At 39.6% G+C, this 71,601-nt stretch overlaps 1 protein-coding gene and 2 long non-coding RNA genes across 10 annotated transcripts in view, besides 4 other annotated features; 2 read left to right on the forward strand and 1 right to left on the reverse strand.

Annotated features, from left to right (window-relative positions):
- The window catches only part of LOC102723413 (uncharacterized), a 13,243-nt gene extending 11,518 nt beyond the window's left edge, over positions 1-1,725 (forward strand). For both annotated transcript variants that reach the window (XR_427162.4, XR_923247.3), the window contains one exon: positions 1,549-1,725. This is a non-coding gene — a long non-coding RNA (uncharacterized LOC102723413). The remainder of the gene's footprint in view (positions 1-1,548) is intronic.
- A 2,691-nt stretch (positions 1,726-4,416) lies between these two features.
- Positions 4,417-32,348, reverse strand: LOC107985940 (uncharacterized). The gene is made up of 3 exons (XR_001739662.3): positions 32,168-32,348; positions 6,715-6,933; positions 4,417-4,994 (listed from the first exon to the last, which is right to left on the reverse strand). It is a non-coding gene; the product is annotated as an uncharacterized LOC107985940 (long non-coding RNA).
- Positions 32,093-32,142: an enhancer, noted in NCBI's record as "active region_16439". NCBI's record gives its function as "activates an Ori minimal core promoter by ATAC-STARR-seq in GM12878 lymphoblastoid cells {active_cell/tissue: GM12878}" and the evidence as "EXISTENCE:reporter gene assay evidence [ECO:0000049][PMID:35858748]".
- Positions 32,153-32,342: an enhancer, noted in NCBI's record as "active region_16440". NCBI's record gives its function as "activates an Ori minimal core promoter by ATAC-STARR-seq in GM12878 lymphoblastoid cells {active_cell/tissue: GM12878}" and the evidence as "EXISTENCE:reporter gene assay evidence [ECO:0000049][PMID:35858748]".
- INSIG2 (insulin induced gene 2) lies at positions 32,388-54,914 on the forward strand. Of its 7 annotated transcripts, none has more exons than XM_047444640.1 (6): positions 32,388-32,897; positions 40,336-40,717; positions 47,114-47,238; positions 50,654-50,820; positions 51,007-51,106; positions 52,198-54,914. In XM_047444640.1, exons 2-6 carry the CDS (start codon positions 40,474-40,476, stop codon positions 52,237-52,239), a joined length of 678 nt encoding a protein of 225 aa, XP_047300596.1. In that variant the 5' UTR covers positions 32,388-32,897; positions 40,336-40,473; the 3' UTR covers positions 52,240-54,914. The 7 variants fall into 7 exon arrangements, with proteins under 7 accessions (XP_047300596.1, NP_057217.2, NP_001308260.1 ...); NM_016133.4 differs by having other exon boundaries at positions 32,388-32,458; NM_001321331.2 differs by having other exon boundaries at positions 32,388-32,458; positions 40,336-40,343.
- Positions 59,666-60,865: an enhancer, noted in NCBI's record as "BRD4-independent group 4 enhancer chr2:118873325-118874524 (GRCh37/hg19 assembly coordinates)". NCBI's record gives its function as "activates an origin of replication core promoter dependent on BRD2, P300/CBP, MED14 and CDK7 cofactors, and independent of BRD4, by STARR-seq in HCT116 cells {active_cell/tissue: HCT116}" and the evidence as "EXISTENCE:reporter gene assay evidence [ECO:0000049][PMID:35650434]".
- Positions 66,936-68,135: an enhancer, noted in NCBI's record as "P300/CBP strongly-dependent group 1 enhancer chr2:118880595-118881794 (GRCh37/hg19 assembly coordinates)". NCBI's record gives its function as "activates an origin of replication core promoter dependent on BRD2, BRD4, P300/CBP, MED14 and CDK7 cofactors, with strong dependence on P300/CBP, by STARR-seq in HCT116 cells {active_cell/tissue: HCT116}" and the evidence as "EXISTENCE:reporter gene assay evidence [ECO:0000049][PMID:35650434]".

A 71,601-nucleotide genomic window follows, 5' to 3' on the forward strand; every position in this document is an offset into this window, starting at 1 on the left:
CGCTGTCACGGAAGCATCCTTTCCGGGGAAAATGGGGAAAGTGGGCAAAGGTTAAAGCCAGTCAAGGTGGTGAAGAAGGGGTGTGTGTGTGTGTGCACAAGCACACATGCGTCCAAGAGATAGGTAGAAAGCATCTTTTTATTGACTACTTTCATGGGCCTATGCAAGTGTGCATAGGGGAAGCAGATCTTGCAAATCCACCACCTTTCTGGTTTGATCATTAGAAGGAAGGGAACTGAAACTTGTTCCTCCACAACTATGCACCAGGCCCTGTTTGTCCTTATTGCGACCTCCTGCTGACACTGGGTGTGGGCTCTGTGCTAGTTTAGCCACTTTAAAGGGGAACGAACTGAGGTCTCAGTCTGCTAAGCTATTTGCTGAAGCTCACATGGCCAGTAAATGGAAGCAGAGATCCAAATTTCAGCTTGCTTGGCTCCAAAGCCCAAAGCCTATGCTCTTTCCACTCAAAATCTCCCGGTATCCCTCACCAGGAGGCTGATAAAGGAAAAGTGCCGAGTGAGACGTTGGCCAGAGAAATGGGAGCTGAGCTCAAAACATGATGTCTCTTGTCCATTATCACTAGTTTATCCCTGGGCCCTAGCAGGTTGGTGTGATTCAGGACCAAAGCTCAACACCAGGGTTCCCAGGATGCCAAATATACAACATCTGCAATCTTCAGCCATTTATTTTGATATCACTTAATATCACACATACATATGGTTTAAAACCTGTTCAAGATATTTAGCACATTCTGTGTCTTTTTATCTTTAGTGCTTTAATTGCCACAGTATCTTCAAAATTAGTGGGCCGATTCTAGCACTTAGAAGAGAAGCCTGTTTAATGCGTGCCAGTGCTCCGTCTTCTAGAGGTTCTTTACTTTATTCAAATTACTAATCATTTAGAGCATCACTAAAAGCCTTTTTCCCTTGCTCCCCATGCATGCTTAACCTAATTAACTATAAATGAGGAAAATGCTATCCACATTAAAAGGAAATGTTAAACTATAAATTATCCCACTAATTCTGGTGAGGCTAAGGCCTCCTTTAGAAAGCTCAACTGTGGGGCAGAATTTCAGTTTGTGTGCATCCTCTGCCCTACCTCACTAGAATGGGCTGCAGAATCTCCCATTTCTGGTGGATCCCTTTGTCTGTATTTATATTTTCTCAAATTGACTCCCTTTGTGTTTGTTTACATACTCTCAGGAAACTCGAATAATCTATAAAATGCCCCCAGGAGCCCACTGGGGTGGAAATCTATCAAGTGACAATCTAGATTTGTCCCTCAGTGCAGAAAATTCCTCATACACTTCTCCCAGACAGATCCAGCCATAGGAAGCCAACAGTGTCTTGAGAGCCTCAGATCATAGATCCCAAAATATTCTCCCTCTGGCTGACCACATCTGACCGGGCCTTGTGATGGCTTCCTTCTGAGCCACTCCATTAGGGGGGTTGACACAAATAGGGCAACTCTCTTGAAAATTCTTGTTAGAAAGAATACCCATTAACACATTAATCTGAAAGATCAAATTAATTTGTCAAATTATCCTAGATTTGACCTTCGAGAGCTGAGGGCAGGCCTCTGTCAGAACAGAGTATGGAACATGAAATTGGTTATGGAGCCGGACGAGAGGCTGAGAATGTGGATCGTCCTCCGAAGACGCTGTCCAGGGAAGACCTGGAGTGAATCATGGGCCAAGGGTGGAGGCCAAGTTACGGGGACAGAGAGGCGAAGACAAGGGCAGCAGTGCCCACAACAGGAATTCCTACCCTTCAACTTTGTTCATAGTGGTCCCTACTTTTAATATATGTAATGTATTAAGACAGACAATTCTGAGGTTGTAGTAACAAGGGAAATGCAACTGGCACAGACAACCACTGATTCTTTTTTTCATGACTCCCCTATTCGTGCTAACCTTTGTTCTGTGCCAAGTTCATGACAAACCCCAGTTCATTCCTGCAGCAATGGGGGAAACTCTAATCTTTGAGGGTATTGGAAGGCTTCTGCCCTGCAGTCTTGTTGTGGGTTTACGCCTCCAATTCCTACCCTGGGCTCTGTGAGATGGGGAGTAGTAGAGGCTGTGATCAGGCCACTGGGGAATACCCAAGTCCAAGCAGGCTTGACATCCACATGTGCAGTCAATTCTTGATTATCCACACCAATGGTCTGTGACCCAGGCCCAGGTAATCCCAAATAATTGACAATCCAAAAGGAATTTTCTCTTTGGTTTTGGAATATGCTTTGCTTTTTCCAGCTGCAGATCCCCTCTCCCACTTACACTTTCCTTGTCGGATATTAAGAATCATTTATGTTCCTTTAGTTGGGCACTTGGTCTGAGCAATGGCTTGAAGTCAGCTTCATATTGAAAATTTGCCTACTCCATAGACAAATGATTCCCTTGCAGGCAGTTGAATTTGACAGTATCATATATTGCATAAAGAATCATCTGTCCAGGCTAGTGTTGTTAATTCATTCATTCACCCATTCGACACACATGCATTGAGCTCCTACTGTGTTCTAGGACTGCACAATAAATTAGAGCTATGGAGATGAAAGATGGAGCCCCAGCTCTCAAGGGATGTACCTTCTAGTGGGGCTTAATGGAATAGATTTTAGTATTTTCCTCCGGACCTGCACAGACCCACTGCATATTCACTTATTCCCATTTTCAGCTCCTCATCTAACTCCTTTTGTGTCAGGAGTTTCAATATTTTTGGGAAAGTGCTGTAGATGATTGCTGGGTTGGGCAGTGTTTCCCAGAGATGGAAAGAACCCAGGCCACTTTCATTTTTGAGGGTCCAGATATATTAAAAATAGAAGAGATGCCAAAACAGGGGTGCAAATGTGTGGTGGATTTTAAATGTTTACATTTAATAAATTAATATTTTGATACTGCAAAATTATAGTGATCATATAACTGCATTTGGAGAAAATGTCAGAAGTCTAAATTCCAAGCCCTTTATGAACGTGAGATCTGGCTCCTCTCTTTCCCATTCCCTGCTCATGCTCAACCCCTGCCAAGAAAAGCCCTGATTGTGGGAAAGGAAGTCTAAATGGGACTAAATGGGGAGCCATTTTAATGCTCAAAGGAACCTCTACAGACATGAAGCACAGTTGGTCCATGGCTCTGTGCCTTGTGGTCACAGGGAATAGTTCTCAGCAAGGCAGACACATCTTAAGCTCTTTGACTCAAGAGGCATCAAATCAATTTGTTTCTACAAAGTTCTCCCATTCCCATGGCATCAAAAGGACCCTAGCGGAGTGCGTGGCTAACAGCTACCACTCTGTTAAGCCCATCCCTTCTGAGTATCACCATCTTCTTCATTGCCACCTCCACACACCCCAGTATTTACCCTTAGCCCTCTTATTGAAAAGTCCATGGAAGATAAGGAACTTCAGACATGAAAATTGGAGTTAAGGCTCAGAGGTTGCTACTCATCTTATATTTTTATGTTTCTGAACATAAAACAATAAAGAGAGCATACGAAATAAATTTCTGGTGACATTTCACCCACTCAGTTATGATGGATGCTGTATAATTATTTTTATCTTAGTATCCATTGCTTATTAGGAACTTAACAGGAATTCTCTCCCAGAGAAGATCAGTGTAATGTTTGTAAACTTTTTTTTTCAGATAATAGGAACAGGAAGAGGCATTTTCTCTCTGTCTCTTTCCTCTTCCTAAATGTTCTGTGTTTGTTCGTGTTTGAAATCAGAAATATTAACTCCCACAACCAAGACCCTGGGTCCCCTGTGGTCTAGAAACACAGACTAGTTAAGGAGTGTAAGTTGGAAAAGGCCTTGGGATGCTTTCATGACTAATTTGGTTTATTTGAAATATCTGTCTAGGAGCCAGGATTACAGCTTCAGCTCTGCCTGTGGCCCTATTAATACACAGCTTAGCTCTTTGCTTCCTGGAAGAATCAGGCATCTTGTTCTTTTTTCAACTTCCTTCAGAGTGTCTCATGCTTCATTGCAAAACATCTACTCTTCCTTTGCCTGATACTTTAGTCTTTATTTCTGCTCCCAATGCCTAATTTCTTTATTTTTCTAGTTATTTCAAACAGGAGTGATTCACAAGTCATGCAGACTAGAATCGAAATGCTTGTGGTTGCTAACAGGGCATTCAGAACTCAATCCTTTAATACACACATTTCCCACAGGAGAACTTGTGGTTTAGAAGCATTCTCTTGTTCCGTGTGTGTGTGTGTGTGTGTGTGTGTGTGTGTGCGTTTGTGTATGTGTGTATGTGTGTGTGTGTATGTGTGTGGTTAAAGGTTTGTAGGTCGAATAGTCAGAACAGGAGGTTGGAAGCCACAAAAAGAACAAAAGGAATGGACTTGTGCTTGTGAAGGAGCAGGTGAGAGGAGAAGGCCTCATTAGTCCCTACAGTGGGGAGAGATGAAGTTAGTGCAAACTTTTGTGAAGTCAGACTCATTTTACACAGAATGTGACGATTTGCCGTCCATTGAGAGAAAAACTCATGGTTTAAATGAAAGCTAACATTTAGCAAGCATTTATTGTGGCAGGCACTGCATAAGTGCTTTACATAAATGCATCTCACTCAATCTTTCTCAACATCTCTCTGAATGGAACCTGTAAAAATCCCTATTTTACAAAGCCACGAAGTAGAGAGGGTAAGAATTGACCTTGGGTCTGTACGACTCTAGAGTCTGAGGGCTTGACCATCACCATGACACAAAACACATGCTTAGGAGCTACTCTCAGAGCAGAGGTCATCCCTGTCTTTGTATTGACTGGGAGAGGGAAAGCAGGACTAGTGCTGTAGTCTGTTCCAGGTCCATACTGCTGGGTAACACACTGCTATAAAACCTACCACTTTATAGTATCTCACGATTGTGTGGCTCAGAAATTTAGGCAGGGCTCAGCTGGCAATTCCACTTCTAGTAGCTTTGACGTAGGTCACTCACTGGTATTCAGCAGGTGGATGGGCTGGTCTAGAGGCTCCAAGACAGCTTCAGCTGCACGTCTGCTGCCTGGCAGGCACAGCTGAAATGTTGGGTTCATTTGAGACCATGATCACCGTATGGTGGTCTCAGGCTTTTTGAACGTCTCATATGGCTGCTCAGGACCCCAGAGAGAGTATTCCAAGATTCAGAAACGAGAAGCTTGAGTCCTGGGCCCAGAGCTGGCACAGCCTCACTTCTATAGTATTCTCAAGCTTATTGAAAGGAGAGTCACTCCCCGCTGACCCTCCTCCTATGCTTTCCACATGTTCCCCACCCTCAGGCTCCTGCCCCTACCAGCCCTCTGACACTGCCCTACTTGAGGTCACCAAGGATCTCTTCATCACCAAACTCAAATATCATTTTGCTCCTGTCTGTATCTTACACAATTTCTCAGCAACAGCTGACTTTGCCAATCATTTCTTTCTTGCAACTCTGCTTTCTTGGCCGTTCACACTACCTTCTCCTCCTCTGCTTTGTCTTCCCCCAGGGAGATTTGGCAATGTCCAGAGACATTTTTAGTCATCACAACTGGGGTGCTACTGACATCTAGTGGGTAAAGGTCAGTGTTGTTGTTAAATATCCTATAAGGTACAGGATGGCCCCCACAACAAAAAAATTACCCAGTCCTAAATGCCAGTAGTGCTGAGGTTGAGAAATCCTGCTGTGGTTTTTAAAAAGAGGGTACTGGAGACAGGATGAATCTTGGCACAAAGGAAACTCACTAATGGCAGAGTTTCTGGCCTCCTTGGGGAGTTATCTCTGAAAAGGGACTCCTTTCTGGTAAACAACATGGTGTAATGGAAGGGGAAGGGTTTTGTGGTCAATAGATCTAGGTTTAAATCCTAACTTTCCTAAAGTGGAGGTCATAATTTCTATTTTGTGGAGTTGTCTTGATGAACAAATCAGATAACCTATATAAAGTATACAGTCAGTTCATAAATGGTAGCCCTCCCCCTTAAATCACATGATATAGCAGATGTCATGATATAGCAAGAGGTGGCTGGCACATAATAAGAGCTGAATAAATATTTGCAGGATGAAATATGAATAAACTCATTGCCTTACTCCTTTAAGAAGTTGGTTGCCATGAGAGCTCTCTAGCTAGAAATGATTTATTTTTTTCTGTCCTTTTTGGACCTAAGGTTTAGAGATAAGTTTCACAACTCTGCATCATAGTCTGGCCCCATCAGTATAATAGCTAGTGAGGTTTTATGAGGCCAGGCCATTGGCTTGGCATGCAATCCTCCAATTAGAGGGCATGTGACTGCCCATAATATAAAACAGGAAATATGGATAGCTTTATTCTCTTGTGGACACAGTAAAATTGGCAGAGAAGAATAATAAATTCAGAGACCTATGTGGTATCTCTTGTCCTCAGTATTGATACTAATAGTGAAAAGAAAAGTTTGTATATTTGGGCATGGGGAGTGGTCTCTTCCCCTTTATCTTTTTGGTGTCTATGAACAATGCATCAACCTAACTTTCTGCTGAGATTCAAAGACAGAATTACCATGGAGACCACCTCCTTGGGATTTTCTGTAGTACAAAATCATTGACATTAACATCTCCCTATAACTCCTTGTCTTGTTCTGATTCACCTTCCATATTGTAATCAGGGTAAGCTCTTGGAAACACACACTTTATCATGATACAATCCCCTACTCCCTATTAAATACATTTCAAAACATGTCATACAAGCCCCCATGTGGTCAGGCCTTTCCATCCTTTGCTTCAGACTTCAACTTACCTCCCTACATCAAAGCCCCTTCACAGAGCTGTGTCTCTCTCCTTCACGGTCCTTGGCAAAGCTATACAATGGTTCATTTGTTAGTGTCCTTCTTTGATTAGCATCAGTCTCTCTCTCGTAAACTCTTTGCTCCATGACAGCTGGGATTGTGTATCTTTTAGCTTTCATAGTATCCCCAGAGCCTGGCACATCCCCTGAGCCTGGCTCAGTCAAGTCTTCCTAAATAAATGAATATTTAAACAGAATAGATGATATCATTAGTAAACATTACTTTCCTACTTCAGCCTAGGACCTAACCAAAACCCACTTTTTTTTCTTCCAACTTTTATTTTAGGGTTGGGGGCTACCTGGTGCAGGTTTGTTACATGAGTAAATTACATGCCACTGGGGTTTGGTCTACAAATGATTTCATCACCCAGGTAGTGAACATAGTACCTTATAGGTTGTTCTTCCATCCTCACCCTCCTCCCACTCTTCACCCTCAAGTAAACCCCTGTGTCTATTGTAGTTCCCCTCTTTGGGTCCATGTACATTTAATGTTAAAATCTACTTTTGTCTAAATATGTGACTACCACTTCTACACCAAGGAAGCTGTGAGATATCAATAGTACAAGTTTACTGATGATGATTACAATGATGATGATGGTAATATCTATGTAATACTAATATACAATTAAATAATAAAATAATTATATAAAACAGTTAAATCTTCATTAATATTTGTTGAGTGCTTGCTCTATGCCAGATACTATACTAGGCAATGGGGATAAGCTCTTGAGCAAAATCAGACATGGTATTTTTCATGCATTATCTTATTTAATAGGTCTATTAATTAGGCACAATTATTTTCCCATTTTGTAGATGAGAAATTGTGACATTGGAAGCTTAACTAAATTGCTCATGATCATACAGCCCATAAATTGGTGTGATATAGCGGTTATTTGAACCCAGGAGTGACTCCAAAGTTATTAACCATTACATTGTATAATTTTAGAAGAAAAGAGATTAAGTTAGGCCTAAAAGGTAACATCTATTGGCAAGTGCAGCAGATACTAATAGATGCACCAGCATCCTCCATGGACTGGGCATTACTACACACCAGACACTGTTTAACATGTGGAATATATGTTTTCTCTAATCTTCACAGCGATTCTAGTGGTAGGTATTATTATCCTCATTTTACAGGTGAGTCAACAAAGGCTCAAGTAGGAGAAAGAGGCAGGGAACAGGGCAAAGTCAGGTGAGATGCTTGAAAACTTCCCAGCTCTTGAAGTCTTTACGGCATAACTTTTGAATTATATTTTAAAGACAGGAAAACTTTCTGAATTCAGACTCAATAAACCCAGAATTTGTAATATTGAGACACTGAATCATAGACTTTTACAACTGAAAAAGACCTGAGAGATTATCTGGTCTAAGCTCTTCATGGGACTTCGGATTGAGTATAAAATTGGATAAATCTTAGGTAGCTCAAAACTTTTATTTTATTCATATGTTATGATTTGTAGGCCAATCACGACTTGCTATTTTGAACAACCTACTCAATTTGAGTGAATTAGTAGCCATTTCAATCAATTTATAACTACATTTGTATGTAGGAACAGTATAATTCATTATAAATATTTTACATTTGTGATATTAACTAATTCAGATAGGAGTTTACAAACAAGGTTCCTCTTGGTGGAAGAATGAGATATGAATGATATTTTATTATCCAAAGAAGTCTCAGGACCTGAGGCACACATATTCCAGGGTAGAAAAGCACATTCCCCAAGTGAAATAAAAGTCTTCTCTTTCTCTCTCCCTTCCCCCCGTCTCTATTTCTATTTCTTTTATTTCCATGCCACTGCTGCATTGTATTGTCTTGGACAAGTGAGGCTACATTATGTTTTAAAACTTTTGTCCTCTGGTCATCCATAGGACCTAGAATGCTTCCCACTCCCAGGTCATTAAAAAAAAATAACTTGGGTAGAAAAGATTTTGTTATTGGTGAAATTGAAGGCTCACCTGAATTTACTTTAATGGAGAACCCTAACTCCCTAGAGCAAAATGTCTGCAAAGATATCACTGGGAGCTCAGAGGAAAATATTATGTTCTAACCTTTTAAAAATTAATCCAACTATTAAGAGGGATCCCAACTGTATTTCATTCAAGCCATAATCTGAAAGCTATGATGATTAAAGCAAGACAAATGCAGTGTCATAAGCAAATGTCATGCCATAGATTTACCTACCAACAAGACATTGGCATGGTTCAGGTCAGAGGTTAATTAAAGACATCGAAAGGTCATTCTGTGATTAGGTGAAAGCAGGGTTTTAATAGGGCATCAGTCCGACCCACACTGACAGAAGATTTATGCCAGCCGTGATGACATCGCCACGAATCCTGCTGATAACAAGAGCCTCAATATTGGCCTGAACAGAATGATGAATGGAGCACATATCTCCTCACACTTCTCATTACAAGCTCTTTCACTCCTGGTGGCACTTAACAGCATTTATTTACTGAGGTTTGAAGGTGTGGGACAGCAGAACAGGATATCTAATACTTTTAAATGTAGACTTGTGATATAAAAATGAAACAAGAGATAAGATTAGGTCTTTGAATAATTGCACAGCTTTTCTTCCAAGATTATATTCACTAGTACTAACATTATCCCCCCTCCATGTTCTGCCAGTGTGTGAGCAGTTCAAGAAAATTAATTGTCTGAGGCAGAAGGTCAGAGGGAAAAAATTACTGATAAGCATTAACCATGCTATAAAATAGCACCTCACCACATTTTGCCTTCCACAGCCCTCAGCATGTGAAACAAAAGATAATATAAAGAAAAGGATATACATATTTCCCCCTATGCCATATTTAGAGTTGTTAAGTGCTGTTCTTATTTGGATTAGATTAGGTAAAGCATCTAGAAAAAAGCCAAATAAATGAAAAAATAAATAAAAATCAAACAAACAACTTACAATATTCTCAGCTGAAAGCAAATATAAGAGAAACTAAAACCCTGATGAATAACGTTTACTTTTCCACGAAACTCCCTTTCAACATGTTATATATTTATCAAACCACCAGAGTGTAAATTCCATGAATAAGTCCTATCATCTCTCAACCAGTAGACACCATGAAAATTGTAACTACAGAAAATTGTTAGTACTATAAAAGCGTACTTTCTACAGATCTACATATATCTATTTCTGTAATTTCACAATAGAAAATAAAATCATAATCTTTTTGCTTGGGCCACGAACAGGGGCAGGCCAGGATAGGATCCCATCACATCTAACCCCAAGCAATGCTCCCATTTATTCGGAAACAAAGATGAGTCACTCTGACGGAAGTGCTGGAGCTGGTGACCTGCGGCAGGAGAGCTGTGAGAATCTTGTCTTTCCTCTTTTGAGGCAATTGTATTTGTGGATAGAACAAATTTTAGGTGGCTTTACACCAATTAATAATCCAGCCCAGCACATACAACTGCTCGGAGCCATGAAAATGCACATATGCATGTGTCAACCACACACACAACTTTCAGTCCTGCTCCTCGGCACTGAACAAACTAAACAGACATTTTCAGTGGTGGATTTAACCCCACCTTGAGCATATAAAAGCCACTAATAAAGAGGGGGATTTCCTGGTTGACTTTTTGAAAAGAGACTTCTTTCGGCACTTTTAGCTTAGGATTTTCATTTGCCCTGACAAATGTTCATGGGAGAGGTCTAAAGAATAGATAATAAGGCCTTGCAAAGAGCTTCTTGTCCCTTCCAGTCTGATCCATTGGAGGTTTATTTATGTAAGCATCCTCCAGCATTAAGACGACAGGCAGTTGGAGAGCAGTCTTGCCTGGGATGATAGGTCTCAGCCAGGCTACTCATTCCACCAGATGCACGGAGCTGGACCGGGATTCCAAGTGGCCATTAGGAAGATTGGCGTGACGGCCATCAGAAAACTGTATTGATCAATTTTTGCCAGTCCACATTCTGTCTGCTAGTATACATGGAGAGCTTCAGTCTTGTGTGTGGCGAGAGAGGGGATTGTAAATGCTTTGGGGCAGTTGGAATCAGTGTACTGTATAGTTTATGGAAAAAGTACTAAGGTTATATAATTTGTGTAAAAAAAGATAATGTTTCCCCAGCTACCATGGAGAAATACAGTCATGTGTCGCATAACAACATTTTAGTCAGTGATGGGACGTACACACAATGGTGGCCCCGTAATATAATGGAGCTGAAAAATTCCTATGGCTTTGTGGTGTCATAGGCATCTTAATGTTGTGGCACAATGCATTACTCACATGTTTATGTTGATGCTGGTGTAAACAAACCTACTGCACTTCCAATTGTATACAAGTATAGCACACACAATAACATACAGTTATGTTCCGTACATACTTCATAATGATAATAAATGAACATGTTACTGCTTTACTGTATTTTTGTCATTTTACTTGTACTCTTCAACTTATATTTTAAAAAGTTAACTGTAAAACAGCCTCAGATAGGTTATTCCAGAAGAAGGCATTGTTATCCTAGGAGATGACAGCTCCACGCATGTTACTGTCCCTAAAGACCTTCTAGTGGAACAAGATGTGGAGGTGGAAGACAGTGATATTTAGGACCCTGACCTTGTGTAAGCCTAGGTTGGTGTGTGTGTTTGTGTCTTAGATCTTAACAAACAAATTTAAAAAGTTAAAAAATATTTAAGAATAGAAAAAAGCTTATAGAATAAGGATATACAATTTCTTGTACATTTATACTCTTTAAAGCTAAGTGTTATTACAAAAGAGTCAAAAAGCTTAAAAAGAAGTTCAGAAAGTTAAAAAGTTACAGTAAACTAAAGTTAACATACTATCGAAGAATTAAAAAATAAATTTAATGAAGCTTCAGTGTACAGTGTTTATGAAGTCTACAGTATGTACGGTAATGCCATAGGCCTTCTCATTCACTCACCACGCACTCTTACTCACCCATAGCAGCTTCCAGTCCTGCAAACTCCATTCATGGTAAGTGCCCTACAGAGGTGTGCCACTTTAAATCTTTTGCACTGTATTCTTGCTGTACCTTTTCTATGTTTCGATATGCTTAGGTACACAAATAGTTACCATTGTGCTACGATTGCTTACAGTATTCAGTACAGTAACACACTATACAGGTTTACAGCCCCGGAGCAATAGGCTATCCCATACAGCCTAGGTGTGTAGGAGGCTGTGTCATCTAGGTTTGTGTATGTACACTCTATGATGGTCACACAATGATGAAATTGCCTAATGATGTGTTTCTCAGAACATATCCCCATGGTTAAGTGATGTGTGGTTGTAAGTTGCCACCCCTTTGAGGTTTATCTTATTTTCAGAGAAAATTTGAAGCTAACCAACGTAAACAGCTTGTGTACACTTCCCATCTCAAACCACTAGACTGAAGTGGTATGAAAACAACATGACATATTTTACTTTCTCCTTGTTGGCACCAGGAATAAGCATTCTTTTGCAGGGAATTTTGGGTTAATTGTGCTTTAAAAAATCAATTAGCTAGCTTATTGATAACCTATTCTGTGCTAGATACTACAAAGGACTCAAAAAGTACAAATCATAGCCCTGCTCTTAGTGGGCTTGAAACTCATTGAGAAGACCTGTGGAAACACTGAAGTATATGTATCAATAAGAAGCAAGGCTGCATGTGATTATTAGAGAAATGGTATAGACCAGAGTTCAGCAAGTTTTCTTTGTAAATGACCGATAGTAAATATGTTTGCTTGCATGTTGTATGTTCTGTCTTAGCTACTCAATTCTGCCATTGTCACAAGAAAGCTGCCACAGATAGTATGTACATGAACGGGCATGGCTGTGTTATAATAAAATTGTATTTATAAAAATAGGTGGTAGGCTGAATTTGGCCAGAGGACCATACTTCCTGAACTCTGTATCCATGTTAAATACTATGAATATTCAGGAAAATGAGGACGACATGTTACAGTGGGTGGAAAGGGAAGTCTTCATGCAGTAGCAGGGGATTGAAGACTATGTAGGAATTAGCGTAAAGAGGAGACATTGTTGATGGGAGCACAGTGTAAACAAAAGCTACATGTTCTAGGAAGGCTCCATGTAGTGATTAGCTGGAGTAAAAATGGAAAAAGTGGGCCTCTCCGTGAAAGCCACCCAAGAAGGAAGGGCATTCCACTTCTGTTAGACAACTGCCCAGAAATTATGTGTGTAAGTCAGGTCCTCAGCTGTATTTTCCTAAAACCATGGTGCCCTGGTTAGGTCCTTTTGCCTTTCCACCTGGCTGTTTTTCTAGCCTATCTCTTTCTGCAGCATTGGCATTTCCGGCTCCAGAATATAGAGATGCCAGCCCACAGGAGGGATGACTTAAAGTTTTATGAGTATTTGGGAGTGTTTCTTTGTGATGTTTTCTCCATATTGTCAGGAGCTTGGTCACCAATCCAAGTGATCAAGGTAATTCTGAATGTCTGTGTCTCTGATGACAAGAGCTCCCAGTTTAAGCCAAACCCTTAAGTCAAATTGGCAGCATTTCTCAAAGTATATCAATAGAATACTAGTTTGCCCAGATGATCCCAGGAAAGAGGGTTCTTTGGTGCAAACCATGCTTCCTCTTGAAGATTGACAAGGTACACTGCTACATTAAAGGGCATGAGAAATCCTTTTGCAAAGACATCTTTTTAACTTGTACAACTATAACTTTTCCCAACATTTGACCACAGAACCCTCTTCCATGTAGTGTCTATGAACATCTCATAGAACTTAATTTGGAAAACAACAATTCAGGGAAGCAGATGTGGAAATAAATATTGGTAACAGTTACTAGTCATGGCTTCAAGTTAACATGAAACACACATGCACAGAGACACACATGCACAGGGGCACACACAGAGGTGAGAGAATGAGAGGGATTTAAAAACTCCAGTGACTCTTGAGGGATATAAGCAAAGGGTAGAATTGAGCCTTCTTATTTATTGTAGCTACTTTAAAAGTCTATCCACTCCTCATCCCCAATGTGCCAAGCAATTGTGGGTGAACAGGAGTACTAAAATGCTGACATATGATAGCAAAAAATGGAGAGCAGAGTATTTAAACTTATTTTCTTCTTTTTTCCTTCTTGTTGATGTTAAACTTCTGGCTTTGTTTCCTTTTTTCATATCTGTCTGGAGCCTTTGTTTGACTGAAAACATGAAAATGATTGTCATCTTGAGCTATTCTTGGCAGGCAGGACTAAGCTTAGAGGGAAAACAAATGTATGATTAGCAAGTACATCAATATCCCAATCCAGGGCTAACTCCCCTCATCTGTAGAGCGGAGAAAGAGCTGTGCAGAGGAGCAAAGCAACCATGAATTTCATTGAAGCATCTGGAGAACTCACTGGGAGATTCTGTGAAATTTGCTGCAAACAAGTCAGACATTATAATCTAATTAAACATAATCATATGTCGAAGAGGCTCTAGGTAGCATCTCATAGAATTTTCTTTTCCTTCTTCTGTATGCTTTCGGGACATCCTAATTTTTATGCACTGCATTGTTCTCTAGTTCTGTCGACTTGTTCGCCTAGTATTTATTAAGGACCTACTAGATAACAAGCACTGGCAAATTAATGAAGGATACGACATGATCCCTGCCTTGGAGAAGCTGATAATCCAGATGGGGAGAGAGACACAGAAACCAACAAATGTAATCAAGTGTTATAAACGTTACGTGGATATCTGCATAGGGATAGGACAATCCAAAAGAGACAGTTGTCAGTTCTACCTGAAATGACAGGAGAAGTTTCATGCAGGGATAACTGTAGAACAGAATCTGGAAAAATGAGCAAGTGTGAAACAACAAGCAACCTATACCAAACAGATCCTTGCATCCTCCAGAAATATTTTGCTGGTTGGTTCCACGCACATTCGGATGATCAGAACATTCTTGAACCCATTCCATTCCTATAACACCTTGTAATTGAGAATACTGTAGCACCAGGGATCTTTAAAGTGCTTTATGTGAACCCTAGGGTGGGGGGTGTTCAAGAAGATCCACTAGACTGGGGAAAAAATGCCAAAACTTTAAAACTTTTATCTTATCTTTATGAAACATCTATTTTTGAGATTGTTTCATAATGTGCATATAGCAAAATAGTACATGTTTATAACTTATAAATAAATATACCTATTGACGGTGCATAGTGTATTTTTTTTAACTAATGGAGCGCATGATCAAAAAACTTGTAGACCATCAGTATTCATTATTCACCTATGAAGTGATTGCATGCTGAAGTTTTAGGTGGACATGGAGTTTTGAGAACACTCTTCAGCTCAAACCAATTTAAGTATATATGATTATCATTATTATAATTTTAGAGACAGGGTCTTACTCTGTCACTCAAGCTGGAGGAAAGTGGCACAATCATAGTTCACTGTGGCCTCAAACGCTAGGGCTTAAGTGAGCCTCACTCCTCAGCCTCTAAGTAGCTGTGACTACAGGCGCACACCACCATGCCCAGCTAATTTTTAAATTCTTTGTAGAAGTGGGGGTCTCATTATTTTGCCCAGGATTGTCTCGAACTCCTGACCTCAAGTGATCCTCCCACCTTGGCTTCCCAAAGTGCTGGGATTACAAGTGTGAGCCACTGTACCCAGCCCTAAATCTGTATTATTGATATGCAAAATGCTATATTAAGTTGAAAATGCATTAAATAGCAGTATGCCTGGTGTGGTTCCATTTTTGTATTAAAAAGTGTATGTTAATATTTGTGTATACATACATAGAAAAATGTCTGGAAGAGCATACACCAAAATGCTAATGATTATCTCTGTGTGGCAGGATTATGAGTGACTTGTTTTTCTCTCTATTCTTTGCCATACAGTCTGAATGTTTTGCTATAAAGAGAAAATTTAAAAAAAATTCTAATTCCTTTTTTTTTGAAACAACTCCATTTTTGGCTCAACATTTCCCTAACATTTTAATGATGAATTATGAATCCTTATATCATTGTAAGTATCATTAATACTTTTGATGCTTGCAGAAAATCACTTGGGGAAAAAATGGTTAGAAACGATTTTCCTTTATGTTTGTAAGATAGCACTTCATCAGCTATGTCTTTTGTCACTATGTGTATCCCTCTGTCCCCCAATTAACTACAAAAAGTCCCTAAGTCCAATTTTTAACTTCTTGGTTATGGTTGTACATCTTTTTCCTCAAAAGAATCTTTAGATATCAGGCAAAAGATTTTAAAAGCATTTTACAGTGTGAATCAATATCTCTTTAATTTTTCCACATGCAAAAACTTCATCTTCTCACTAATATTGTGACCCAAGGAAAAGATTGTCTTAGATTTCTTTGCCTTCCTACTGTGGCAACCTAGCTCTGAATAGAAATCAGCTAAAAAAAAGTGGTTATCTGAATGACCAATCTCTATATATAAAGATACCTTTTAAAAATAAATGTTTGGGCCAGGTGTGATGGCTCACACCTGTAATCCCAGCACTTTGAGAGGCTGAGGCGGGTAGATCACTGGAGGTCAGGAGTTCATGATCAGCCTGACCAACATGGCGAAACCCTGTCTCTACCAAAAATACAAAAATTAGCCAGGCGTGGTGGCACATGCCTGTAATCTCAGCTACTCGGGAGACTGAGGCAAGAGAAGCACTTGAACCCAGGAGGCGGAGGTTGCAGTGAGCTGAGATCACACCATTGCACAACAGCTTGGGCGACAGAGCGAAACTCCATCTCAAAAAATAAATAATTAAATAAATAATGTTGGGTTTCCATAATTATCTAATGTTTCATGAGAAATGGAAAGGTTTTCCCTAGTATATATGTCTTTTATTTGCCGCAAATCTGTTTTTCTCAACATCTTAGTCGTTGATATGATACAGTCAGCTATTTGGATGGAATTATCTCTCTACTTGCTATTTCTATGTTAGAGTTCCAATCCCTAGGAGTATTTAGACTATTTTTGTCACTACCTTTGCAATTTTAGTTTCATGTTTTGCAACATGAAAAACTTTGGAGACTCTTAAAATTAAGATTAACGCTGAGAATATTAACAGATGTATATACAAAATCTGCTATGAGTCCCCTACCAGGCTGAGAACTCTTCGAAGGCACAAACTGGATTTCTTTCCTTACTATAACCCATATGTAGCACCTTACTGTGTAGATATTTGCCATTTTTTACTCCCCTGCATAGCTGCAGATTTTTTAATAGGCCCTTGAGCCCTCTACACAGTTGACCCTGGAATGACACAGGTTTGAACTATGCCGGTCCACTTATATGCAAATTTTCCTCTCCCTCTGACACTCCTGACACAGTAAGACCAACCCCTTTTCTTTCTCCTCTTCCTCAGCCTCAACAATGTAGGATGAGGAGGATGAAGTCCTTTATAATGATCCACTTCCACTTAATGAATAGTAAATATATTTTCTCTTCTTTGCAATTAATATCATTTTTTTCTCTAGTTTACTTTATTGTAAGAATAAAATATATAATACATATATAAAATATGTGCTAAACAACTGTTTAATGTTATAAGTAAGGCTTCTGGTCAACAGTAAGCTATTGTAATAGTAGTTAAGTTTTGAGAGAATCAAAAGTTATGCATGGATTTTTGACTATGCGGGGAGCTGGTGCCCTTAACCCTGCATTGTGCAATGGTCACCTGCATTTGTTTTTTGTGTGTGGGGAGAGGAAGGCTAATATCTCCTACTGAACCATCTTGGTGATGTCACTGCTCTGTACCTAGCACCATATCTGGCCCACGGCGCTCACTGAATGTACTTGCTAATGTGACTTCTAAGACTCTAGACCTCTCAACAGCCTTATTAGACTGAAATTCTGAATATTCCTTTCCCATCAGGGATGAGCAGTGACAGTACCTGGCTGAGGCCAAGGAGAAAGAGGGCCAGGAATTTCTTCTTACCCTGCTTTTGAGCATGCAAACTCTCCCTTGGGATATAAAGCATGCAAGTGTCTTGTCCCTCAGCTCTGGACACACTTACCTCTAGCCTGTGATTTAGGGATGCAAGAAGATAAGCAGTGGGAAAAGGAATTTCTCTAGTGAGTATGAAAAGAATTAAAGATCAAGAATATATTGCCAGCTCCCTATGTATCCCACCCACCTCAGTCATCAGCCAGACACAGCATGTGAAACAATCCCTCTGCCTCTGCACCTCTAAGCCCTGCCATACATATTCTCTAAAGGGACACCATGTTTGAACACCATGTGTGGCTCCTGGGGTGAGCAAACCCATGACACACATGCTCAGACAATGTCCATGAGCTCCACCAACCTCTAGGAAGAGTGTGGTGATGGACTGTGCTCACATATTATTTGGTGAGTGTGTGGTGAGGGGGTGGTTGGGGATAGCCAGGGCCAAATAGGCTCAGTGTTTCAGGAGAGGCAAGCACAAATACTGGATCCCATTATTTCCTGGAGAGACTGTGAGGACCCCAGAAGAACTTTGGTTTACACAGTGGGGGCAGCTGTTGCCTCAATGCCAATGGTAATTTCTTCAGTGGAGATAGTGAGACAGAGTCCTAATTGTAGAGGGAATTCTCCATCCCTTTCTCAGACTACATAAAAGATACAGTGCCAAAGCCTGCTGGCTGTTATCATTGTGTGACTGCTGGCATGCCTGAACTTGGTATTGTTTTAGCAATTATCTCTCAGAGAAAGGAGGTAACATTTGTTAAGAGAGGAGAACAGATTACCCGGTGGCTTCATTTAGAACAGTCTTCCAGATAATATCAGAAGTAGAGCACGCCTTCTTGCTAGAATATGAAAGAAAAGAAAGCAGCTGAATCAATTGGGAAGCTGAATAACTGAACAACATCCCATATAATTACTGGAGCAGCAAAGAAATGCCTATGTTAGTTATTTGCAACACTTCTTGCTTCAAAAAAAGAGAAGCTTAAAAACATCAATAAAGACAGATGTAAAATCTCTGTTTCAAGACTCCCAGTTGACACTGATAGATTCCTACTGAAAAAAAAGATGTTTCCAAAAAGTAAAATAAAATCTTACTGCAAATATAGTAAAATTGCAAAGGAGGGGAGAAAAGTAGCCTCAGATCTGTGAGAAATGTCAATCTGCAAAGTCCATTATCCAAAGACCTTGTACATCAATACTAGATTTGAATTATGGAGCTGAGTTGCGCCTTCATTTAGACGGTGTTTCCCCAAGTAGCCAGATAATATCAATATCTTGCATTTATATGATGATCATCTTCCCAGATGGCTTCATTAAATTGTATGTTTTATGAGACCCACTTTCTGAAATGTGGTCATCTCTGAATGAGAATGATGCTCCTGGGTAACTTGGGGCAAGGGAAAAATCGTGTTTTGCATTTATGCTGTCTTTCTATCAGTGATCATAAAAATCTTCAGTTAGCAAGCATTTCCTGAGCATCTGCATGGGCAGAGCCCGAGACGAGGCTCTGTGTGGTAACATACAGAAGATTAAAAGGTGTGGTCCCAACCCTCCAATACCTCAGTCTCCATTAAGAACAATTTTTCTGTTTCACAAATGTGAAAACTTGTGGCCAGACAAGTTTAGAGAATTGGAGAAGATGATGTAGTAAATTTGTTCCAGAGATAGGAGCCCTCATTTCTAGGATTGGGTCTACATGGTTTTGAGAATAACATCTAAAAATATTTAAAATATGTCAAACCTGCATTTAAGTGTTAACACTTTGGTTTTTGTTAAGGGAGAAAAGACTAGTTCCCAATTAGGAAAATGAAAAAGGGTCTGTTACGTTGTCAATATGAATTTGTAAATATTTCTAAATATCTAAGTCTTGTGGTAATTGTAGTGGAGGGACAAAAGGAGGGCAGGCTTCCAACTCTGAAGAATTTGGCTGATTTTAGAAGTAAAATCATTGCTGATATGTGGTAATTTCAAAGAAATAAGAAGTCTCCCTTGTGCCTTGAATGAAGATTCACTTTGTTGGCTTATTTCTTCCTACCTTGTAAAATTGCTAGTACTCTAGGAGAAGTCCCACATTCAGCCAACCCAGAAAAATGTCTGGCACACAGCAAACACTCCATGAACAATTATGAGGAATTCACGCTGTGTAGATGAGTTTCTCATAGCCTTTCCTAAGAACCTAGATTTTAATGGGTTTGGAAGTAGGGTGGGGTGGGGAGAGGTCAGAGGTAATAGGTGCCAAGGAAGGAAAGAAGAAATAAACAAGAGTGAAAAGGATAGCCTAGGGGATGGGGAAAACTTGTCTTTTTAATCTTGTTTAGGGACCATGGTGTGCAATGTACTGTATATCTAGAGATACGGAGATATAAGACTAGTATACTTAAAATACCTGCAAGCTCAGAGATTAGAAATCCCAACTCTAATTCTGATCGATTTGGGATTTGGGGCAAGTCACTTCACTATACCTGGGCTACAGATATTCCATCTGTTAAGGATATAGACTAGATAATCTCTAAGATCAATTTCTGTTACATAGGATTCTGTTATTCTAGCTATATGAGAATATCGGAGCATTTGAAACAGGAAGTAGACGAGTTGTTCTGATGCTTACTTATCTAGATGGAGAGAAGAGACAACATTAAAATCCAAAGGCTAATGATCCTTTCTTAATGTAAGTCTAGTCTACCAATCAAAATATATTGGATTCTATACTGTCAACCATAAAAGACCTCAGCCAACTTCGGATGAATTTGGGTAATGGAAGATTCATCTCTGTTCTAAAATTCTATACTTTTTTTCCTTCTTAAATTAGAATTTTTTTAAAGAAATGTCTAACTTGTGGCTCTATCAGTTGGTAATAAAGCTTTTAAATGTTTACTTAAAAATTAAACGTTATCTCCAAAATATTCTACATTTCAAAAACCTTTCCCACGAAATAAAAATGCTAGATTATGTATTAAAATTACAGGTGCTGCAGGAATTCAGAAAGTAGAAAGATCCTTGTGGTCAATAGGTAACCAAGAAAACCTTCAAAGTAAAAATGAGGTTCAAAGTTGGGCCCTGAGGGAATTTAAGACTGGGATTTTTGGAGAAGGGGGCTTTCCAGATTTAAGAGGATCTTCCAAAGAGCAGGGCTTTCCAAATGCACACAGATGAACTATTCTGCTTGAGGATGAAGTTTTCACTGCTCCATGACTACTAACAAAACTAAAGGGCAATGTAGTCAGTATGTCCAATAACTAAATCAAAGCAATTAAAGGACTACCCCTTATTCTGAGACAGTGTCCTTCCTTGTTTTAGTGTTAAAACATCCTTTTATAAATGATAGTGGTAGTAGATAATAGTTGTTTTCTTCTTATTATTTTTTTAGACGGTGTCTCTCTGTCGCCCAGGCTGGAGGACAGTAGAGTGAAAGTGCAACCTCCGCCTCCCGGATTCAAGCAATTCTCCTGCCTCAGCCTCCCAAGTAGCTGGGATTACAGGCGCCTGCCACCATGCCCAGCTAATTTTTGTATTTTTAGTAAAGATGGGGTTTCACCATGTTGGTCAGGATGCTTTGAACTCTGACCTCAAGTGATCTGCCTGCCTCGGCCTCCCGAAGTGCTAGGAGTACAGGCGTGAGCCAGATGTTTTCATTTTGAAGTGATGGCATCAAATTTGTCTTCCATATGATGGTCTCTCTTGTTCTCTCTTTCTCTTCCTTTGAGATTTTGCTGGCCAATGAAATCTAAAGATCTGTGGACTACCAGGTAGGCGAGTATTTCTAAAATGTTTCCTTCATTGTAGCCTTTATCCATGTACACCAAGAAGTCAAGCACAGCTTTCTAGCAAGAGAAAGAACCATTTAATTTTAGAATTTTGTTTTGCTGTTCTTGTGATACTGTCATGGTAGTAAATGCTGGTCAGGCTTAGCTGTGATGTTGATAGAGTCAAGCTTAATATGCCAGACCTAGGATGTGTTTCAGGCCTTTCGGTGATATAGCATCCTAGAAAACAACATCTGCTCCGTTTTCAACTTTTACTTGGTTTCCAACCTACATTCCACGTTGGCAGCAGATCAGCTGCTAAACTGTTTACCAAAGTCCTTGCTTTGTAGAGATTAAATAAACGATTTCATAATTCTCTCTCATTCCATTGATGTAGAGTGACTAGATCATTAGATTTGCAGTATAAGCATGCCAAGTTTCTTTCTCAGAAGCCAATCTTGGGCATTCAAAGTACTGCTTGCCTCCTGGACACAGGGTATTCCCGCCCCTCTAAGCCACCAGGTATATACTCGTTTCCCTCTGGAGGAAACTATGAGGACACAGTGTTTTAGAACAAAACGTTATGGTCTTCCATTTCCACAGTTGCCCTTCTATCTCCTGGTCTCTTACTAAGGAGTACAGGGGAACTTTTCATTATGGTAATAGGGCTTGTGCTCTGAGAAGAGATAATGAGCTTTCTATATTTTTAATTGGCAAATTGTATATGCGTTTTTATTAGCTCACTATGATCGCTGAGCTGATATGGGGAAAAAAATGGAAACACAAACTCTGATTACATTTATTTCAACCGAGAGATGAAGGAAACAAAGGTCCAGATTGGGTACTAACTGGCTCAAGGTCACCTAGCTAGTTAGCTGAAGTACAAGGACTTGAAGTTGATCTAATGTTCTCTCTCCTACCTCCCTCCAATACCCCATCGGAATTGAAATCATTGCAATAGCCACTGCCAAGTACTTAACAATGGATATTTGATCGTGGTCCTTTAGGTCTGTACCAGGGTGGTTTTCAGTTTTTTACTTCATCAGCACAGGAAGGCAAGGACATCGCACTGACTCTCATATTTCATCCTTAGCTCTCGATTCCCTTGGTTTTACATTTCTGACTCTTCCTTCAGTTTCTTGTAGGGCTTTATGATTTAATTTAATTTCAGCTTATGGCTGGCTTTGGTACCCAGAAGAGTGGTAATTTGTCCTTTAAATTATTCACCCAGGGGAGTCGGTGTTCTTAGAAAACGAGGCGGGGAGAACCTATAAGCTTCATCCCAGCAGAGGGACATATGACACACACTGATGCCTCACTCACTTGTTCTTCTCCCACAATACCTTATCTCCCATGTTCAGCCTTGGTTCCTATAATACCTTGTATTTCTGCAGAGCTTTTCACATTAACAAATAAAGCAATTTACAGCATATTTATACACTGACTAGTGACTAATTATACACCTGCAAGCACTGCAATCATTCCAGACAAGCAACATTCCTCTACATTAGCTTCCCTGTAGGAAGGTGTCTTAGAGCTATTTGCAGAGAGAATTTGGGGCAACAGTCAGTCTCGGCTCTGACACTCAATTGTTGAATGTGGGGGCAGTTATATAATCTAGGATGCACCTCTAGACATTTTAGCTCGGAGCTGAGCTAGGGGCTAGAAAGATTACGAAAGAAAAGAAAGAGTGGATGAATCTGACCCTAGTAGAACTCACTAAAATTGTTGATAAAACCAGGCAAGGCCAGGCACAGTGGCTCACGCATTTAATCCCAGCACTTTGGGAGGCCGAGGCGGGCAGATAATGAGGTCAGGAGATCGAGACCATCCTAGCCAACATGGTGAAATCCCATCTCTACTAATAATACAAAAATTAGCTAGGAGTGGTATCATGTGCCTGTAGTTCTAGCTACTTGGGAGGCCGAGGCAGGAGAATTGCTTGAACCAGGGAGTCAGAGGTTGCAGTGAGCCAAGATTGCACCACTGCACTCCAGCCTGGTGACAGAGCGAGACTCCGTCTAAAACACAAACAAAAAACCAAAAACCAGGCAGAAACATATGCAACAACTCACAAAGAAAACGACATTACAAAATCACCTGCCAGGGTGTTTGGTATGTTTTAGGTGGAACTGAAGCACGGAATGGAGGAGACTATTGCAGTTGTCAATTAAAAAGATAAGAGATGAATATTGGTAAGAGCTACCATTTAATGAGTGCCTACTATGTATTTATATTTCCTCAATACCACTGTCATTTAATCCCCTCATAATCTCCAATTATCACATAAAATTAATTGAAGTTCAAAGATGTAAAATAATGTTCTCAAGATTAAACAGATATTAAGGGAGAGCAGGAATTAAAACCCAGGTCTGTCTGACTCTTAACCACTCCATTATACCCTCTTCAGCCTAAGAAAGGGATGGCAAGCATTAACAAGATGCGAATATCTAGTGTGTAAAAGTGGATTGTACAGAGAGAATAAGAAAAGGATTAGTAGAATCCATTTAAAGGGGTGCTAAGAAAAGAAATTAAATATTTTCAAAGTTTAAGTTTTGGCAATACAGTGGGGTGGAAGCAATGGAGGAGCTCCTAAGAAACTAATATGGGCTCAGAGGATGTTCTCTGATGAATTTAAACAGAAAATAGACAAGTAATCACATTTAAAGATAAAGTAGCAATATAAGCCTGTAAGAATATTAGATGCTAATGTCCAGAATGTAAGTGAGCTATATGAAGAATGCTAAGTTAGTAAAAGGAAGCCTACACTTCTACGGAGAAGGGAGAACAAGTAACAAATATCTTTACTGCATGGAGCCTAGGCTCTGTTTGTTGGGCTCTGCTAATCCTAGTGTGGAGGCTTTAAAACTTGTCCGCAAATGTTCTCACTCTCCTCTCACTGAAAGGTGGAGTCCAGATCTCCTCTTTTCTCCTCTCTGGGATAATCTCAGTGACTGGTTGGCCAACACAGTATGGCAGAAGTGCCCATGTGTAACTTAAGAGGTGATACAGCTGCTACCTGGTTTGATACAAAGCAATGAATAACTGAAACACCTGGTGAGAATGTCAGAGCAGAGAAAAGCACACATTTGCTGATGTGAGGCATTTACTCCTGGGAGACCGAAGAACAAATTCAAAGTGTGATAAGTATCAGGTCTAAGGAGTGAAGTAAGGATGAAAGATGAAAGTAAGTATTAAGGTCAGGCTGGAAACAGGTTAGGCTGTGGAGTGCAAGCATTCATGACTGCACACTACAAACAATACCAGTGTAATTGGGTCAGGACTGATGTGATGAGCCATACAGGGCGCATTTTTATGTGTGACACAGAAATATTCCCAAGGTCAAAGGAGCCTGGTAGTCCTAGACACTCACAATGTTAACAGATAACAGGAGGAAAGGAGAACTCCCTAACCGCTTTAATTCCTATTTTCTCTCCAGATGAACAATTGTCACATAGAGAAGGGCAACATTAACACTGGTTTTTAAAAAATAAGGTAGGTGAGGAATCTATAAGTAAGCACTGGCTACTGAAGCTGTGTGTAAGTCTCACAACCTAGATGAGTTACGTTTCTCAGACACTAAAAGAACTTTAGGATAAAACAGAACTCCTGTCAATCATCATGAAGAATCTTGAGAATTAGGGAATCCTGAAAATGGGTAAATGTCTTCTTCTAAAAACAGAGGTGAATCCTGTGAATGCTAGGTAGGTGGGCATCAGATCTGGGTTATCTTTCAGAACAAATCCTCAAAGAGATGATTTATAAGCCTCAGCAAAGGAGTCAGCATGAGTTAATGAAGATGAAGTGGTTAACCTGAATTTCTATATGAATTTACCAATCTCTAATGACATGATTCTGAATACGAGCTGGGCACATAGTGAGAATGGCTGTAGGCAAATAATGATTTCTGATGAATGGATTTATGTTAACCAAAAGGCACACCTCCAGAGTCCACCACAGGCCCCTGTCCTTAGTGTTGCATTATCGAAAATGTTTATTACAAATAAGGTTCTGATGGCAGGATGGCGTGCTGACGCAGGTTGCAATGCGCACTATTATACTGAATGCTGGAATCTGTACCAAAAGTATCTTGATAGGTAGTAACTATGGACATGTTTTAAAAAGGAGAAATTCAACAGGGAAGCCCTTTTGTTTAGGACCTAGCCTTCACTCCCAATAGAAAAAAAAATCCAAATGCCCCCAAAGTTTTACCCCAACAATAAAAGAACAGGATAGAAAGAATATGGTTTGTGCGCATGGAAAGGATTTAAGAGTTGTCTAAATTTAACAGCTCTATACAACTTAATAGTGGGATGTGGCCGACAAAAATGCTACTGTGATGGGATGTTATGTTAAAAGAAGTATATAGAACAAAAGATGTGATGGTGCAGCTCTGGTGTTTGTTCTGAAAGTGGTCCTGTGAAGGGATAGTGACAGACTGAAGCATATCCAGAAGAAAGCAACTACTATGGTTAAGGGATGGAGAACAAGTCATATGGAAAATGACTAAAGAAATTGGGTATATTTAGACATGACAAGGATCTTCGGGGAGCATGGAGCAGGAAGCAGATTTAACAATTTAAAGGCTGGCACACAGAATTGAGTGGCAATGTGTGGGAGCCATAAAGAAGCTGGAGAGACTTGAACCCTAGGAAAAACTCTCTTGTACCTGGACCTATGCAAAGATAAAAGCAGTTTCCTCAAGAGGTGAGGAATTCCCAAACTGAAGGCATTCAACAGACATAGGAAGGTCATTTGTCAAAGATAATATTAAAGCGAATAAGAATAAATCTGCAAAACTATGACCTTTTACCACTACTTTATCACACTTACTCCTTACAACAGGAGGCACTTGTATGATGAAGAAATTGAAGAACAGAGAAATAACTTGTCCAAGAATATGCAGCTGGTAGTGGAGAGCACAGCCTGCAAGGCAGATATGCCTTATTCTAAACAGTGCACATGCCCCAGGCTTCCTCAAATAAAACTGAGCTCTTATTTCCAGGAGAGGACACTGGATCAATCTCCAAAAGGAGAAATGGGATCCACTGAAGCTAGAGTAGCTAATACATCCTCTGAGAATATTAAACATCACCAGGAGTCTTCAGGCCATTGATGAGCTACACATACTGTTTCTCAGTTTGGAATGGCTTTTCTGATGATGGTTCTATTACAGCTCAATACCAAAATTAATTTTATAAATCTAAGATCTGCTTCTTAAAGTTCTTTCAGTTTTCTCCAATCATTACCAAAGTATTAATTCCTAGCCTTTAAAAAAAGTAATGCTTCTCAAATTCCAAGAGTATTAAATTTAAAATCATTTCACATAATTTCTTTACTTTGATGGGAAATTCTTTTGATGGTTTTTGGTTTTGGCAAGTCTCAATCCCAGAACAAATCTAAATTCAAGTCCTTGAGTTTCTATAGTGTGTTTTATGTCTGTTACATGAGCTAGCTTTATACATATTTCTTTTGGGTAAGTTTAATTATTGGATCATCGTGTCCTTCATCTGCTATCAAATGAAACCCTCTGCTTTTGTGAACCAATGCATATAAATGTATACATACATATAATTAGCAAGTCAGAGGAAATTCTCTGCTACTTCCATCAGTGTCTTATAAAAATAATATACACTCTTAGACAACCATGAGTCTAGCTTAAGTTCAGTTAGAGATAAGAATACATACATTGTCTTCGGGAGGGACCTAACATTATATAAACCCCATTATGTGTGAGTTCAGTTTGAATGGCGTGTCCCAGAGATGAAACAACAGTACGGTGAATTAGCAGGACAAAAATCTTTTAGAGAACACCTTGTTATGTTTTCTGACCTCAAATTGTATGGGCCCTTGTAATAATTAATAGCTAGTGTCGCTTTTATATTCTGGGTCTCTATCATTGCCTCTGTGACAAAGAGTTTATAGTCTGTAATCTTTCCAGTTGTCTTCTCACTCTGATGTTTTACACCTCAGTAGCTTTGTCTTAGAGGTGTATTTTGCATTTGCTTGCTCATCCATAGTGACCTCGCTTGGGCTTTGTTTAGTTTATTTGTTGCCTGATGATACATACCAAGCCTTACAGCGACCATTTGACTTTATATACATTCAATTTATTGACTTTAGGTGTCATTGCTTCTGTACAGACCCATCCAAAAATGCCCCCAAAGTGCTATGCCACTAAAAGATAAATGTCCTCATTCTCCTTTTTTGGAGCTGTTGATGTGCAAACCTCCCCCTGCCCCCTACCATCCACCTCAATATTGATGACATTATACATCCATTTCAAGATGTCCTTTACATTACTATACTTTTAAGCTTACTTACGTTATGCTTTTCTTCACAGTGAGTTTGCAAATATTTTGCTTTTATGATGTATATGAGCTTAAGCCTAAGAATTCTCTCTCTAGTTTTATGTTTAGAACATTGTAACTTTTTTAGGTTTAAGTAATATTATGATCAAAATAATTTAAGTCAGTATGAGGGGTACATAAAAATTATTTGTGTGAAAACATTGTTCTAGGATATTCCTATTACATTTCTGAATGCATCATATAGCATTATTCTTAAATATTTAGCCAATATTTAAAATTGGTTTGCATTCTCTGGCTATGTCTCATCTATTACATTTGCTATGTGGCCAAGGAAAGCCTGGAAAGTATTAAAAACTCATCATGGATAATCATGAATTGATTGTGTTTAATACCACTGTAGATAAAAAATAGCTTTATTGACATATTCAAGTATGGCAATGTCAGGGTTTTTCTTTTCTTTCTCGTATCTCTATTGTCTTTTAAAAAATTCCAAACACAGCATACGCTTTATGCAAGGCATGTTTTCAACTACCTCCTATTAAGTCAATAATTCCAGATCTTCATTTCTAGACCAATTTGGGGATTCAAACTCCAGATGCACATTTCCACTGCTCTACTGGACATTTTTACCCGAATGTTCAACAAGTATTTCAAACTCACTCAACCTGAAATTCAATTCTTGTACTCTTGTTCTAGATCAATGATGTTACTTTCACTCAGTCTCTCAGGCTCAAAACTTTGAAATCAACTTCCACCTTCTTTTCTTCACTCCTAACATTAGCAGTTATCAAGTCCTGATGATTCTTTGTATCCTCTGCCATTGCCTTTGTTAAGTTTGCACCACCTCTCAGCAGACAATCGCACTAGCTGCCCACGTAGATTCCCTGTCATCAGTTGCCTACATCAATCTAGCTTAAAATAGGAAAAATATATCTGATCTCATTGAGAGTTCTCAGTTGACTTGCTTCTGTAGAGGTGGGCTGACCTAACTTCTGCATTTCCAGGCTGTGAATTTATTGATGGCAAGAGATCTGTCTTATTCATTGTTGTGTCTCAGTGTTTAACAGAGTTCCCACATGTAACTGCTGCTTACTACGTGCTTGTGAATGTTGACAGGGCACTAGTGAGTGACTAAGAGCATAGGGTTTAGAATCCAATAGATCTAGGTTCAATTTCTGCCTTCTCTGCCACTTAGCTATGAAGTGACCTTGGACTGATTAACACTAAGTCAGTGATTCTCAACGCTCAGGTGGGGCTCGGGCACTAGAACTTTTAATAAATCTATGGGTGATCCTAATATGCAGCCAAAGTTAAGAATCACTGCTTTTAGCCTTAATTTCTCATCTGCTATTTGGTATCTATTTCAAATGGGTTTTGAGCATGTGAAATGAGATTTAACTTAGCACAGTGCCTGGCACACAGAAAGTGATTACCATCAATCATGATGTTAAAATACAACTTCAATTTGCAATTTTCTTTTCAATTGCTACCCCCAGCTCTGCCTTTCTTTCAATTCCCAGAATGCACCAAGTTTTTCAGCTTTTGTGCCCTCACACCTGTTCTTCATCCTGCTCTTAGCAGATCCCTCTCAATCTTCAGCTCACGCATGGTCTCCAGGTATTCCCCTTTATTCTCCATCACAATATGGAGATGTTCCATCTTCATGGCACTTGTCTCAGTTTGTAATTACATATGAATTCCACCATTTACTGTGTTTCCCCCACAGGACTCTAGCTTCACAAAGGAATGTGGCTTGTCTGTATTGATTTCCTCCTAAAGTCCAGTGCCAAGTGTCTGGTACCTGCCAGGTGCTCAGGTGATAGCTGGCTTAGTAAATAATCCATTCTGATCTCTCAAAAAAGCAAAATTCCTTGACTTTCTATGTCCCTCAAACATATTTCACATCAAAACACCGTAACAAAAACCAAAACCAAAAAAGTAGAATGGTCTGTAGTGTGTGGGGTTCTAGCTACTGAATAGGAAAATTGCAATAGTAAAAAAATTATCTTGGATGTTTTTAATTTGGGTAATGTTTCCAAGTCCAAGGTTCTTAGAGGCTTACTGAATGGCTTAGTCATCAACCTGTAGGCAATAATTAATGTGACTCCTACAATATCTCACTCCAACAAAGTCAATAAACTTTTGTGGGTGTTTGTATTAGCTAAGTAAAGGGCTTTTTGTTTTCTAACTTATCTTTGATCTTCTTGGTTGGGAGACCAAACAACATATAAAGCTAATGGAAAAAACCTTTCTTGAGGTCAAGAATTATCAAATTGTTGATACTTCTACCTATAAAAAAGACCTCAGAAATCATCTAAACCAATCTCTCATTTTACAGATGAAAAGAAGAAAGCCTAAAAAAATGAATTTATTGCAAGTGATTACACGCATACTGTCTTAGTGCTAAAATACAATCCAGGTTTCAAGGATCATTCACCAGCGTTCCATTGACCACATTACACCAACTTCAAAATAACTCAGTTGTTATGATTTCTTGATGTTCTTAACCAATTTATATTCTGGCATCAATTAATTTAGGATTTCCATGTTTCCATAACAAAAATTTAGTCCAAATTCATGAGCCTGATGTTTAGAACTCACATGTCTCACCATACCTCTTTGTACATGCCAGACTCTGCAATCTGTTTCATGTTTTTCCAACTCTGAGCTTCCACCAGAATGCACAGGCTAACCATATCTGCATATTTACCCTCAACGCCCACTGAAAGACCACATCTTCCATGAAAACTTTCCTCAAATCTGGTCAAAGAAGACAATGGCCTTTTGTATTTCTCCTAGGGATTTTATATTCCTCCTTGTACTGCAGTAGGAGTAACTGCATTAGATATAGGAACCTTGGAACTGGTGCTATATGGTTTTTGCTTTTTAGGTTCTGTCACTACTTGCAATTAATACATATTTAAACGAAAATAAATGCCCCTCTAGGTTACAATGTTCCATAAGGATTTTCTTGAAGGCAATTTCTAAGTGTCTGAAAAAAGCTCGGTTGGAGTAGACATGAACTGGACATACAGGACTTGTATTGCTTTAAGGAAATACATGATGTCAGAACATTTTCAAATTATTGTCTCTTTTCTGAATGCTTTCTCTATTCTTTTAAAAATCATCGTCCATTCTGTATAATTGGCCCAGATCTTTCTTACTGGTAGTGTAAAAACTTACAGGAGTGAAATTTGAAAGCTACAGAAAACATTAGAGAAAACACTAAGATATAGGAAATGTTAGAGAAGCATCATGCAAATACTTGCCTAGAAACATTTTGTTGGAATTCAGATTCTTTTTCAATTTTCAGAAGTAAATGTAGATAAAAAGGTCAAAAAACAAAAATCCATCTTATCGTTTATCAGTTCAAAGTAAATGAAAGGAGTTTACCATCTGACAGTCCTTTGGAAAACTATTATGCAATTACTCTCGGCCCAGATTTCATCTAGAACATTCAAGTCCATTGTAATCTTACCACATCCATACACGTTTTGGGTTAAGCCACCTCCAAATGGAATAGCTCAATAACTAATACACTCAAGAGAGATTATTTTTTCTCTCTTTTTAAAAAGAGTTGCTTAAAAAAAACAAATTCAGGGGGCAGCTCACGCCTGTAATCCCAGCACTTTGGGAGGATGAGGCGGGCGAATCACGAGGTCAGGAGTTTGAGACCAGCCTGGCCAATATGATGAAACTCCATCTCTACTAAAAATACAAAAAGTAGGCAGACATGGTGGCATGTACCTGTAGTCCCAGCTACTGGGGAGGCTGAGGCAGAAGAATCACTTGAACCCGGGAGGCAGAGGTTGCAGTGAGCCGAGATCATGCCAGTGCACTCCAGCCTGGGTGACAGAGAGAGACTCCGTCTCAAATAAATAAATAAATAAAAATAAATAAAAATTCAGAATAGGGAAGCAACTCCTCCTTATGACGAGTACCTTTCGGCACTTATATGGGCTTGCTTTTGCATTGATGGCACCACTTTCATTCAAAAAAAAAAGTTCGCTTGCACAATCTGCAAAGATCTGTTTGGCTTGGTTTCATGTTCTAAAAGTATGGTTTTAGATTAAATGAAAAATAATACTTCTGAAAAATAAGCGGTTATAAGGTTTTTAAGTTTTCTTTATGTTGGTGTAAACTTATAAAGCCCTTCCTATGAAAACTGTCCCCCAAATCACATTACTTGGTCGTCCTCGAGGAACGATTTTGAATGAAAAGCACATAAAGTGCTGTAGCATGGAGACGAGAGACAAATAACTATGCCCTTCTCCCAAAATAAGTTATGACTTACTAGGGGAGGAAAAGGAGCAAAGAGTATAAAGCCCGGTCCTCTGCGGGAAGTACCCGGAGGCCTGCCCCGGAACGCGCTCCTTTCGGCTACGAGATGAGGGGCACGCAGACGGACGCGCCCCTCGGTGAGTGTGCGTGTATCAGTGCATGATTCCTTTACTCCGCCCACAGGGTCTGGGCATCCGTCATTACCTACGGCTGCCTGGTCAGCAAACAACAGCAGATCCGACAACCGCCAGTCACCTCGACGGTCCACGCCCACCGCTAGCCTCCAGTTTCCCGCAGACCGGAAGCCCTTTTGCCCCGGCTCGCAGGTCCACGTCTTATTGACAGCAGGAACCGGAAGCTCTTCTGCCCCGATCGCCTGCGCGCGGCCTCGTTGGCCGCACAGGCGCAGTGGAGCTCGGGCGGAGTTGTGGGAGTGGAGGAGGAAGAGGCGGTAGGGGGTACGGGGGCTGGTCCCAGAAGATGGCGGAGGCGGGGGTGAGTTGGGGGTCTCCCGGCGAAGCGCGGGTGACGTGGTGCTGAGGAAAGCGGCCTGAGGAGGAGGGTGGCCCTTGGGAAGAAGAACTACTTGTGTTTTTGCAGCCTGGGAACCCTGGTGGCAGGTGCGGGGAGCCAGGACCACTGATGGGCCTGCAGGGCAAGGGGCTCCGCTTACCTGAGAGGGGTCCGCAAGGTCCAGAAGGGGACTGCGGGATCGGGGAGGGGGTATAGGAGGGGTCGAGGCTCCCCGGACAGTGGATGAGTGTCTGAGCGGGAAGAAGGCTGGAGGACGGCGAGAAGGGCGACCCAATGGTCTGATGAGGTGGAGGTCAGCGAGCTGTCAAGCATAGAGCTGCCAGGACTTGGGGGCTTGTAGCCTGGGAGAGAAGACTCAGACTTGGGCGGGGATTGGATCCAAAGAAGACAGGTTGTCGTAGTAAGTTTATAATCCACTAAGGAGATAGGGCATTGGGTTGAGGAGTAATACTCTGGCATTTTTGACTGGAATTGGTTACCTATGGAATAGGTGTTTCGGTAAAGCCAAATAATTCTTGCCAGGGCCTAGAAGTGGATTTGATGATAATTACTAGATTTTAGGGTTGCTTAGTGGGGATTGGCAATATGGAGAAGGAAAGCAGTGTGGATTATGGGAGTGGGCGCGGGCAATGGCGCTAACACTTAAGTGATAATGACCCATGTCCAGTTAACGTTGGAAAAAGTTGTTAAAGTATGATATTAGCTAGATGCTCTAGGAAAATATACCATGAAGAACTTGCTGTTTTGTAGGATTGATGAAGAAATGCTTTAAAAAGGAATGGTTAGGCTTGGCAGCTGGGCCACTGAAACTGTTTGGTATCAGTATTGCGGTGGAGCTGAGGACTGCAGGGGAATGCGTGCTCCCGTCCTGGTGCAGAAAAAATAAAAGCAGCCAGACAGTAGCTAGATGGTGTTTTGTAACTTTTGGGTTTGGCCCTGATAGTGAACCACTGAATGAAGATGGATGAAGGGAATGCTACTAATGGGGGCCCCAAAGAAAACAAAAATCAGACGTGTGCTCTTCCTGTTTTCTGTCTTTCATTCTTTCCCTGTACTTTGTGCTCAGTACTGTGTTTTGTCATTGTGTTATGTCGTAGTTCTCAGTTCACATCTGCTGTACAGTGACCAAGCTGTGAATCATGTCCACTCGGGAAAGAGGTTGATTCTGTTTAACTGACAACTGTTGCTTTTGCAGATGGTCACACGGAAAAGGAAAGAATAAAATGCAGTTCAGTAGTTTAAAGAGTTTTCTTTGTTCTCAGAAACTTATCTCGAAACGATGGAGTAACTTTTTTAGGCACTGAGATGTGACATTTAAAACCTGTAAGGGGCTGTAAATGCAGCTAACTTACTGGTTTCTATGTTTGGGTTTTAATGTTGAGAGGAAAGAGTTGCAGTGTTTATAAGGCAAATATTGCTTTTCTTCCTAGAAATTTTTAACGTCTCTAGCCCATGATACATGTAGATGTGTTTTTATTTAGGGAGCATTAAACTGTTGCATTGATTTAAGTCTGTTTTTTTCTAATGTTAGTGCTTATTCTATTTCAAGAATGCTATTCTAATTAAGAGAGCATATGATGAAAAATATGTGAGGTAGTAATTTAACTTTATTATTTAGTAGCTTACGTGACCTAAGCACCTGAAGAAACAGGGTTATCTGAGGGAGTAAAAATACTTCTTTTACGGCTAATCATTGGAAGAGGAATGGTCTTGTCATTTGGTTTTAGGGGGTGTTGCAGTTGTTACAATGCAACAGGTTCTTAAGGTTACTAGAAGATTTTGTATGTGTGTTTGTTTTCAAATGCTTGTTGCCTCTAAGTTGTTTCAGTGGCCAACATGAACCTTGATTTTTATTCACGAAGCTCATAATCACTTATAACTCTTTTTTAACCTGAAAGTAATAATATCAATCCATTAATAGGCAGCCATACACCTGGAATAATGTTTTTCCAGTATTGATGATTCATCATTGATCTATGCAAATTATTTCAACTTTTTTTCTTTTTGTTTAGTATTGTACTTTCCAGAAATTTTAGGCCAGGGCTCAGCGTAGAATTTTTCAAGTCTGGTGGAAAGTTTTTCTTTGTGAATTGTTGAAAACATTATTTTGGTATTAATAGTAGTTTACCAACATGATTTTAAAAACGGTTTCTTGTGTGGCACTTAAATTGTTTTGTACCATGTTTGTGAATGGAAGCAGTGTGGTGAAGCAGGAAGAACTCCGGACATGGGGTCAGAGTGGGTGAGCCTAGTCCTGGTGCTACCTGGTAACAGTTCTGTGATCTTGGAAAGTTACTTAACCTATTTTATTTTGTAAAATGGAAACTAACAACACCTGCCTATTTACCAAGATTGTTTTCGAGAATCTATTGACATATTGTCCTTTAAACAGTATCTTTATACCAGAGACTTTTTCCCTGGTCAGCAAATTATTTGTCAAGTAATCTAAATTTTTCAAATATAGATTTTTAAAAAAAATTTTGGAGCATCAAGTTTATCATTAATGTAAGACTAATATTTAAAGATATAGATCCACTTTGTTTTAAGAAAATGGTATCAGTACAAAATCAGAAAAACAAACTTCAAAGTAAACTAAGGGAGCTTACTTTCCCTTGAAAATAACCCACTCCTCTGACTCCTCTAGTGTGCAACTGATATTATAAACATGCTTTTAAAGGAATTTCATTGTTGCATGGTAGGGGGTGAAATGGTTTTGTGGACGCCTCTATCCCTTTGATGAGTCTGGTCATTTTCTGGCATTCACTATACACGTTTGTGGTAATAAGAACTGATGGTACTGTCTTAATCTTGTTAATCCAGTTGACTACTTTGCATGTCATTGGCCTTGCTAATAGAGTGAGAGAATTGTTAGATTACTGATTCTTTACTTTGTTTGGATCATGGACTTTTTTGAGTACTTTATATAAATTATGGAACTTTCATCCCAGAAAAAAATGCATATATATACAACTTTTTTGTTTTGTTTCGCATGGGGGTCTCATACCCCTTGGAATAGATGATTTCCCAGTTCCCTGCTATTTCTTAAAGCTTTTATTTTTTGTCACCAGTAATTATATACTATTGTATTATGATGTAGTTACAAAATTAGCTTTTTGAATCTCATTCAAATAAATGTCAAGCAAATGTGTTATTTTTAAGGAAAACTTTTGGGGCGAAGTAGAAAACTAAACAAGCACTGCCAGGAAAGGTTAAATAAGCAGCTGTGGTAGAAAACATAAATAAACAGAAAGTCTCTAGCTGTCTTGAAATAGAATGAAGTCTGTAGCAATCAGTGGCTCTCATTGTGGGGACAGTTTTGGTTATCACAAATAGGGGAGGGGGCATTTAGTGGGTGGGAGCCAGGGATGCTAAATGTTTTGCAATGCTTAGAACAGTCTCACACAGCAAATAATTGTCCTGCCTAAAATATCAGTGCCCTTTGACAAATGCTGGTCAGTGTGAGATGGGGGCTAGCATGACTGAAATAGCTTTTTTAAACTGAAGTTATTTTCCTTTTTAAAAATACTATTAAACATAAAATACCCCTTTCCATTAATTCCCTTTTGGAAAAATCACAAACAGAAACAAATGATACGCTGTCTCAATGTGGGTTACTCAAAGTATGCCCATCTTCTAGCAGCTGTTAGCAGCACGTGAGGGCAACGTGCTGTGTCTACTGGGATCTGGGGAAGTAAAGAGTCAACTAATGTTCTTATACAGAGTGTTAGTTTGCTATTTTTTCTTTTTACTTTAAAACATTTTCACACCTTGATCTAGTACTATTAAAGAAAATTTCAAGGTGATTTTACATTTATTCTCATCATCTTTGTGCAATTGTATAGTCACCTGCTTGTTTTGGCTTACTATCTGAGAGTGTATTATAGTTGAGATGGTATTTCAACATCTAACCATCTTTTCAGTAACCAAACACTTTTATATAGAACCATCTGCCGAAAAAGAAGTCTGAGCAGTTGAGATGGAATGGAATTCAAGGTATAGAGGCAAGAGGATGGGTTTTGGAATCAGACCTGAAGTGGAATTTCAGTTTTGATACTGCATGTCATGTGACCATAAGCAAATTGCTGAATCTCTTTGACTTGGTAGCCTCATCTGTAAAATGAGGATGATAATGTCTACCTTTATGTTTGTTTTGAAGAGTAGAGTTACTATATGTCTGGCAGGGAGTAGGCCTTCCATAAATGGGTGCCCTATAAAGAATAATGATGATGATGATGAGGAGGAGAGTTCTGTAGCTACTGAACCTTGCTAAAAGCAACCAGATGATGATGATGATGATGATGATGAGGACGAGGAGAGTTCTGTAGCTACTGAACCTTGCTAAAAGCAACCAGATTATGATGATGATGAGGAGGAGGAGGAGGAGGAGAGTTCTGTAGCTACTGAACCTTGCTAAAAGCAACCAGATGATGATGATGAGGAGGAGGAGGAGGAGGAGGAGGAGAGTTCTGTAGCTACTGAACCTTGCCAAAAGCAACCAGATGATGATGATGATGATGATGATGAAGGAGAGTTCTGTAGCTACTGAACCTTGCCAAAAGCAACCAGATGATGATGATGATGATGATGAAGGAGAGTTCTGTAGCTACTGAACCTTGCCAAAAGCAACCAGATGATGATGATGATGATGATGATGATGATGATGATGATGGAGAGTTCTGTAGCTACTGAACCTTGCTGAAAGCAACCAGATGATGATGATGAGGAGGAGGAGGAGGAGGAGGAGGAGAGTTCTGTAGCTACTGAACCTTGCCAAAAGCAACCAGATGATGATGATGATGATGATGATGATGAAGGAGAGTTCTGTAGCTACTGAACCTTGCCAAAAGCAACCAGATGATGATGATGATGATGATGAAGGAGAGTTCTGTAGCTACTGAACCTTGCCAAAAGCAACCAGATGATGATGATGATGATGATGATGATGATGATGATGATGGAGAGTTCTGTAGCTACTGAACCTTGCTGAAAGCAACCAGATGATGATGATGATGAGGAGGAGGAGGAGGAGGAGGAGAGTTCTGTAGCTACTGAACCTTGCTAAAAGCAACCAGATGATGATGATGAGGAGGAGGAGGAGGAGGAGGAGGAGAGTTCTGTAGCTACTGAACCTTGCCAAGAGCAACCAGATGATGATGATGATGAAGGAGAGTTCTGTAGCTACTGAACCTTGCCAAAAGCAACCAGATGATGATGTTGATGATGATGAAGGAGAGTTCTGTAGCTACTGAACCTTGCTGAAAGCAACCAGATGATGATGATGATGAGGAGGAGGAGGAGGAGGAGGAGAGTTCTGTAGCTACTGAACCTTGCTAAAAGCAACCAGATGATGATGATGATGATGAGGAGGAGGAGGAGGAGGAGGAGGAGGAGGAGAGTTCTGTAGCTACTGAACCTTGCCAAAAGCAACCAGATGATGATGATGATGATGATGATGATGATGATGATGATGGAGAGTTCTGTAGCTACTGAACCTTGCTGAAAGCAACCAGATGATGATGATGATGAGGAGGAGGAGGAGGAGGAGGAGAGTTCTGTAGCTACTGAACCTTGCTAAAAGCAACCAGATGATGATGATGATGAGGAGGAGGAGGAGGAGAGTTCTGTAGCTACTGAACCTTGCCAAAAGCAACCAGATGATGATGATGATGATGATGATGATGATGATGAAGGAGAGTTCTGTAGCTACTGAACCTTGCCAAAAGCAACCAGATGATGATGATGATGAAGGAGAGTTCTGTAGCTACTGAACCTTGCCAAAAGCAACCAGATGATGATGATGATGATGATGGAGAGTTCTGTAGCTACTGAACCTTGCTGAAAGCAACCAGAATGCATGGCATGCTCATATGCCTGGATTCCACAGCAAGGAATGGTCTGCAGGATCAGGTCAGGAGGAGATGTTTCAGGGCATTTTCAGTTGGTATTTAGAGTATGTTTTCCCATGAATTAGCTATACTGTGGATTAGTTTTTTTAGTCCTTTAAGCCATAGAGTTCAATTACATTATAGACTAAGTAGGTCAGTGAGGACTAGCTTGGGAACAGAATTTCCTCTTGAATGTTGAACACAGAGCTTTGATGTGGCATAGCCCCAGTAAAAAGGCCCGTTGTCTAAGTGTTTATCACATGGAACTGACAGGTTGTGGAGGTTACTAGTACTTACAGATATTCTCATTTTCATACTAGTTATTTGTAATTCAGCCCCATTCTCTGCGGTTTACATGAGGGCTTTGTTCCAAAATTCATTCAAAGGTTGTTTGATACTGGAAAACTCAGAGGAAATGTATAAATTTTATGTGATGATTAGGAGCTAGGTTTGCTCTCAAAAAGGCCTACTTTACCCTATATGGTTTGATTCAGAAAGAGTTAACCCAATTTAATTAAGCAAATATGATTATGTGGAGCTCCCACTGTGGGCTAAGCAGGAACTTTTCTGGGTGCATAGGCACAGTGATATTAATATAATAGTGAATAAGACCTTCATAAAACATTTACAATCCATAAAGCAACTATACCTTTAATTAGAAAGTAGTCATTATAAGTGCTACACTTTTTAAAATAAACTGCTTTTGGATTGAAGGAAATATCATTTCTGTACCGATTTATGAAAGTGCCAAAGATATATTGTTGGATGGGATAAAAGTAAATTACCTGTGTAGTATTTTTCCCATTTAAAAACTGTTAGTATTCATAGAAAACATATCAAATATGTGACAGTTTGGGAGACTGAACATCATGGTAAGAATGAGGGCTTTGGAGTCAGACTGCATGGTTTTGAATCCCAGCTTGGCCTCTTACTGGAGATGTGAACTAGGTCAAGTGACTTAACCTTTCTTTGCTTTTTTGCGTCACCTATAAAATGTACATAATAATTGCACTTACCTCTGAAGGTTATTGTGAGGATTAAATGAATTACCACATGTCAGGTGCTTAAAACAGCACATAGAAAGCCCCAAAAGGAAAGATCACTTTGGTTAGAGGAATGAACAAGTACCTAGACTGATTGTAGTAGCAAAGTTTTAGGTTTTAGGAGTCAGGGACCAAGTGGATAAAACTCCTTAGAATCTAGCCATTAGATTGTTCTTCATTTTCTTCACTTCCTTTCTTTTGCTTCGTCCTCCAGCTTTCTTACAATCCCTTCTGTGATTGCAACAAGGGCAGACTGTTGAGACAGGAGTGGGATACAGTTGTGCCCCTGGGGAGAGTGAGTCAGGTCTGGTTTCTGTGTTTGGTGTATATGTAGGTGTGTGCGTGGTGGTCTGGTTTTGTAGAATGTTTTTGTGCGGATAACCAAATAATAAACATTAAAGCGGGTTATTTTGTTCTTCTGTGGAGGTTGTCCTTGTAAGCAAGTAACATTTTATTGCAAAATATACAGCGTCTTCAGTCAGAATATGCTTATCTGTAAAATATAAAATACAGTATTGTAACTGATAGGCTTAGAGATTTAGGGAGAAGAAACAGAGAGCAGGGTTTTACCCTCCAGATTCTAGTGGAAGTGTCAGATTACCTGTTCTGCTTTTCTCAGAGATGGAGCAAGCTGTTTCTACTATGATTCTAACCTTCAGGTCTCTTAGGTCATGTTTTCTGTCCTAGGAAATGTAAGGGTAGTACTTTATTTTTTATTACGTCTTGCATATAAAAATACTTTTAAAACTTTTTCTTATTCAATAAATAACTGTTAGTAATTTGAATAAATTAGTATACAAGCTTGTCATTTTCTTATTTGTCCATTTAAATTAACTAGTATTGAAATCAGTAAAATTACAATAATCATGTATTAGATACACATTAATTTCTTTTTTCTTATCTCTTGCAGGATTTCTGGTAGGTCCTACTTTAGGACAAGATGTGGTACCGTTGAAGCGTCAGTCTTTGATTCACAGACAGTTGAGCTTTTCAGCTGGGAAGCCTTTCCATTTTTTTTTTTTTAACGGCTTTCTGAACCTATGAAACCATGGCAGAAGGAGAGACAGAGTCACCTGGGCCCAAAAAGTGTGGCCCATATATTTCATCTGTCACTAGCCAGAGTGTGAACTTGATGATTCGAGGAGTAGTGCTATTTTTTATTGGAGTATTTCTTGCATTAGTGTTAAATTTACTTCAGATTCAGAGAAATGTGACGCTCTTTCCACCTGATGTGATTGCAAGCATCTTTTCTTCTGCATGGTGGGTACCCCCATGCTGTGGCACGGCTTCAGGTATGTGTAGGATGTTTCTGTAATGCTTAGAAAGGAAATAGGGTAAATGAGTATGGACGTTGTCTGAGCAATAAACCTTTTTAAAAAAGAAAATATATTTATTGAGATATAATTTAGGTATAATACACTGGACCCGTTTGAATTGAACAACTTGATGTGTTTAGGCAAATGCGTACAGTCACATGACCACTGCCAATCCAGCTGTGGAACATTTCCATCACCCTCCAGAGTCTCTCGTGTCCTCTTGCAGTCCATTCCCCACCCCCAGCCTCAGGCTACCACTGATCTGCTTTCTGTTGCCATAAATTATTTATCTCTGTTCTAGAATGCAATATAAATGGGCTCATAACGTATGTACTCCCTTCTGTCTCATTCTATCTGTCCTGTAAACTTTTAACATTTAATTCTGAAAAACAATCCTGTTTCCCTTAGGGATGAAGCATTTAACCCCTTAATTTTGTTCTTTCTTCAACCCATCTCATCTAAGTGTTATTTTAAGTTATTTGGATGATGAGCACCACCATTTGGTTTTAAGGGTTTGATGCATGTGCTGTAGTCTTGTTTCTGAAGTAATAAAAACTTGAATAATTAAAGTTTAAAGCTTCATGTTGTATTTTTGTAAATGCTTTTTTCCTTGGTATCTTGTTTTTATAAGTACCTTAGAATAATAAATATTTAAAGACATCTATAAGGTAGACTCTCTTTGCTTAAAATTAGTATCCTATTAGTTACTTTAGATATTTTTTTGGTGGTGGGCAGTGTGTAATGCATAGAGTAGAGCATTTCACAATACTTTATTGCTGCCATACTTCCACAATGGATAGCACTTTAGTGTTTTCTAATGACCAAGACCAATAGATTAATACTGTTTTTAATAATAAAGTAATAAAAGGAAACCATAATCATGTGGTAGAAGATAATTCTGATTGAAGGAGAAAATTGCTTTTTAAATACCCATTTGGTGTCTCATACTTAACATATATGAATGAATATCTTGCAACATAATATATGTCCTTCTTGGCTTCCATCCAAGAGCGGGAGGTTGAAGGATGAGGTTGCGCTTTACGGAAGTGTTAGAATGGCCTTGTGAAACTTGCTGGACAATTATAGAATCCTGTTGCACAGTTAGAGGGGCACTGTTGTAGTAAGGCTTCAGTGTTTATATACTGATGTCTCACTATTACATCGTTCACATTAAAAGTGAAGTCATGAAGGCAGTGATTCTTAGTTTCCCAGGGTTATCATTCTCCAAGAGAAAAGGCAAAAAATAGTCCAAATAAAAAACAAATTAAATTGTATCACTCTGCTGTATGTACTGGTCCTCATGCATTTTTCTTTCATTTAAATTCAGAAGAGAAAACGTTTTCTCAACAACTTTTCTAGTTCTTTGTTTCTTTTCTTCTATAGTATAGTCTGGCTGCCAGTAGAAGCTTTTTGGGACATGGAAGAGCATACATGTCTTTTCAGGATAGAACAGAGGGAAGGGAAACTGTTGTTTATTGAATGTCTGCTAATGTGCTAGGTACATCCTGTAATCCCAGGGTTCTGTAGAGCAACTTTGGGAGAGAGATGTTTGGCATTGTGCCTGTTATGGGGAGATGAGGACACTCACTGAGATGAAGAAAGAAAACCAGTGAGCCCAGGGTCCCAGAGCCAGTGAGTGGTGTGACTGGGTCCACATGTCACATGCTGGGGAAGGGAAAAGGAAGCTACTCACACTTTTCCCCCTACTCAGGATGCCACTTTTCAAGCCTCCAGACTGGGTGCCAGACCTAGATGGAATTCCCTGGCGTGTGTTGTGCATTTGGGCTGGGGCAGGAGAACTTAACTGAGGTTTCATTGTACCTCCACTATGAAGAGTAACAGGGCTGCACCTGCTGTCTTGTCCTTCTGCCCCTTTAATGTCAGCACTTTTGCCATAAACTTACATTTTAGGAAGGAAAATTTCAAATGCTAATACCACAGTTCAGCCACTACTTTCCTTCCTGTTCCCAGCCACTAGGTTTGTCACACTTACAAACTTAACCTCATTTGGGGAATTTGCATTTACATTTCTTGCTTAAGTATTTCTTCTGAAAGCAGTTTGTACCATAAGGTACTTGGGCAAAAGAAAGTAGAGAGACATTAGGAAATCTAGATTCCAGCCAATTCTGCTACCAATTTTGTTAGTTAAGTCATGGTGTTTAGTAGATGAGAGTGAAAGATATCAGATTTGTCCAAGTTGCCAGAGATGGAAAATGGATTCTCTCAAAATCTCTGCTCTGCCATCCCCTGCATCATTATTTTAGGGAAAGTATCATGGGAAAAGAAGTAAATGATTTAAGAAACATAGTGTGTTTGAGTTTGTGTGTGTATGTAATATGCATATGTTTTTGTGTATATGTGTTGGCGTGGATTTTCAAGACCTCGCTAGGGTCTTACCATCTTAAGTCAGAAAAACTGATAATCATCCTTTGATTTTCCTGTTCAACTAACATTCATAGATAGAGCAGCCACCTTTTGGAGGGGCTCCAGAATCACCACCTTCTGTGTGTAGAAAGTGCTCCTTGTTATTTGCCACCTTTCTCTATAGCACAATCCTGGAAAATTTGCTAGTGGTGGTTCTGGTGGGACAACTAATAGAGAACTTTGGTAAACTAATTTTGATGACTTTTTTTTCTTAATTCCATATTTTTAGTTTGATAATGCTGATGTTACAAGTTAACTTCCTTATGTGTGCCATGCACCAGAATTGGAATTAGAAATCTTTTCAGCATTATTGAGGGCCACAAAGAAATCTTTCTAAAGAATAAATAGAAAAAGACAACTCGTGTGGATAAAATAAGTAGAGAAGTTGCCTCAAAAATCACAAGTAGCCTGGTTGTGTCCAAACGTATGAAAATAATATCTAATGTAAAAAGAAAAGAAAAATCTTTCCTGTTTAGCTGTGCAGTCCCTTGCCCTATTCCTGTAGAGCCTTGTAAGATTCCTTGCTTTCTCTCCCGTTCTACATCCAGTTTCCAAGTCTTACATCTTTCCTCTGTCTCTTTCTTGGTCCATCCCTCAATGGCTGTGCTTGGAGTCTTTAGTCTTTGCCGGCCTCTAGTTTTGCACCCACCCTTTTCTCAGCCCCCTTGTATGGTACCCTCACTGCTAAGAAGATGGCCTCTCTCTGGTACAACAGTGATGACATTGTTTTCCTGATTGCCCATTGTCTGCAGGGTAAAGTCTTTATAATATGGCCCTTGACTGCTTTTTTCTTCTTCAGAGTCTTTCTGGACCCTGCAGCTCCCTTTGTGTCTGAAGCTTACAGCTTCCTCTTAACACCAGCAGTTTCCAGTTTTCCATGAATGTCCTCAGCCACCTCCCTTTAATGAGAGCACTATTTCTGCGCCATTTACTGCTGAATGCTCCTGCCTCAAGGGTCACCTCTTTCCGTGAAGCTTTTCTGACAGCCCAGCACCTTGCCTTCCCCTAGCACAGGCAAGGAGAAGCCTGGGACCCCTCTGTCCTGTCAGCTGCCCTTAATGCAGGATTGTATTTAATTGTTTCTGTGGTCACTTTGCAATTGGAATCGTATCTTACTCTTTTGCCTTTTTTTTTTTTTTTTTTTTTTTGAGACGGAGTCTCACTCCGTCACCTGGGCTGGAGTGCAGTGGCGCCATCTCGGCTTACTGCAACCTCCACCTCCCAGCTTCAAGCGATTCTCCTGCCTCAGCCTTCCGAGTAGCTGGGATTACAGGCGCCCACCACTACGTCCAGCTATTTTTTTGTATTTTTAGTGGAGACAGGTTTTCACCATGTTGGCCGGGCTGGTCTCAAACTCCTGACCTCGCGATTCGCCTGCCTCGGCCTCTCAAAGTGCTGGGATTACAGGTGTGAGCCACCACGCCTGGCCTTACCTTTTTAAATCTCCAGCAAATACCAAGAACCAGACATATTGTCAGGGCTTAAGTATTTGTTGAAGGAAAATATTATCTTATAGTTTTGCGTCGAAGTATACCTCATGGAGTGTTTTCGTTTATTCAGTTCCTGTTTTCTTACAAAATGTCTGACTTTAACTGTGTTCCTTTTAGTGCCTCCCTGCATTTAAGCACATTCCCATAAAAAAGTGATGACTTACTACTGATATTTTACAAACTTCTTTAGTGTTTAGCTTTGGTAGACTGTAACTAGTCACTGGGAAATAACTTAAAGGTATCACAAGAAATGTGATTTTTGCATCAGAGAACCATTTGATTTATAAGCAGGATTGTGTTTGCATATGATTTTACACAGGCATGATTTTAACAGTCTTTCTTGTTTTTTTTAAAAAAAAGTACAAGAAGAGGAAAAGAGGCCCAGACATACTCTGTTGAGCTCTCAAACAGTGGAACCTCACAGTGTTGTATATATTGCTATCAGACTCTGCCATGCCTTTATTTAAAGGAAAGAAAGAAGACATTTAATGGGAAGTGACAAGCTTCTTCGAATTCTCCCTCTCAGTGAGCAACTGAGAACCATGCATACTCAATGGATTTGATTTTTATTGGCAAATCCCAGGGTTGGCAGTGTGGCAGTTTAAATTTCTTTTTGTGTTTTTGCTTTCTCTCCTCAGTTGTCTCTCACTTGCAAGTCTGACATCACATGCATAAAAATATAGTCGATTTTACTTATTTATACCTTTGCACATACATGTCAGTATTCTCTATGTAATAATTCTTTACCTAGGCATCAGTTGCTCAGGAAAATTGACTTGGAATGTCTGCTCTTAGTTGACTTTACTCAGCAACAGGCAAAGGGAGGATATATATGGTGGGGGGATGGGGGTGACAAATGAGCTGTTAGTTTTATGACCCCTTGAGAAAAAAAGAGGTGATATTCGTTTAACTACATTTCAACTGTTAGGGATGCTTGTTGCCATTTTATTTGTATAGAAATTTTAAAATCCTGTCAGTTAATCTTGTCAGGATTTTGGAGCAGATTTTTAAATAGGAATATAGTGTGAAACTTCTAGATTTACTAATAGTTATTGGAGCTCTGCATTGCCGAGATATGTTCTTAATCTCTTGATGTTCTGTGAGCCATCTATACTCAGCACATGCCTAACTCAAAAGAGTTGTGGACTAGAAAATGCATACAGTATTGCAGCATCTCATCTCGAGATAGAAGGGTGGTCACACAGCCTTTTTCAAATGCTGCACCATTGGTCTGCTAGGCTGTGATTTTTGATACTAATTGGTTTCTGTTTTTCTTCGAAGAGTGAATGCATTGCCTGTGAGATACAGCTGGCTAATACTGGGTAGGGGGAGGGCCTCTTGTCCCTCAGGCACTTAGATTTTGGCGTTGTAATTTCATGATTCCTCTTAAGTGGTATTGGTTATTTTAAACATGCTTTTCAACTGATGTGACAGTAGTGTCTTTATTGCCAGAATGGCACAACATAATCATCCTGTTTTTAGGAAGATTAGAATATTTTCATTAAATAGTCTTTTTAATAACTAATTTAGCACTTAAAATTCCTTCCCACTAAATGAATAAAATGTTGAGGTTTGAGAAATAAGAAAGGGATGAGAATATTTTGGGACTCAATCATTGACATTTTATATACAGTTATGTATAATTAATGACACAACATTCAAAGTGTTCTTTCCAAAACTAAGAGAAGTACTAAGATGATTTCTTCTTCTAACAGTGCACTTAAAATTTAACTGAAAATTTTAAATACCTCTACACCTTGTTTCCTCCATTGTTTCTATGTGCAGAATGAGTCTTACCTGTAGATTTCTGTTGTGAGTTTTCCTGCTTTGACAATATGACCTACAGCCTCATTAAAGGGCTAGAGTGGAAAGGAGTGTCAGTAAAAGGTGCTACATGCTGAAGACTAAAACGGGAAGCTGGTAGGGGCGAGACTGATCTACGTAAGAGGCCAGCCAGAACCTTCAGAACATTGTGTGTATGATGAGCTTGTTGTATACTTTTATACTTCTAGATTCTCTTAGATTTGTGGCATATAATAAATATTTTATGGTTTGGAGTTTAGAGAGAACATTACTTAACTGCTAACTGGTTTGATACTTTTTTCAGGTCTCGTAGGTATCAGTAGTAGAAAAGTAGCATGAATCATTTAGTAGCACGAATCATTTAGTCCAGTCTGCTAAATTGTGAATCATACATTTGAAGAGTATTTTGTTGATTATAATTTAGAATGTTGTTGTAATCATTTGCAATACTTTCTTCATTGGTGTTATCCTCATTTCATTTCCTTTGGAAGGTAAGTTAAAAAATATCGGTGATTGATGTGAAATAACTTTTTTTTTTGTTTTTTTTTTTTTAAGAATCTTTAAAATGCTTGTGGTGGTTGTAGTGATTCTTTTAGCTTAAGTGTTGCCAGTACAACATTGGAGGTAACTTAATTTTTTTCTTTTTTCCCTACAGCTGTGATTGGGTTATTATACCCCTGCATTGACAGACATCTAGGAGAACCACATAAATTTAAAAGAGAGTGGTCCAGTGTAATGCGGTGTGTAGCAGTCTTTGTTGGTATAAATCATGCCAGTGCTGTATCCTTTACTCTGTAATGAAATGCATAATAACAAAGTGGCTTCCAACAAACCAAAGGTTAAACAGCCCCTTACAACTTCACTGTTGTCAAATTATGATATGCCCACTTAGTCAGAAGAAGAATGTCAACCATATTGTTGAAACATCGGTGTAGCAGCTGTGCAATTATAAAGTGGGGTATAGCCTTTCATTTCATTGTGTATTTTTCACTATCACTTAGAAACTTTGCAAATTTGAAAACTTTACTTGTTTTTCTTAAATTTGGTTACTTAATTACTTTTGTGTAGTTAATCCAAAAATGGAACAGGTACATTTTCAGAGGAGTTTTTTCCTCTCTTTCTTTGTTAAGAATTGCTAATAAGTACATGTGGTAGCTTCAGGTGCTATTTTGTCTTTTGTTTTTCTTAACTTAAAGAAGCTTTTTTTTTTTAAAGGTAGATGCATTGGTTTTAATCAATACCGACAAACCACATAAACGGCATAAGTAGAAATACCAACTTAGACCTTGGCCAAAAAATAAGTTTCTACCCTAGTACATATTTTCAAAGTTTTATTGTTTGAAGATTCAGACATTTTATTTAGTGGTTAATGAGTATTTTTACAGTGTCTCAGGTAGCCCCTATTCCCCTTCCCCTTTCTACCTTCTCTGCCCAGAAAAAAATGTTTGCCCTCATAAGGTTTTCCTCCTATCATCCTCTTTATTTCCTCTCTTGTACTTCCTCCTCATTTGCTCTGACTTTCCTTGGTAGAAGAGGAACTAGGAAATGCTATTCCTGTCTTTTTCTAGGAGATGTGGTTTAGACAATGAAGGTGGCAGGAGCCTTGGGTACTTGGAAAAGCAAGAAGTGTGACTCAGGCTGCCAAAAGTTTGCTCTTATAACTCTGCACTGGACTTGGGGCAGGCAGAGTTAGCTAGCTGGAGAGAGAGGGTGGGTCATGTGTCAAGTAGACCCCTGTGTCTTTCCCAAAAAGTATTGAGGTGTTTTGGATAAGCTTGGGGACAGAAACCATAGAAAAGAGCAGGGTCCTAGATTCTGAAAACACATCTGCCTTCCTCTGCACAGTTGTGCTGGCTGTTGCAGGTCTGTGAATTTGGAAGTCCCTCAGTGGCTATTATTAGTTTTAATTTCTGTTTGTATTGAGGACATTTCCACATGTTTATTTTGGTGAACTTTTTGAGATTTAAGATTTTATAAAAAATCTAGTGGTCAGGAGGGCTTAAAAAGTTAAAATCATATACTATTATATCTAGAAGAGAACTTAGAAATCACCTAGTTCCACATTTTCTTTGTAAAGATAATAAACAGAAGCTAAAGAGGTTAGGTAATTTACTAAGTCATTTATACTGCGACATTGCAGCAGAGCTGAGAACAGCCCTGAGACAGCCTGACTAAAGTCTAGAAACATCTCATTTTCCTACCCAGGAACCTCAAAACTGTGTCAGTTCCTCTCTGTCCGGTGGATTAGATCTTTCTCTCTTAGACACTTCCACTTTGATTTTTGTTTTTAAGTAGAGAAATTTAAATAGCCTTTTCTGAAATTCTAAAAACTTAATAAGTTCAAATTCTTTGCTTTGTTCACTCTCTTTCTCAATGAAATACTTAAATATAGCAATCTTAGATATCCTGTTGTCCTTCAAGTAAAGTCCAACATGTTTACCAAATTTATAGCATACACTTCTAATATTAGGTTACTTAGACTTTACAAAATCATTTGGCACTATTTTTTTATTTTTTGAGACGGAGTCTTGCTCTGTCACCCAGGCTGGAATGCAGTGGCACAATCTTGGCTCACTGCAAGCTTCGCCTCCCGGGTTCACGCCATTCTCCTGCCTCAGCCTCCTGAGTAGCTGGGACTACAGGCACCTGCCACCACACCCGGTGAATTTTTCTGTATTTTTAGTAGAGATGGGGTTTCACCATGTTAGCCAGGATGGTCTCAATCTCCTGACCTTGTGATTCGCCCACCTCGGTCTCTCAAAGTGCTGGGATTACAGGCATGAGCCACCGCACCTGGCCCATATGGCACTATTTTAAGATTGATATATCTATTTACGCTGGAAGCCTCCTTACTTCGCTGTGACTTTTAATTAAGTTTAGTTAGCAAACATGAAACTCATTTAATACCAAATTCCACTCTTTACATGAGTGTTTATTTCATAGGGAAATCAGAGCTCTAAACCTTTTCTTTGAACTTTAAGTATAATGACAGCATAACAATAAGAAAAGCTTTTCCAGAAGCATACCCATATGAACTGTAGGTTTCTTTTTAAATCAAGCCTTAACAAGGAAGGACCTTGAGGGAGTTGCCCACAATAGTCCTGAGATTCTGAGAAATAAGCAAGCTGGGTGTTTAGGATACTTGCTTGGTAGGGGTGGGGAAATGGTGAAAAAGAGTGTTAAAGGAAGTGGGAAATGGCTTCGTTGCAATTTCTTTTTTGGATTTCTCTATACGTGCAGCATGGTCAGTTTGGTGATACGTGTTCTCCCAAACCTCCCCCGCCTTCCCCAGTAGCTGGTTATAGAGCCAAGATGTGGCCTTTGGGACATAGATAATGCCCTTTTAATGACACTTGAAATTAATTCCTTTAGTGTAATCCTCTAGCAAAGAGATGAGAAAACTGAATTTGTAAAGCTTAATTTTACCCAGAGATTTTGGTGTAGAAAAGGGCCATACATTTGTGAATAGATGCTTAAGTAGGTGATGAAAATAAAATATCATTTGAGCAAACTGTCCTATACCAGAAAGTCTCAGGCACCAAAATAGCTTGGCAGGTTGTAAGATAATGTTCACTTCAAGGCTTTATCCTCAACAAATTAAAACTAGAACAGTTGACATAATAGAAAGGGATACTGTGTCCTTGGTACTCTTGTTTCTGAACTGCATTATTATAAAATGTGTCTGTCAGTAAATCATAGAGAGAATGTGGTACCCTGTTAAATAGCTGTCAACTCTTCTATTTTCAAGTTCCTGTACGATTCTCAAGTAATTCTAAACCTGTTGGAGAAGTAATATTGGTTTCCTTTTTTGCAAAAGTGTGTTCCTTTAGTGATACTTGTGTTCTGAGGCTTCCAGTTACATTTTTAGCAAAGAAAGCATTTCTTAAATAATGGGTAAAGCCTTATAATTGGGAATGTATGTAGACTGTTCTTTTTGTTTTGTTTTGTTTTTTGTTTTGGAGGGGTTACAGTTGGTAGGATCTATTGATTAATGTCTTTTGTGTATCTGGTATTGGGTAAATACTGGAGACAGTTTTAATCCCACCTAGCTTCATACATTGTACTAAGAGACTGAATGTACTTGAGTAGAAGCAATTAATTCCCTTCTCAACAGAGGCATCTCTTATTTAGAAAAATGAACAGATGATATTATTTGGTTACAACTTTTAAGATGACTTCTTAACACTGATCTCAGAAAGTGGATTTCGATAACAACATACAGTTGTCTCTCACACTGGCTGCACTATCCATTGGACTGTGGTGGACTTTTGATAGATCTAGAAGTGGTTTTGGCCTTGGAGTAGGAATTGCCTTCTTGGCAACTGTGGTCACTCAACTGCTAGTATATAATGGTGTTTACCAGTAAGTATTAATCCTTCAATTTTTGGTGCTTGTTTGCTAGATAAATAAATGATAACCGCTTTCAGAATTGAGATTATGAAATGAGGTTAGCCAGTTTAATCTACAGAGTAGTTTATTTTCATTGTAATTATCTTAAGTGTCATTGCAGTTCCTCTGTGGGTATTAAAGACATGTCTGTTATTCTAGATATACATCTCCAGATTTCCTCTATGTTCGTTCTTGGTTACCATGTATATTTTTTGCTGGAGGCATAACAATGGGAAACATTGGTCGACAACTGGCAATGGTAAGCTGATGCTCACTTTTCTGAATAAGATGTGGAACAAATGACAAGTTTTCTCTAAAAGGCAGTCCTTTAAGGGAAAGCAATTTGTGAAGACAACATTCTTTGATTGCTTTTTTGCACTTCCATTGAAATAAATCATTTGGAAGAATTTAATCACAGGTGTTTTAAAAGTTGAGGAGCCACTGGAGAGAAAAACTCAAAATGTGTTATGGATAGGGCAATATGATTTATTGACCATATGGGGGATATTAGTGGTTTTTAAAAAACTAATCTACAGGTCTCCCACTATATCAGAAAAGGACAGTTTTAAAAGTTAAAAAGGTCACTACTAATAAGTGTGTTGCTACAATAGGTATACATTAGGACCACCTCTAACAAATCAAGATGTTTGATCATTTTAGTGATGAAGGAAAAGGAAAAGGCTAGGGAGTGACATTCAGAGGCCACAGCAGTTTTATGAATCAGTGCTGTCACTTTTACCTTTTTAGCCAGGTTAGGAGAATTGAGTGACTTACTTTGCTGTATTTTTGGTAAAATAGCCAACCAATTATCTTACCCTGTTGGTTTCCTTTATTTTGAATTGTGGGTGTACATTTTTATAGCTGTACTTTAAAAATGTTGTTTTGACTGGAAGCTTTTGTTAATGTAACAGATTTTTTCCTTTATATCATATAGCAATTTGAAAATACAGTGATCTGAGTTCACCACAACAGCCCTATCCTTAAGTTCATGAACTATTCTTTGCTAATTTGCCTTATTGAATACTCAAAGAAACCTGCTTTGCTTCCTTTCGACATTAAAAGATTGATCTAAATTCTAAATCATATACTGCCACTACTTGCTTGTAATGCAGAAATCTCATCTTTCTCTTGCTTTTGGCTGTGGCTTTTTCACTTCCAGAATGTGAATTATTTTTTTCCCTGTCACATTTGTCATTTAATCATAGTAATTATGTAACTCTTGGATTATTTGAGGAATAAATGGGCACATAGTAATAAAATGTTCATTTTTAGAGCTTTTCAGTTTATTTGGAAGTTGCTATTCAAAAGAAGTCTTAATCTGTTAACCTTTTAACCTTTTAATTTTTGCAGTACGAATGTAAAGTTATCGCAGAAAAATCTCATCAGGAATGAAGAAGGCAAAAAATATCTTTTGTACAGAAAAGCAAGATGAAAAGGATGTGAAATGGTAGATATACCAACAAAACTTCAGACTGTAAAATTGCCAGGATGCAGTTTTCCCCTTGATTGGCGTGTGTGTATATATGGATAAATATATATATACACACACACATATTACTGCAATCTGTGATTGCTTCATCTGTAAATCAGTTGTAAACCTTTACATATTTGACTTAAATAACTGTAAGATATATATGTACTACATTAAAAAGTGTTGATTAATAGATGAAATTTTTAAATTAATTTTTTAAAACATGCCATACATTGTATCACAATGTTAATGTGCCAAGATATTGTTCCTGTCATGCAGAGTATAAGAATGCTTTGAACAATTTGTAGACTTAGTGAAATAAAATAAGAGGAAAGCCAAAAACAAACAAACAAAAAGCATATGGGGAGCTGGTATTTTCTCTTTAGCTTACTGTTGTGCCTTTTTATTTTTCTAATCACAGCAGTATGAGTTATGAGTGCCCTAATTTGTGGTTAGTTTCTAATTTAATGTTGTTTCATAGAGTTTGGAGTGTTTTGATACAGGGTGAAAATGAACTTCTGGTTTCAAACCTGCGTTACTGGAGACAGCCCAAAGAGTAATTTTCTGTTTTGACAGGTTTTACTGGAAGTATATGTGATGAGCAGAAGAGGTTATCAGCATTAAATTGTTTTGGTTCTAAATTTGGAACAGTATATATAATTAAAAGTAAGGAACATTAGAGGATTTAATTAGAATAAATACATGTTTTGGAAATACAGTGACCTCTTGCAGTGTCACAAAAGTGCAAAGTGATATTAGCTGTCATCTGCAATACAGAATCTCATTGCTTTTGCACATGGAGCATATAGGAAACTCCAAACAGATCACAATGAGGTTTCTAAATCTGTTGGGTTCTGTCTTCTATTGGGTTCTGTGAAGCAAACCACTGTAGCTTTAGCTGGGTTCAGTCATATGACTCGTTGGTGGAATGCCTAGGTTTTTCATCTTACATGCAGTCTTGGGGGTGGATGAATACATAATTTCTCATGTATTCGTGTATCCATTAGTGAATAGTTCAAGTCTGTTTAAGAGTGTATTGAGATGGCATTCTCTGCATGTTAAAGATCTTAATGGCAACCAGCACCTCTTAAGTATGGTTTAAACATATTCTTAGCTAATTTTTTCCATTAGTTTTTGAAATTGGTGGCAGTTGTCTGATCCACAAGGGCAAGATCTTCTGAGTACTCTGGGGTGTGAGTATGTGTGCACACGTGTGTGTTGGAGTGAGTGAGAGAATGTGTCTGTGCATGTGGCCATGCTTTCCTAGAATGTCAAGTAGATATTTTTACACTTTGAGTTTTAAAGCAATTACTATCAGACTGAGATCTTGTATGCCAAACTTTAATCTGCTTTTATGTTTTCAGGCTGAAGGTGTGAAAATCCTAAGAGGATTTCATATTGAATATGTGTACACAATCTTAACTATCGTGGTGGAAAACATACTACTATAATTTATTATTATATCTTCCAGATAATGTTATTCATTTAGAACAAATAAGGTATATTTTTTAGAATCAACTTTGTAAGCACTATAAAATCTTTAATAAGTTATAAGGTCTATGATGTGTTTACTTTAAAAATTGCTGTTAAAAGCAACACGTATTAAATATGTAATTATCATCTGGGTTAAGAGTCTGTTTTTCTTCTTTGTGGTAAGTCTTAGAATATGGTACTGTGGATTAATCTAATGAAATTAACATATGTGGTTGAAGTTACCAAGAAACGATGAAAAGAAACTAAATATAGTTGACCCTTGAACAACAGGAGTTAGGGGCACCACTCCCCAACATAGTTGAAAATCCATGTATAACTTTTGACTCCTCCAAAACTTAACTACTAATAGCCTACTCTTGATGGGAAGCCTTACCAATAAGAAACAGTTGATGAACACATATTGTGTATGGTATATGTATTATATACTGTTTTCTTACAATAGTGTAAGCTAAGGAAAAGAAAATGTGTTTACTCTTCATTCAGTGGAAGTGGACCATCCTAAAAGTCTTCACTCATGCTATCTTCATGCTGAGTAGTAGGCTGAGGAGGAGGAGGAGGAGGGGTTGGTCTTGCTGTTGCGGGGGTGGAAGAAGATGTGCATTATTAGTGGGCCCACACAGCTGAAAACCATGCTGTTCAAGGGTCAACTGTGTGTGGTATCGGTGAGACTGAATGATTATCGTTGGTGTTCTTAAATTATTTTCAGGTCCTCTAGAAAATAAGATAATTATAGCAAAAAATAAAATTGTTTTGAAATTTTGATAAATATATAAATGTATAGAACCTATTTTTTTCAATGAAAGAAAATGGGAAACATTTTTTAACATTGCTAGATTGGCAGTGCTTTCTTTTATTATTTCAAGTTATGGAAATTTGCACAGTTGAAAACTGGGGATAAATTCTACAAAAGTGCAAGAAAACAATTCAAATTAGCCAGAGCCCTGCTAAAACTTTTAATGTAAAATTTATTTATTTGCACTGAGCTGTTTTACCTTCTTTAAGGCCATTGGGACCTCTCAATGATGCATATGTTTCATACATCTTGTATTTTCCAGGTAGAAGTCAGACTTGGTTAATACCAATAAATACTTCTGTAATCCTATTGGCTCAGTTACCTTTATAATGAAGTATATTCTGTGTAAGGTAATTCTTCCAGTGATGGTCTGAGTAGTAGAGTCTTAGCTTTGTGTGTCTGAAAAGGTCTGTTTCATTCTGAAGAATAATTTAGCAGGCTGTAGGATTCTATGTTCATAGTTTTTTTCCCTCCCTCAGCACTTTGAAGATTTTTAACTCATTGTCTTCTGTCACCTAATGTTACAGATAAGTCTGCCATTACCGTAATTTTCTTTCCTTTGTAGATAATCTATCTTTTCACTCTAGGATATTTGCATGATTTTCTCTCTATCCTCTAACATTTTTCAGCTTCATTATGATTTGACTAGTTGTAGATTTGTTATTTTTTTTTTTTGCTTGGTATTTGGTATGTACTTTCAATCTGTGGGCTCATGTTTTCAATTCTGGAAAATTCTTAAATGTGCCTGCATATTGGAATCACATGGGGACCTATAGAAAATTCTGGTGTCTGGGTTCCACCCCCAGAGACTCTGATACAATTAGTTTGGGGTATGCCCTGAGCATTAGGATTTTTAAAAGTTCCCCAGGTGATTCTGATGTGCAACCCAGGTTGCCACTCACTGGTGTAGTTATGCATAAAATAAGGGGTAGCGTCCAGGTGAGAGAGATGAGATGGGTAGTAACATTGGAAATGAAGAATGAGGGGCACATTTTGGAATAAAATCACCTGAACTTGGTGACTTGGGTGTGAAGGTTAAAGATGAGGAAGAGTCAATGGTAAGTTCATTTTTTTATCTTGAGAAACTAGATGGATGATATTTCCATAAACCAAAAGAGAATGTAGAGAAGCAGGTGAAGGGGTAAAGTTAACAAGTTTGGTTTGATATGTTGAGGTTGAGTTATGTAGGGCACATCTGATAAAGGTATCATAAACACTTGGATATTTGAGTCTGGGATGTAGGATGTAAATGTGGAGTCATCAGCATGTGACCGTAATAAATGATGCCTTAGGAGTGGATGAAATCACATAGGGAGCATGTTATGGTGAAAAGAGAAGAACGATCAAGAGTAGGAGGAAAGCTCACACCTGTCATCCCAGCACTTTGGGAGGCTGAGGCAGGTGGATCATGAGGTCAAGAGATCGAGACCATCCTGGCCAACATTGTGAAACCGTGTCTCTACTAAAAATACAAAAATTAGCTGGGTGTGGTGGCAGGCACCTGTAGTCCCAGCTACTCGGGAGGCTGAGGCAGGAGAATCACTTGAACCCGGGAGACAGAGGTTTCAGTGAGCCGAGATCGTGCCACTGCACTCCAGCCTGGAGACAGAGTGAGACTTAGTCTCAAAAATAAATAAATAAATAAATAAATAAAAATTAAAAAAAAAGAGTAAGAGGAAAACCAGAAGAGTGATGGGATGAAACCAGGGTAGGAGGAAGTTTCAGGCAGAGTAACTGGTACAATGAAGTACAATTGGAAGGATGAATTAATCTTGATGATAAAGGAGAAGGTGTTGTTTTACATTGAAAATGTTTTTCTAACTGCTGTCTCTTAACATATAAAATATCTCCCTGTATACTAATAAAATAGCTCACAAAATAAAGAAAAGCCTGATTATATACTGAGTCTTTTATTGGGAGTGAGGGGATCTGGGGCAACTAGGGAACTTTGAAAGAATGATGGATGTTTGGACAATATCTATGAAGAATGGACATAGTAACTGACTAAAGATGAAGAAAGACTTGCCAGACAGTTTTGAGGCCATCAAGGATCCATGTGAGGATAGAGGTCAGATATTTGCAGTAGAGCCAATTGACATTGTTAACGCCATGTCTTAGTGGGCTCAGCAGCCCAGGAGTGTAGACTTGTCATGATGAAATACATTGATTGTAGCTGAGAATTCACTGGTAGGCATGGCACAAGGATATGTGAAAAATGAATAGAGACTCCCAGTGAAATATCTGCAGACGTTTTCATGGGATCCAGGCAAATTGGGAAAGGAAGTTGAATCAGCAGTGCTGACCTGATGGCATGAGGAAATAGGATGAAGTCAAATGACTGCAAGTGTTGAGATTAAAAATCCAGTTTAAGGGTAAGGTTGGTAGGTTTGGGGTTTGTAATCAGAGAGGAATGTAGTGGATCATTTCCAGATCTTGATAAAGTCCAAGGAGTGTTCTAAACAACTGTATTTACATAGTTCACTGAAGTGAGTAGAAATGAACAGCAGCGGAGTAGAGGTCCAATGCGTGGGTGAACAGATTTTGATGTTGGTATTGATGTTACCTGGAGTGATCTCAAAGGTCAGGTGGGAAGGAAGGGTGTCATCTATACTCTTTTTGACCATTTGAGCAGGTACTTATCTCAGTGCCTTGACTGTATTGGGATTTTAATTAGAATCCCTTTCCCCCCTCTTTTATTTATTTATTTTTATTTTTATTTATTTTTTTCGAGACAAGGTCTTACTCTGTCACCCAGGCTGGAGTGCAGTGGCACGATCTCGGCTCACTGCAACCTCCACCTCCCGGGTTCAAGCAATTCTCCTGCCTCAGCCCCCCCAGTAGCCGGGATTACAGGCACTCACCACCACGCCCGGCTAAGTTTTGTATTTTTAGTAGAGACGGAGTTTTACCATGTTGGCTAGGCTGGTCTTGAACTCCTGACCTCAGGTGATCCACCCGCCTCAGCCTCCCAAAGTGCTGGAATTACAGGCTTGAGTATTTATTTATTTTTTAGATATTTATCATCCTAGGTGTTCTGAGATTTTACTACAATATGTTTAGGAGTGAGTCTTTTTCTGTTAATCATGTTCAGTCAGATATATCTTTTGAATTCTGGGAAATTTACTTCTATATTTGCTGTTAGTGTTCCTTTTTTCACTTTCTCTTTTCTTTTCTTCTAAAAGTCCTCTATTCTAGACATATTTGACCTTCTGTTTCTGTTTTTTTATATAGCCCTTAGCTTTTCTTTGTTGTGTTACCTTCTAGAAGAATTACATAACTGTTGTTCCAGCTCAGCGAGTTGCTCTTCAGCTGTATCCATCCATTCAGCCCATCAGTTGAGTTTTTAATTTTATTGATAGCAATTTTAATTTCTAAGATTACTGTACTTTGAAATGGAAGTATATTGCCCTTCTTGTATTTTTTCTAAGGACATTAATTGCTCTTCTAAAGTTCGAAGCACTTCTAAAGAGCCATTGCAGGGAAGGGTGGGATGAGCCTGCCACCAGCTGATCTCCAGATGTGAGTGCCCCTGGTTTGCCTTGGGCACATCGCCATGCTTCTTGAGACTGTCCACACTTAACACTTACATCATGGGGTAGATACCATGCTGTCTCTGCCTGGTCAAAGGTTGGCAAGTAGGAGAAGTGTAGAAGGGTTGGCCAGACTGGCTGCTTTCACAGAAGCCTGGTTGAACCCATAAGGTCAGTTGCCCTTGGCATTTCCAGCTCCCAGCATCAGCTACCTCTGAGCTTAGGATGCCCCTAGTTTCATATTTAGCAAGTCCTCTCCTTGAGTATTTCAAGCTGTGGTTTCCCTCCATCCAGCTACTCACTCTTGCTTTCAGGGATTCCTTGTAGTTTCTAGTTCACAGAATGTACTTATTTTGCAGTATAGTTGTGGATTCCTTTTCTTTTTAAAAATCTCTTTTCTTTTTGTTATTTCTGTGGATTTAGGGTAGGTGGAAGAAGCTGCAGCATGCCTGCCCAGCTGACCTGATTCAGCTTTCCCCACCACTTTTTGATACCACAAAATCATGCTATCTCCCTGGTCATTTGTCTTTACCTTTCAAAAACTCGGTTTAATTAGGAGCTGAGATAAATAGGTTAAGTCAGTGGTTTCTTACTGGGCCTCAATAAAAATTGGGATGTAGAGGGGTTTTTTCTTCCTTGAAATACATATAGTTCATTCAGTTCATTGTGCCAGCAAGTATACTGGCATCTGCTCTTTTATGCCTCCCTTCTTTTTATCACTGATCAGATCTGTGAAACCTGTCATCTTTGTGATTTACAAGATAGACTTTTCCAGGCTATGTCAACTGTTCTGAAGACAATGTTGTTAAGTATCAGATTTGGCAGATCAGATAGATAATGATGTGCCTTGGAAAGACTGGGCTATTGATGAGCCTCGTGTCAAAACTGATTGCCATATATGGGCGATTTTTCCTTTTCACTGTTTCCCTGGTTTCAGTTTCTGTGAGGATTTTCTTGAACAAGGGCAGTTTTAATTCCAAATCAAAATTGTGCTCTAGTAACTGTGTCCTCTGCTGCTTTCACATGGCAGCATTTATGGCTGCTAATCATTCTGTGGCCTCCCCGAAGGTGGGCTTTAAAAGTAATGGGCACTTGGAAAACATATTGCCATTTAAAAACAATCATTTTTGATTGCCATTCCGAAAACCATAAATCCATCTACTGCTACTGTGCTTCCATGAGACTGTTTCATTTGCAAGATTTGCTTCTCTTTTAGAAACGCTTTTTGAGGAAACTTGCACAGAATGTGATCATGGACCAATTCATTGTGATGAGCAGTTGAGTAGACAAAGCAAAGAAATAACTCAAGTGCTGAAACTGTTTGTTTCAGAAGAAAAGTTTCTAAAATGCATTCACTGGGAATTTCTGCCATTGGATCAAACTCATTTCTATTCCCTTTATAGTCATCACATGTCACTCCTAGATCTTTTGGGAATGTCTGCTCCACCAAAGTATGACAGTGGCAGTTCTGTTTTGAAACGATTCTTTCTGCTTATATTAATAAAAAAGCTTGAGATTTTCTAGCAGGACATTACAGAGAGGCAGAGTGCTGGCCCATCACCTCAGGATCAGCTGGATGCACCTGGGGTGCATAGTCTCACACCCTGGGCTTGAGAAGCTTGCAGACTGACAAATTTAAGATGAAACTTAAAAGATGTTTATAAAGACAAATCTCTGTGGAATTTTCAAAGTCCCAGATCCTAGTGCATATCAAGATCCTGTCTGTCCTTGAGAAGGCACGTCAGGGCATGTTGAAGCGTGTCTTCCCAGAATGTGTGTAAAATTCATACTAGAGTTGAGTTTGGTTCAGCTTTTTTCCCCAGAAAGAATAAGTTAGTGATCCTTAAATATTGTTTGGTAATCTGATTTTGAAATGGCAGCTTGTTTTCATTGATTTGTAACTTGGCTTTACAATAACCGGGTTTATTTCCCACTTACGTGACATGTACAGTCTGGTTTGTGGGAGACTGTGCCCCACTGCAGACAGGCAGCCTCACTCGCTTGCCAAGGCAGGGGAAGAATGGGCATGGGTTCTCAAACTCACTCTTCTCTGCTTGGGCCTAGAAGGAATGTACTGCACTTCTGCTCCACACATTGGCCAGAACTAATCCTGTGGCCCTAACTGCAAGGGGGCTGGGATGTGTAACCCCTCCTCCAAAGGGAGAGGAGAACCAAATATTGGTGATCCCTGGTAATGTCTGCCACAGTTGTAAAACGTTTTGCGGTGCTCTGTTCACAATAGAATACTTTACTCCCTTAGTGATTGATAGTGAACATGACTATAAGAAAATAGTTTTTGGTGGCAAAGTTTAAAACAAAATTATGGTCTTTACCTAAAGTGTAAACTTTGTGTCTAAGTCTTGGAGTGGTGAGAAAGAAGGAAGGGATTCACTTTCATCTTTTCCTCTCGCCTAGAAGGAGAAATGTGTGGGAGGGAATGAACCAGGTGTCTTCCTGGTGCCTCCTGGGAATGTCCCCAGCACACGTCTGTGGGTATTGACGCCATTTTACGGCTGCCAACATCCACATTTTTCTGGGTGGCACAGCAGAGTTTCAAACCCTGGTTTGACTTCACTCCAATGACCAAAGACTTTCCTCATCACCACAGACCTGTCTGCTGTCCCTGAAAGTCCCTTCGCTGACGCTCCTGCCTCATGTTGCATATGCATTTCTGACGGAATTCCAATGCCGTCGCTTAGAATAAGTGACTTGGCATTGTGGGCATTGCTGATAGGAATGCAATCTTAGCTTTTTAGTAGAAAAGTGTAAGACTTTGTAGACGTATTCATGTTGAATGTGTTCCTCCACTCTGGAGTCTGAGTTTGTTTAGAAAGTTAATAAAAAGCATTTCTAGAAAGCCTGGGAATGACCTTGACTTGGACCTCAAGCCCCTTTCCATAGCAGATGTTCTGTCCTGCTGCAGCTTCCAGAGACCCAGACCCATGTGGAAATCTGACAGATAGGAAAGAGATAGGTTTTTTTTTTTTTTTTTTTTTTGAGAGATGGAGTCTTCCTCTGACACCCAGGCTGGAGTGCAGTGGTGCAGTGGTGTGATCATGGCTCACTACAGCCTCAACCTTCAGCCAGGGCAAGCAGTCCTCCCACCTCAGTCTCCCTAGTAGCTGGGACCTCAGGTGCGTGCCTGGCTAATTTTGTTTACTTTTGTTTACTTTTTGTAGAGACTGGGTCTCAGTATGTTGCCCAGGCTGGTCTCAAACTCCTGAGGTCAAGCAATCCTCCTACCTCAGCTTCCCAAAGTGCTGAGATTTCAGGAGTGAGCCACTGCACCCAGCTGAAAAGAGACAGTCTTCACAGGTTTTGACTTCTCACCTTGTTTAAAGGTTTAGTGTGAGAGAAGTCTGTATGAATGATTGTGCTGGAGTCATTTTTGATGTGACCCATACTATATAAGTGGCTAGCTTTGTGGGAGCCATGTGCCTGGGCTGTATTGATGGTACATTTTGTAAGAGGAAGAGCAGCATGTTGACACTGATCAGGAAAGCTCTGAAAGGTGTGGGCATAGGTACCGATGGGGTTCAAAGGAAGGAGCAGACCCAGCTGGAGGAGGCCAAGGCCTTTCTCCTTGGATGGTATGGACAGGAAACCCACGTGGACAGATTCGTGCATGTTCTCTCAAGAACCGAAAGTCTGGTCTGGTGGTAGTAAAGTCGCAGGTAGAGGAAGTGGGTGGAAGGGAGGACTTCTAAAACATAGGGATTGGCTTCTCTTTGAGGATTTAAATGGCTCCTGTACTCATGTTTCTTCTCAGGCAGGATCTACAGCTGTCCATGGGGGTTCCTTTTAGGAGGCCTGCAAGTAAGACTGCCACACCCACCACAGTTCCTGGTGTTCCCTTTATTAAAAAGCATCATTGCCAGGCTCTTATGTAAAAAGAAGGCCGGGCGCGTTGGCTCACGCCTGTAATCCCAGCACTTTGGGAGGCCGAGGCAGGCGGATCACCTGAGGTCGGGAATTTGAGACCAGCCTGACCAACATGGAGAAACCCTGTTTGTACTGAAAATACAAAATTAGCCAGGCATGGTGGCACATGCCTGTAATTCCAGCTACTCGGAAGGCTGAGGCAGGAGAATCACTTGAACCTGGGAGGCGAAGGTTGCGGTGAGCCAAGATCACGCCATTGCACTGCAGCCTGGGCAAAAAGAGTGAAACTGCGTCTCAAAAAAGAAAAAGAAAAAGAACATTCTGAGTCTGATCAAGGTGTGTGATCTTGGGTTGTGGTGGAGAGAGCCAGGGAAGAGTCAGCTGTGGGAGAGAGAGAACGCAGGCTTTAACTCTGGGTGAGTTACTCGCAGACTGGGACGCTGGGCATGTTCCTCATGCTTTCTAAACTTCAGGTTGCTACCTGTAAGATGGAGACACAATACCACTTTTGTCTGAGGGCTGTTAACATTAACTGTGATAACATTTCAAAGGCTTAGCTCATAAGGGCTTTCCAGTGAAGTATTGGTTCCTTTCCCTCTCTCCTCATTCACTTCAAAGCATGAGTGTGGAGCCAGCACATTGGCATTTACTTTGGATTAGGTTGCTTCCCTAATGTTTCTGTCAAAATGAGAGGAAGCATAGTACACGAATCACTGTGCTTGCTGACACCTTGCCACAGCTCCACTCATCGGTTAGTTAACAGGGAGCAAATTCTTAAGGACATAGGACAGAAACTGGCTGGTTGTTATTATACTGATTAATTGATTGATTGACGGCAGGGATGAGGGTTTGGCCAGTTCCGGCAGGGGCTGCTTCCATGGAGGGAAGCTTAGGTAGGGTGCCGCAGGATGGCATGAGTCTGCTGGAGAGCGAGGAAAGGAGATGGGAGGTAGGAGATAGATTTTGTCAGCATCTTATTTTCACCTAGGGATGATGGCTCTGTCCTCATACTTTATAGTGTCACCACCGTGAGAGTGCAGTCTCCTGAGGGAGGAGTTACATTTTAATTAGCCACAAGGTACCTGATTTCTGATGTATCAGTCCTTTTCTCTAGGCCTCATTGTTTCGGATTATTTTTGCCCATGTCCTCCACTTGCCTACTCCTTTCATTTGTATCAGAAGGAAACCACCAAGCAGCCTGGAAATCCTGTTACCAGACCTCAGGATATTAATTGTCAAGTTCTCCCCCACGGTTACACAAGTGCTGAAAAAGTGGTTCTCTTTCAGTAGTGTCTTGTCAAAATGCCAGGCACAGTTTGTTTTTGACGTTTGCTGCTATTGTTAAATAATAGTCTTGCTTCTGTCATAGCTAATGTTGACTTGAAGGCATTTGGAGGGCATTTCTCAACTCCAGCCTTAACAGCAAGACCTGGGTCTTGACATATTTTTCTTGCTTGCCCAGGGCAACTGAGTATAAGGGTTGCAACCTTTGCTTTTCTAAGCTCCAAGAAAATTTCAGCTGGGTATGCACCACCTTAAGCCATAGATCCAGTCGTATTCACACATGCACACACAGACATAAACCCACAGACACAAAGACACACACACACAGACAAGTTGAAGTTCTTGAAGTTTTGCCATCCTAGGAATCACATTTAAATAACTTAAACAGTATCCCATATTAGGACTCCTCAAATCCAGCTGTTCTGCCTTGGTAAACCTCTATCAGAATGTCATACTTAATTACACATCTGTTTAAAAATCAACATGCATTTTTATTGTTTCTGTATTTGCAATGGAGCAAGCCCCTGAACGCTGCTCATCTAGCTGCATGCATGGCGTACCATCTGTCAGAGAGAAGCTGGGTTCTTCATGCACAGCGCTTTCTTGTGTTGCTATGTCCATTAGAAATTTCATTTCTGCTCCCTTTCCCACTTTTATGTGAAGGCATCTTTTGAGTTTTTCCTCTCAAGCCTTACAGGCGACATGTAGAGACCTTCTTCTAATGGGATCGTTATTTCTGAAATGTTCACCATTTATGAGGTAATGGAGAGGGGGGCAAGAAAAAAATGGGCAGAGTGAGTGAGAACTGCTCAAGAATTCTGTGGAACTGCGTAGGCGTTGGCATTATTTGTATGTGAAGAGGCCAAGAAATGCACAGTTGGTTTCAAAATAAATACCAAAGGAATGGTTAATTACACAAGTCTGTTTTGCATTTCTAGAAAAATAGAAATATGTCAGTCATTCGGATTTCCAATAACTAAGGCAACATGGGTTTGGAGGCTTATTTATATATGGAGTTGCAGATTGTAGACCTAATGGTGTGTTCTGCTACATACTTTTCCGTGAGTATCTCTATGTCCCTAAATTCAATTTCACTTTCTACCTTTGAGAATAATTTTTAGAGATTTCCAAAATTACAAAATGTGAGCATATGAATTATTCTGTCATCACCTCTTACATCTCTCAATTTTTAGAGATTTCCCAAATTACAAAATCTGAGCATGAATTGTACTACCATCACTTCTTTTTCTTTCATGAGGTAATATTATTTGAGAGACTAATTTTAGATGTCAACAGTTTGTCTTCCTCCGAGAGGAGTTTGGGTTTCTTTACGATAAACATGCAATTATCCCATGATGACTCGTATATATTAAACAGCCATTTAACTGACATATAAGACTCAGAAGAATGGTAAAGTTGGAAGAGGCACTAAAATTCATTTAGAACAGCCCAATCTTGTCATTTTACAAACGCAGAAGCAAAGCCACAAATTGATTACGTTTGTCCCGAGTTCTACAACCAGTCAGTGGCAGAATCAGACATTTCAGTAGCTTTAGCGTGATGTTACATTTCAATTTATGAAAGATGGAAATTTAATTTTATAATTATGCAAGGTTTACAGCAACATAGCATGTATGTTGACAACTGGTAGGAAATGGACATTTATGAATTATGAATGTTTCTATTATGAAGGGCAATTATTACCTTAAGTAGTAGCTGGTAATGAACACTGAATGCCTACTATGTGCTTTACATACACCACCTCATTTCAAGTCCCCAATAAAGCCATAAAGTTGATATTACAATCTATAAAGTATAAGGTCAGTACTTCATATGTGAAGAAACAGAGGCTTAGAGAGATTATACACAACCTGCTAAGGCCACACAGCTAGTATGTACAGCTGGGCATAGAGCCAGGCCCTTGTTCTTTTTCCCAGGATGCAATCTGCACTGCCTGTGGGTGTCAACACAGAAAGTTGGTGGAATCTGGTTTATTCCTATACAATGTTAGATGTGGAACTTAAACATATATGTGGAAGTTATGCTCTTGCCCTTTCTAAACAAGTGTAAGTTTTAATTGAGGCAAGGAACAACTTCACTAGTATAATTCTTGGCAAAGAAAGGAGTTCTGAGCCTGAGATTTACTATTTTGTGGTGCAGTAAGTTGGATGTCTTGAAACAAGAGGTTTGGAGAAAGATTATTTGCGTCATGACTTATTAAAGTGGAAATATTTATAAATCAAAGAATTGGGTTATATGGTCTCATAATGAAGAAGCAGAATGTAAGGTACACCTTACCAGATGCAATTTAATTTATGACTTACATTTGAACCTCTAAGTCATTAAATATAGTCTTCAATTTTAAGACCGAGGTTGGCATGTCCAGAAGAGAATAACTATGAAATGCACACATCGTTTTCTCAATTTTCATTAGACTTGCATATGAAAAAAATCACAAGCATTATTTATGAAGTTTGAAGTGATTTCTGCATACTTTGATCTTTTATATTTTGACATTCATGACCTTAGTGAAGACAGGACAGTAAAAATATGATTAGGCTAATTGTCAGATCAAGGACTCTGATTAATGAAAATAAATGGAAGAGGTTGATTATTTTTTTCTTCCTCTGCCCCCCTTTACCCTGGAAAGAATATCCTAGAAACCACATTAAACTGCACTTCCCCTGAGCACATCCTTCCTAACTAGGCTAGTCGTGAAACTGGAGTGCAAGGCCAGGTGGAGGAATGGGGTTGACTCAATGGCAATCCAAGGCTGACAGCTGTGCTAATGGATGACTTAGGCAAGAAATACAGTGATTGACTCATGAAATGAAAAGCAGGACTGGTCTCACGGACAGCTGGGATTCAGACTTCAGAAAGCCTCCATCAGGACTTAGCTTCTTTCCAGCCCTTTGCCCTTTCTGCTGTGTTGGCCTTAGTCTTGTGCTTCACAGTGGCAGGATGGCTTTGGCAGCTCCATCCTCATGTCCTCTCCCCTCCACATCCCACCTCTCTGAAGTCTCAGCAAAAGTCTCATGATTTATTGGCTTTGGTCAGGTCAGGTGTCCATTGCTGAAAACCAATTCCCATGGCTGGTTCTCCACAGAAAAAAATAAAATATGACAAAAATGAGGGTAAACGTAAAAAACAGAAAACAAACAAAAAAAACTGTCCTATGTCAGAGCCAAAAAATCATAATGAAGTGGAAGCTGCAAAAGCAAGAGAAAGGCATGAGTTACAGAGAGAAGCAGAAGTTGGAGATGAGGAAAAGGGGAGGATGGGGGAGAGCGAGAGGGAGGGAGGGAGACAAAGCATCTGACATTTTTCTACTTCCCCTGAAACCTGTGCTTTCCTTCCAATAAACTCTTTAAAAATGATTTAAAAGTTGAGTGGTTTTCTGTTCTTTGTAACCAAATGACCATGACTAAGATATTTTGCTAATGTTCCCTTTACCAAGTAAGGCTGGATTCCATGTGACATGTAAGTTACAGAGGCCCTACAGTTGACTGTGTTCCTCTGTGGGAAGAGAAAACTGCTTGCCAAACAGATCAGAGATTTTTTCTTTTTGGAGCAATTAGATATATGGTTTGAAATAAATGATCTTGGAGGCCCATGAAATTTGAGGTTCTGGGGTTCTCTGGTTTTCAAACAATACCTACACTCAGTTTCATGCAAAACTAACCATTTTTCAGCCCAGCCCAACTTTCTCACTTGGTGTAGAGGAGGAGTTGCTGTAGTTAAGCATTAACCGGCTGCACTTCCTCTTAAGTGGAATCTTCTTTGCAAGTGAGAACATTTAGGCCAAGGGGGTTGGAGACACCATTGAAGCAGTTCTCTTGAGTCTGAGCTGAACCACAAGGAGACCATTTCAGAATCTTGTTTGAAATGAAAACTAGGAGAACTGGGAAAGGAAATTCTAGAATCTCTCCAAGAAATTCATCCCAAATTTTAGCTACTTTCATCTTCATCTGGCGTTTACCACATACTAATATTAGGTTAGAGGGCTCGTGAGTCAATTTTTTCTTTAAGATAATAGGAATGCATTTTATTCAGTTTCTGCTGTAGGGCCCAAAGTAGGCAGGTAGTGGGACTACTTTATAGTGCCACGATTTGAGATAAAGACCGCTGTTTCTGTTCCCATACCCCTCACAGAGATTCTGTGTCACTAGAGGGCCAGGTTTCTGGGGCTTGCTGTCGATCTCACCTTGCTGGCTCATCGTGAATGAATGCAGGTGGAACACCACCAGTCACAGCATCAGAATGCCTTTCTGAAAGCCTCTTGTGTGGATTGTCCAGGAGTGTCACCCTTAGTCATCTGGCTTAGGTCCCTGCCCCACCCAGCTAAACAACTTTGATTTTTGGCAAGTCAAGTAACTCCACTGGGATAGAATGTCTTTGGAATTTCCGAATGAAATTCTCTTATCTTGCCAAAACCATTATGTCCTTTCTTAGTAAAGTTGATACACTGGGTCAGTCTCCCCAGATATGTCATAACTCCTTTCTTTTTTCATAATTACTGGAATGAATGTGGAATGGAATGAAAAAATAATAAAAATCTCACCATCTGAAGCCAAGCTATGCAGGGAGATGTTAGATCACTTTTGGCAACAGAGAAAGGCTCTGCAAGCTGGACTTGGAGATAAATACCAGCAGCTCATCCCTTTATGTACTATATTTTAATGGCCATCCTCTCCCCTGAGGGCTGACTAGTATTCTCTCCTATTGGCTAACATTAGTTCTTACTTGTTCTGGGAAAATGCCTGTTTCCAAGGGTGACACCCACAATCTATAAACAAAGAATGAAGGTCATGTGCATGGGAATTGGAGAGAGAGGAGGTGCTTATAAAAAATACAAGTCTTCCCACCTAGAAGGATTTGGCCCTTGTGGAATTTTAGTTTTCTTTACTTCCAATCCCCCCAGTCCTAAATCATTTTATATATCCTAGTAATATTAAACATGAATGTATTCCACAGCTGGGTGATTTATTCAGGACTCAAAAAGTATACATTATTTAGATAATATTTGATTACATCATCTTTATTTCTCCTATGGTGCTGGCCCTGCAGTCCTGTGAGGTGAGGTAGGCAGGAGTTGCTATTAAACCATTAACCCATGTCATCCAGCAAATGACAACCTCTTGCTGCCACAAATACAGCTTCTGTGCATTGTGAGGGGCAGCGATGCACAGCAGGAAGGCTCTGGATAAAGGTCCAAATACCAGGGGTCTAGTTTTAGTTCTCCCGGCAGCTTGCTTAGCAGACTCAAGTTCCTGTTTCTTCACGCATGTAGTGAAGCCAGTGGGTGAGTTGGTCTCTAAAAGCGGCAACAGAGCACAGTGTCTCAGGCTGGGGCCCCGGCTCTGCTGCTCACTAGCAGTTTGAACCTGCGCAAGTTATTTTACGTCCACGTGCCTTGCTTTTTTTTTTTTTAATTTGTAAAATGGTGGCATTATAAATTGATGTAAGAGTTAAATAATCTAAAACATACAAAATATCTAGAAGAGAACTTGTCTCATAGTAAGTGCTTAGGTGTAATTATTAGCAACATCACCATTTAAAATCCCCCACCAAGCCATGAGTAGACCTTGTCCTACCCACCATGGAGATATAAAAGGAGGACTGAGTTTTCCAACTTGATTTGGGAAACAAAATTTATGTATAGGAAAGATAGAAAACAATAAAAAATTACCTGATTGAATAAAAAGTTGATTCTTCCTCCTTTCAAATAATACCAATAAAAATGAGAAAATATAGACCTTGTTGAATTTTGGGGCAGGGGCCTTTCTTTACAGCCAGAGTGATGTTTGATTGGAGATGATCTACAGACCCTGTGATTTCTCCATACTCTACCTTCCCGCAGGAACTGGCACCTCCTCGGCCTCTCTACATCTCAGTTTCGAAAAAGCAGCACATCCTCTCAAATCAATTTGACTGAAAATAAAGATATAAAAAGACCTAAGCGACATAATCACAAACGTAGATATGATGGATAGATGTCATACTATGTGCCCTGAAGTTAGGGAATATATTTTAGTTTCGAGTGCCCATGGAACAGCCACAGTAATTAATCCTACCATTGACCATTGCAAAGAAAATCTCGATGTCAAAAAGTAGCAATAACTTCAGGCTAACTTGGACTTGTTCTTGTGCAAACAGCCTACGCATGGGTTCTGATAAACCACATACCATCCCAGGCCCATAATGTTGGTCTAACGCTCACATTGGATAAAAGAGGAAAACAAAACCTTAAGTGATTTGCTCAAGTCCTTCTGGCAGAGCCTGGACCTCCAATCTTTCCGTTACTTTCCTCAAAAAGGAACTGCAAAGTGGTTAACTGGGCAGTATTGCCCAAGACCACCCAAAGGGTCCTGATGTATCCTTAGACATGTATTGCAGCATGCTGCAGCAATTCTACTGTGTTTATCGAGGATCTACTCTGAGCCCGAACTGGAGACATAGAGCCAGAAGATATGCCCCCTTCCTCCAGAGAGCTCAGACTTAGGGATAGACAGGCTGGGACACCTGCAAATACCTGTTACTACAGAACTGCACTCAAGATGCACAAGAAGCCCACAGGAAACCTGCAAAACTAGCCCTGGAGGTCAGGCCAACCTTCCCAGAGTTTTAAGGGATAAGTTGGAGTTTGCAAGATAAAGAGGTGAGGAGTGGTACAAACCCAGTGTGAGAAGAGAGACCTTTGCCAAGCTGCCTCTCTGTCCAAAGGGCCCTCCACCTCCCCTGCTGACCATTTTCACTCTCCAAGTGTCCCCTCCTCAGAGACAACCCAAGAAGACACCCTCTTGTTTCTCACCCACTGATTGGTTGGTTTGTTGTTTGTCCTTGTATCCCTGGCCCAGTTCAATGCTTGAATCTAGTAGGTGCTTGGTAAATATTTGTTAAGTGAATGAATGATTTATAAGTTGTGTTCTTGAAGGAAAGCTGGCCAGAATTTTTGCATCAGTATGTTCAGTTTCTCCTGTGGCTAGCATGAAAAGCCATTCAGGTGCTTATTGTTTTCTGAAAGAGCCTGTACTAAGTGTGTGAAGGCACAGCTAATGACTTCAAATATTGGGGTTGAGAACAGTCATTCCCTAACCTGGGTCCTCTTATCCCTCTTTGCTTTGCTCCGCCCCCACCCCCTCTCCGCGTTCCACACATAACTCATTCTCTGCTCACAAATCAGCAAGGATGGCAAGGAAGTCTTTTGGTGAAAATTTTGGGGGGCTGCCTGAGGGCTATATGCATATGTTCCATTGTTATTTATTATTTGCTGTGTGATATTCAGCTGCTCACTTAACTTCTCCAAGGCTTAGTTTCTCCCTCTGCAAAAGAGAAATGTCATCATGTCTACCTTGTTTATTGGCCATGTTTTTGCAACTCATAACAGAACACCTTGTATGTAATAGATGCTCAATAAATGGGGGCTGAGTCAGTTGCTACTATTATTGGTGATGGTGACAGTGTGTTTAGCGTTTCATTCATCAGTCTCAGCACATTGCAAATACCAATGAGCAGAACCTCCTCCTCCATCCCGTTATGTCTCTGTGTGCAGAGAGCAGTAATGAGTAGACAAAGATATTGAGAAATTAATTAATCAGTACTAAATGAGTGAGGCAGTGAAATGTGAAGTCTGGAAAGACAAAGACAAATACAAAAAATAAGACTAAAAACAAAGACTTTTTCTATCACAAGGAAAAATGCTCCTCTAGGTTAAGGACTCAGGACTCTTGTTGGAAGTAAATTCTTGGTATCTAACCTAAATTTGTCACCCTTCAACTTCCTTTGAATTCTTGGAGGATCCTCGCTTGTTTTCCTCTTTCTGTTCTGCTTGCTTGTGTCAGATTTCCCTGGGCTCTGCCTCCTTGGCCCTCCCTTAAATGTCAGCATTTCCCAGATCTTCACCTTCGGATCCTGCTGCCTGCCATCCTGACCCACCCAGTCACCCAGAACAGGGACCTCTTTTTTTTTGTTTGTTTAAGACAGGATCTCTCTCTGTCACCCAGGCTAGAGTGCAGTGGTGCGATCATAGCTCGTTGCAGCCTCTTCCTCCTGGGCTCAAATGATCCTCCCACCTTAGCCTCCTGAGTAGCTAGGACTACAGGCATGCGCCATGAATCCTGGCTAATTTATTTTTATATTTAGTAGAGACAAAGTCTTGTTATGTTGACTGGGCTTCAGTAGTCACTCTTGATTCCTCTTTCTCTTTCACCAATTGCTATATCTTAGCAGTTCTCAAACATTCCGTCCCCTATGCCACAACTCCACCTTCAGATACCAGTCCTAGCAGCTGGATTTTTGTG

The sequence above is a fragment of the Homo sapiens genome, chromosome 2 (assembly GCF_000001405.40).
Source record: "Homo sapiens chromosome 2, GRCh38.p14 Primary Assembly".
NCBI lineage: Eukaryota > Metazoa > Chordata > Mammalia > Primates > Hominidae > Homo > Homo sapiens.

Excerpts from the sequence above, each read along its gene's own strand:
- INSIG2 (XM_047444640.1), top strand. The coding sequence starts at position 40,474 with ATGGCAGAAGGAGAGACAGAGTCACCTGGGCCCAAAAAGTGTGGCCCA. Across the intron at positions 47,239-50,653 it reads GTATAAATCATGCCAGTGCT|AAAGTGGATTTCGATAACAA; the intron begins GTATCCTTTACT and ends CACTGATCTCAG. Across the intron at positions 51,107-52,197 it reads TTGGTCGACAACTGGCAATG|TACGAATGTAAAGTTATCGC; the intron begins GTAAGCTGATGC and ends TAATTTTTGCAG.